At 40.3% G+C, this 72,089-nt stretch overlaps 2 protein-coding genes and 1 long non-coding RNA gene across 4 annotated transcripts; all 3 read left to right on the top strand.

Moving 5' to 3' along the window:
* The first annotated feature begins 20,332 nt into the window (after positions 1-20,332).
* On the top strand, positions 20,333-31,261 carry LOC115202418 (C-type lectin domain family 4 member E). The gene is made up of 6 exons (XM_029766555.1): positions 20,333-20,712; positions 21,908-22,003; positions 27,334-27,414; positions 27,535-27,677; positions 27,835-27,935; positions 30,833-31,261. The coding sequence occupies exons 1-6, from the start codon at positions 20,610-20,612 to the stop codon at positions 30,990-30,992; spliced, it is 684 nt and encodes a 227-aa protein (XP_029622415.1). The 5' UTR covers positions 20,333-20,609; the 3' UTR covers positions 30,993-31,261.
* A 3,271-nt stretch (positions 31,262-34,532) lies between these two features.
* On the top strand, positions 34,533-41,877 carry LOC115202419 (C-type lectin domain family 4 member M-like). Of its 2 annotated transcripts, XM_029766556.1 has the most exons (4): positions 34,533-34,827; positions 36,627-36,722; positions 41,191-41,523; positions 41,642-41,871. In XM_029766556.1, exons 1-4 carry the CDS (start codon positions 34,749-34,751, stop codon positions 41,815-41,817), a joined length of 684 nt encoding a protein of 227 aa, XP_029622416.1. In that variant the 5' UTR covers positions 34,533-34,748; the 3' UTR covers positions 41,818-41,871. The 2 variants fall into 2 exon arrangements, with proteins under 2 accessions (XP_029622416.1, XP_029622417.1); XM_029766557.1 differs by lacking the exon at positions 36,627-36,722 and having other exon boundaries at positions 41,642-41,877.
* LOC115202420 (uncharacterized) lies at positions 41,878-43,479 on the top strand. Its single transcript, XR_003879966.1, has 2 exons — positions 41,878-41,977; positions 42,764-43,479. It is a non-coding gene; the product is annotated as an uncharacterized LOC115202420 (long non-coding RNA).
* The last annotated feature ends 28,610 nt before the right edge of the window (positions 43,480-72,089 follow it).

Genomic DNA, 72,089 nt, shown 5'->3' on the forward strand with positions numbered 1-72,089 from the left:
CTTGTCCCATCGCTGCAACTCCCGTATGGACTCAGGAGAGGCGAAGGTCGAGAGCCATGCTTCCTCTGAAATACAACCCCGCCTAGCCTCACTGCTTCTTGACATACTGCTCGCTTAACCAGGAAGCCAGCCGCACCAATGTGTCGGAGGATACACAGTACAGCTGGCGACTGAAGTCAGTGTGCTTGTGCCCGGCCCGTCACAAGGAGTTGCTAGAACGCGATGGGACAAAGCCATCTCGGCCGGCGAAACCCTCCGCTAACCCAGGCAACACTGGGCCAATTGTGCACTGCCTCATGGGTCTCCCGGGCACGGGCGGCTGCGACACAGCCCGGGATCGAACCCGGATCTGTAGTGACGCCTCTAGCACTGTGATGCAGTGCCTTAGACCAAGGCACCACTCGGGAGGCCCCAGAACCTTTTTATCTTAGAGTGTAGATTTGAGAAGTAGGAGAGGAGATAGAAGGTCAGGATTCTAGGAAAGACTGATTGAGATAGTGTCAGAGAGAGCCGTAGAGGAGGAAGAAGACAATTAGAGAATGAGGAAGAGAGAAAAATTAGACAAATAATTATGTTTAGATTTAGAGGAGAGTATTGTCGTGTCTTTGGCTATGCCAGATTAATGATATGACATGCTATTCTATGAAATCCTTTCTCTGTAATTAATATTACCTGATTGAGCTAGTCATTTAAATGTAATTAACTAGAAAGTTGGGGCACCACGAAAGAGTGTTTATAGAGCTGTTATCTTCCGAATAAACTCTTAAAGACCTAGTAATATTTTACCTCAATAGCAGTCAATTTTAATCGTCACCTTATTTCAGTCTCATCTGAAAGTTGTAAATTCTTGGTTATCTTCACGAACCCTGGCTAACAAGTTGAATCAGCAATACAAAATTGTGTTTAATTATTTATTTACTAAATACCTAACTAATCACACAGAATTACATATACACAGAATGCAAATTATGTAATACAGAACACGTCCCTGGTGGACGGAGCCGACATGACGGCTGGTTACACAAAGGAAAGGGGGTTGGGTTTGAGTGAAAGAGCGGGAAGACTGAAGAACAAAGGGAGAAGCTCTGCTATCGTAAATAGAGTATCTTATGCATTCTAAATTACCGCCCATTTGGAAAAGAGAAATGCAATAAATATTTACTCTGAGCTGCGCTTCGGTAGGTTGGTCGTAGATGCTGGTCGTGTTGCCCAACAGAGATCTTGCTGTCCTCGGAAGAATGTCTCTAGTGGTAATCTAGATACGTTGTAGTATCTTTGTTGTGTGTTAGACTGGATATGTCGTCTGTCCTTTCCTAGTCCACGTTTACAGCTGCTGTTGCTAGCTCAACGGCTAGGATGTCTCACTTCTTTAGTGAATAAGAGTTCAAAGTTCATACCATTCACAACCAAAGCTCACGCTGAGGTTGGCTTAGTTCTGTAGTTGACATGTTAGTCCCTTTTAAGATATGGACCATCGTCCTATCATTCTCGGAACAGAAAGTTATTCGCCCTTTTAACGCAGAGGCTGCAGGCCTCGCGTACTCGGAACAGAAGGTTACATTTGTCAAGGGCTTATATAGTGGAGGGAGAGAAGGGTGTGTTTCATAGTTTATAACCAATGTCTCTTCACAGGGGCGGGCCACTGATCGATCAGAGCTACAAACTCATGAAAACCCAATTCTCTCATTTGGAAGCTAAAATTACATAAAACATTTTCACAAATACTTTTATATTTAACCTCTACGGGCTAGGGGGCAGTATTGAGAATTTTGGAAAAAATATGTGCCCATTTTTAACTGCCTCCTACACCAACTCAGAAGCTAGAATATGCATATTATTGTTCAAGTTTGGATAGAAAACACCCTAAAGTTTCTAAAACTGTTTGAATGGTGTCTGTGAGTATAACAGAACTCCTATGGCAGGCAAAAACCTGAGAAGGTTTCATGCAGGAAGTACCCTGTCTGACAAGGTGTTGTTGTTCTTGCTTCTGTTTATTGAAGAGTCAGGATCTTAGCTGTAACGTGACAATTCCTAGGGCTCCAATAGGCTCTCAGAACCCGGGAAAAACCTGAACGATGACGAGGCAGCCTCAGGCTGAAACACAGAATCGCCTTTTCCAAGTGGCCCATCAGAGGACAATGGAATTAGGCGCGTGCCCGATTCGACCACGTGCAGTATTTTCCTTCGGCTGTTTAGCTAATTGCAGATTCCCGGTCGGAATATTATCGCTTTTTTACGAGAATAATGGAATAAAAATTAATTTTAAACAGCGGTTGACATGCTTCGAAGTACGGTAATGGAATATTTAGATTTTTTTTGTCACGTTCTGCGCACGACCGTGATTTACCATTCTGATAGTGTCTAGAACGCATGAACAAAACGTCGCTGATGGAACATAACGATGGATTATTTGGGACCAAACCTACATTTGTTATTGAAGTAGAAGTCCTGGGAGTGCATTCTGACGAAGAACAGGAAAGGTAAGACCATTTTTCTTATAGGAAATGTGATTTTGGTGAAGGCTAAACTGGGTGGGTGTCTAAATAGCTAGCCCGTGATGGCTGGGCTATGTACTTAGAATATTGCAAAATGTGCTTCATCCGAAAAGCTATTTTAAAATCGGACATATCGAGTGCATAGAGGAGTAATGTATCTATAATTCTTAAAATAATTGTTATGCTTTTTGTGAACGTTTATCGTGAGTAATTTAGTAAATTGTTAGTAAATTCCCCGGAAGTTTGCGGGGGGTATGCTTTTTCTGAACGTCACATGCTAATGTAAAAAGCTGGTTTTTGATATAAATATGAACTTGATTGAACAGACATGCATGTATTGTATAACATAATGTCCTAGGTGTGTCATCTGATGAAGATCATCAAAGGTTAGTGCTGCATTTAGCTGTGGTTTGGGTTTTTGTGACATTATATGCTAGCTTGAAAAATGGGTGTCTGATTATTTCTGGCTGGGTACTCTGCTGACATAATCTAATGTTTTGCTTTCGTTGTAAAGCCTTTTTGAAATCGGACAGTGTGGTTAGATTAACGAGAGTCTTGTCTTTAAATAGCTGTAAAATAGTCATATGTTTGAGAAATTGAAGTAATAGCATTTCAAACGTTTTAAAAATCGCGCCACAGGATTCAACTGGCTGTTACGTAGGTGGGACGAATTCGTCCCGCCGGTCCCATAGAGGTTAAACATTTAAATTGCACAACAATTCCAAGTGAATCTGATAACTAGAATGTGTAGACTTTCCCAGATACAGTTTATGTCATCCTGTCATCAGTCATAATGTCTCAGATGACAACAGAACTGACATCATATTCATTAAAACCTGTTGGGGATAGGGGGCAGTATTTGCACGGCCGGATAAAAAATGTACCCAATTTAATCTGGTTACTACTCCTGCCCAGTAACTAGAATATGCATATAATTGTTTGATTTGGTTAGAAAACACCCTAAAGTTTCTAAAACTGTTTGAATGGTGTCTGTGAGTATAACAGAACTCATTTGGCAGGCCAAAACCTGAGAAGATTCCAAACAGGAAGCCATCTCTCTGACCATTTCATGGCCTTCTTGATCATCTCTAACCAAAACAGGGAATATCTGGCATGACGTGACATTTTCTAACGCTCCCATAGGCTCTCAGAAGGCGCCAGAACGATGAATGGTGGCTTTGCAGGCCCTGGCTGAAAAACATTAGCGCATTTTGTAAGTGGTTGATCTGAGGACAATGAGACTGTAGGCGCGTGCACGAGCCGACAACATGTTTACTTTCTCTCTCTTTGAACGAAAACAACGACTCCGGTCGGAATATTATCGCTTTTTTACGAGAAAAATAGCATAAAAATTGATTTTAAACAGCGGTTGACATGCTTCAAAATACGGTAATGGAACATTTAGAATTTTTTTTGTCACGAAACGCGTCGGGCGCGTCACCCTTCGTCACCCTTGGATAGTGTCTTGAACGCACAAACAAAACGCCGCTATTTGGATATAACTATGGATTATTTGGAACCAAACCAACATTTGTTATTGAAGTAGAAGGCCTGGGAGTGCATTCTGACGAAGACAGCAAAGGTAATCAAACTTTTCTAATAGTAAGTCGGAGTTTGGTGAGTACCACACTTGGTGGGTGTCAAAATAGCTAGCCTGTGATGGCCGGGCTATCTACTCAGAATATTGCAAAATGTGCTTTCACCGAAAAGCTATTTTAAAATCGGACATAGCGAGTGCATAAAGGAGTTCTGTATCTATAATTCTTAAAATAATTGTTATGTTTTTTGTGAACGTTTATCGTGAGTAATTTAGTAAATTCACCGGAAGTGTTTGGTGGGAAGGCTAGTCACATGCTAGTCACATGCTAATGTAAAAAGCTGGTTTTTGATATAAATATGAACTTGATTGAACAAAACATGCATGTATTGTATAACATAATGTCCTAGGATTGTCATCTGATGAAGATCATCAAAGGTTAGTGCTGCATTTAGCTGTGGTTTGGGTTTATGTGACATTATATGCTAGCTTGAAAAATGGGTGTCTGATTATTTCTGGCTGGGTACTCTGCTGACATAATCTAATGTTTTGCTTTCGTTGTAAAGCCTTTTTGAAATCGGACAGTGCGGTTAGATTAACGAGAGTCTTGTCTTTAAAATGGTGTAAAATAGTAATATGTTTGAGAAATTGAAGTAATAGCATTTCTAAGGTATTTGAATATCGCGCCACGGGATTACACTGGCTGTTGAGTAGGTGGGACGCCCACCTAGCCCATAGAGGTTAAGTACAAATGCATATTTTCCACTGGTTGGATTACCGAAATATGGTTCCTTTCCCCCCACCGTTTGATGTTCCCAGACTCTCTATGTTTAACAAAGGCTATTCAAGAGTCCTTCAGTAGAGTCAAGAGAGAGAGGGGAGAAAGGTATTTATGGGGGGGTCATAAACCTTACCCACAGACCAAAGTCATGACAGTATGTAGACATAGGGTACTCTGGAAATATATTAATAATTTATTAGCAACATGTTATGTGGTTTGCCATGGGCATATGCTTAGCTAAATTATTTTCTTTCTTTTTTTCATGGTTAATTATTAGCAAAAATCATTTTGTTCTTCTTATTATTAAAAGGCACATATTAATAAATAAAGGAACAATGTCTACCAGCTTCCTGATTGAATGTGATTGGATACTTAAAAAAGTGTCATGTGCAGTTGGACACAGACAAAAGGCATAACAGTACTGAGGGGACACAAGCATGGCGCATGAAGACAAACACACGTGAAGTTCCCCTTTTAAACCTCTGGTAAAGATGAAGACATAGATTTCCTCACACTGATGTCACACACAGACTACATAGAAGAAAGGACCTGATTTGGCCATCGATGGCCGGTCACAAGCCATAACATGACTTCCTTATGAATGGTACCCCAAACAGGCCTTATAAAGTGATAGGCTGAAAGGCTGCACTCATCACAACTTGTTGTCATGCAGCTATCAAGTTATATCACTGTGTTTAGATTATCCTGTCAGGTCTACCAACTTCCTGCTTGAAGGTGATTGGATACTTAAAACATTCTATCAACTATAGTGGACCACAGACAGACAGAGAGGTACCAGCAATTACTCAACTACTTGTCAGTGAAGTTATAATCATACAGTATATATTACCATTAGGAGTCAATTAGAAAGGTAATCATACAGTACATATTACCCTTAGGAGTCAGTTAGAAAGGTAATCATACAGTAGATATTACCATTAGGAGTCATTTAGAAAGGTAACTATACAGTTAGTTAAGATGGATGACTACGTCAATGAAGAGGTTGTGAAGGTTACTGAAGAAAACAAAGTTATTGAGAAAACAAGAACAGAGCAAATCAAATCAAAGTTTATTTGTCACGTGCACCAAACACAACAGGTGTCGACCTTACAGTGAAATGCTTACTTACAGGCTCTAACCAATAGTGCAAAAAAGGTATTAGGTGAACAATAGGTAAGTAAAGAAATAAAACAACAGAAAATAGACATTGAAAAATAATAGTAGCGAGGCTTTAACAGTTGCGGGGCTACATACAGACACTGGTTAGTCAGGCTGATTGAGGTAGTATGTACAAAGAAAAGAGTGACGACAGAGACCCATCGCTCAGGTAAAAACTAGGAAAGCTCTCTATCACACACATACCGTACAAAGACAAAGACTTAAACACATGAACAAAAGCAAACAAAAAAATGCTAACTGAGAGCAACTTACAGTTTTAACCCTCTTATACGTGTGTGTGTGCATGCGTTTGTGTGTGTGTGTTTGTATGCTTGTGCACGTATGTGTTTGTAGGTATATGTGTGTGTTCTCACATCAGTGTGTATCTCCTCAGGACCTGAGGATTCAGGGAGAACACTCTACAGGATGGTTGCTGTGAGCTTTGGGATACTCTCAACATCTCCCTGAGACTAGTCTGTGAGTCTATTGTTTACTAATCATTACAATATATCAGACTTTCACAACAAGGTCCCAACTTCCCTAAGTTCGTCCTCTGTTAGACATGTTTAAAGAACTTGCAAACCACATCCAATAAATGGTATCTTCTTTCAGCAGACTTTCTAGACCAGTGTTTCTCAATCCTGGTCCAGGGGAACCAAAAGGGGTGCACATTTTCATTTTTGTCATAGCAGCACACAGCTGATTCAAATTATCAAATCATCATCACACTTTGAGGATTTGAATCAGGTGTGTAATGCTAAGGTCAATACAAAAATGTGCACCCCTTCTAGACCAGTGTTTTTAAACCTCTTCTCGGGGACTCCCAGCTGTTCCATGCGTATTTCAGGGCTAGCACCTGATTCCAATTGTCAACTAGTCATAAAGCCTTTGAATAGGTGAAATGACCTAGTTTAGGGCTACAAAAACATGTTGAAATGTCTGGGGGTACCCGAGGACTGTGTGTTTTAATGTCTGTCACTTGCAGTAACAAATGACGTTTTCACCAGTAGCTATATGTATCCATCCTATCCAGATAACAGAAGCATCGGAGACTCTGAAAATAAGCATTTCTATCTTTATAAAATTAATATGACTAAAGAGAGAGACCAGCTACAGACAAGTTACAATGGGCTGACTAAAGAGAGAGACCAGCTACAGACGAGTTACAACGGGCTGACTAAAGAGAGAGACCAGCTACAAAGGGAAAGAGACAACTATCGGAAGAAGTTTAAAGGCAAGTGAACTGAACTGGTATTCCTTTTGATGTCAATCCTCATCAAAATGGCAATCCTAAAGCCTTGAACTGAAACGGGTTTGCTTCAATCATGTCAACAGTAGATAACACTTTTTGCATAGGCCCAAGTAATTGTATTTATTTATTGTGTTGTATTCTTCAACAGAGCAAACCTGTTGCTGTGATGGATGGATGAGTTTTGAACACAGCTGTTACTACGTCTCTACTTTCTACATCTCCACTGTGAAGAACACCTGTGATTACGCAAGACAGGACTGTCTGAACAGAGGAGCAGACCAGGTGATCATTAACTTTTTAAGGTATAGGGGGCAGTATTTTCATTTTCAGATGAAAAGCGTGCCCAGAGTAAACTGCCTAATACTCGGACCCAGAGTCAAATATTTGCATATTATAGTAGATTTGGATAGCAAACACTCTGAAGTTTCTAAAACTGTTTGAATGATGTCTGTGAGTATAACAGAACTCATATGGCAGGCAAAAACCTGAGACAAATCCAACCAGGAAGTGGGAAATCTGAGAATTGGAGTTCTCAGTTCCAATCGAAACTACAGTGTCTGTGGGGTCACGTTGCACTTCCTAAGGCTTCCATTGGCTGTCAACAGCCTTTAGGAAAATAGGAGCTCAGTCAATGAGGGGACTGCCTGAGGACAAAGGACTTGGTGATGTGCGAGCCCGCCAGCGTTCCTTTTTTTCTTCTTGAATGAATACGCTTTTGTCCGGTTGGAATATTATCAACGTTTTATGTTAAAACGACCCTAAGGATTGATTGTAAACAACGTTTGACATGTTACTACGAACGGTAATGGAACTATTTGACTTTTCGTGTCTGGATTTACGCTCGCGCATTATGCCTTTGGATAGTGATCTGAACGCATGAACAAAACGGTAGGTATTTGGACATAAATATGGAGTATTTCGAAGAAGAATCACATTTCTTGTGGAAGTAGCAGTCCTGGGAGTGCATTCTGACAAAGATCAGCAAAGGTAAGAGAATATTTATAATACTAATTCTGAGTTTAGTTGACCCCAGAACTTGGCGGGTATCTGTATAGCTTGCTTTGATGGTTGAGCTCTGTACTCAGAATATTGAAAAATGTGCTTTCTCCATAAAGCTATTTTAAAATCTGACATAGCGGTTGCATTAAGGAGAAGTATATCTATAATTCTTTCAATAACTGTTGTAAATTTTATCAACGTTTATGATGAGTATTTTTGTAAATTGATGTGCACATTCACCAGATGTTTCGGTGGGAATACATTTTCTGAACATCACGCGCCAATGTAAAATGGGGTTTTTGGATATAAATATGAACTTTATCGAGCAAAACATACATGTATTGTGTAACATGAAGTCCTATGAGTGCCATCTGATGAAGATCATCAAAGGTTAGTGAATATTTTAGCTGTATTTTTGTTTTTTGTGATGCATGTCCTTGCTTGGAAAATGGCTGTGTGGTTTTTCTTGTGAAGTTTATGTCCTAACATAATCTAATTTTATGCTTTCGCCGTGAAGCCTTTTTGAAATCGGACAATGTGGTTAGATTAACGAGAAGTTGATCTTTAAAATGGTGTAAAATAGTTGATTGTTTGAGAAAATGAAATTATGAGATTTTTGCTGTTTTGTATTTCGCGCCATGCTATTTCACTGGCTGTTGAATAGTGTGTCCCGCAGGTGAGAGAGAGAGAGAGAGAGAGAGAGAGAGAGAGAGAGAGAGAGAATAGCAGTGGAGACTTTTTATTAACAATGTTGTTTTCTGTCACAACAGACATTCTTCAATGAGTTTTACTCAGTCCATGAAGCCTGGATTGGTCTGACTGACTCTGTTACTGAGAAGACCTGGAAATGGCACACCACTGACCACCCCAAGGTAAGAGACTACTGCTCTAATAAAACTGACAACCACAAGGTATGAGACTCCTGCTCTATAATAACACTGCCCACCCCAAGGTAAGAGACTCCTGCTCTATAATAACAATGACCAACAAGGTAAGAGACTAATGCTCTAATAACACTGACCACCCCAAGGTAAGAGACTACTGCTCTATAATAACACTGACCACCCCAAGGTAAGAGACTACTGCTCTATAATAACACTGACCACCCCAAGGTTAGAGACTACTGCTCTAATAACACTGACCACCCCAAGGTAAGAGACTACTGCTCTATAATAACACTGACCACCCAAAGGTAAGAGACTACTGCTCTATAATAACACTGACCACCCCAAGGTAAGAGACTACTGCTCTATAATAACACTGACCACCCCAAGGTAAGAGACTACTGCTTTAATAACACTGATCACCCCAAGGTAAGAGACTACTGCTCTAATAACACTGACCACCCCAAGGTAAGAGACTACTGCTCTAATAACACTGACCACAGTGGAAGAAGTAGGACTGATTCTCTGTGTTGTTCATACTCTAGGTTCTGAGAGAGTGGTCAGTCTAACTCTGTGTTGTTCATACTCTGGGTTCTGAGAGAGTGGTCAGTCTAACTCTGTGTTGTTCATACTCTAGGTTCTGATAGAGTGGCCAGTATAACTCTGTTGTTTCTACTGCAGCTATTGGAGGAGTGGAGAGCCTAATGGTGGTGGCGTGGAGAACTGTGCGGTGGTACCTTACTGGTCATCAAGCCAAGGAGATTGGTGGGACTTTGGGTGTTCCAATCGAGAGTACTGGATCTGTGAAAAAGGCCTTTTGTAGGTACTGCTGTTTAAGGAACTCTGAATACTGATTATATATTTTGGTAAAATGGCACAATAAACCAGACGTTGGAGAGAGAGAGGCACGTACACACACACAAATACACGGAAGCATTCACGCACACAAAACAAATTAGGTATATACACTACCAGTGAAATGTTTGGACGCACCTACTCAATCCAGGGTTTTTCTTTATTTTTACTATTTTCTACATTGGTGAATAATAGTGAAGACATCAAAACTATGAAATAACACATATGGAATCATTTAGCAACCAAATTAGTGTTAAACAATTCAAAATATATTTTATATTTCAGATTCTTCAAAGTAGCCACCTTTTGCCTTGATGACAGCTTTGCACACTCTTGACATTCTCTCAACCAGCTTCATGAGGTAGTCACCTGGAATGCATTTGTTAAAAGTTAATTTGTGGAATTTCTTTCCTTCTTAATGCGTTTAACCAATCAGTTTTGTTGCGACAAGGTAGGGGCAGTATAAAGAAGACAGTATTTTACCAAATAGGGTAAAGTCCATAATATGGCCAGAACAGCTCAAATAAACAAAGAGAAATGGCAGCCCATCATTACTTTAATACACGAACGTCAGTCAATACGGAACATTTCAAGAACTTTGAAAGTTTCTTCAAGTGCAGTCACAAAAACCATCAAGCGCTATGATGAAACTGGCTCTCATGAGGACCGCCACAGGAAAGGAAGACCCAAAGTTACCTCTGCTGCAGAGGAAAAGTTCATTAGAGTTAACTGCACCTCAGATTGGAGCCTAAATAAATGATTCCTAAGTAAATGAGTTCAAGTAACAGACACATCCCAACATCAACTGTTCAGAGGAGACTGTGTGAATCAGGCCTTCATGGTCGAATTGCTGCAAAGAAACCAATACTAAATGACACCAATAATAATAAGAGACTTGCTAGGGCAAAGAAATATGAGCAATTAACATTGGAACGTGGAAATCTGTCCTTTGGTCTGATGAGTCCAAATTTGAGATTTTTGGTTACAACCGCCGTGTCTTTGTGAGATGCAGAGTAGGTGAACGGATGATCTCTACATGTGTGGTTCCCATCGTGAAGCATGGAGGAGGGGGTATGGTGGTGTGGGGGTGCTTTGTTGGTGACACGGTCAGTGATTTATTTAGAATTCAAGGCACACTTAACCAGCATGGCTAGCACAGCATCCTGCAGCGATACGCTATCCCATATGGTTTGTGCTTAGTGGGACGATCATTTATTTTAATATTTAAAAAATTTTATGGATTTTTTTAAGGGGTGGATCAGCTTAATATTGTGGAAAGATTGTTGCTTCCATCAATGTAATTATCTGCATCATTTCCAATCCCCTATATATTTTTGGGGTAAATATATATATATATCCATATACATACACGCATGCATACATATACACATATATACATAGACATACCTATATAGATATACATTGTTTTTTAAGAATATACCTTTATTATTCCCCGCAAACCCTACCACCCTCCCATCAATTGGAGTAAACTAATAAACACTTATGCTTCTACCTTCAGTTTATACATCTTATAAACATTTTACAGACACAGTCTATTTTACAATAGTTATATTTTGTTTGTTTTTAGTCCTTCCTCTATTTCTGATGTCCATCCAGTTTGATTTCTATTTGTAACTGTGCTATTTCACAAAATGTCTGAACTTATGTACATTTTACAGACCCCGTATGTTTTACATTGTTTATCTTGTTATTAGTCCCACCCTTCAGCTCCATTCAACCCCTCCCATCTATCTCTCAACATCATCCATTTTGGATTTCTATTTGCCATATATTTTTCAACTGTGCTGTGATGCTTCACAAAAGTACTGAACCTTTCTATTCTCATAGCTTCTACAGATTGTAAATTAAAAATAAACATTTTTGTTAAAATAATAATTATATTATTGATTGATTGACTGGCTTTTCAAATCATCCAGTATTGCTATCTGCAGTGTTAGTTCTAGGCAAATGTTGCAATTCTTCAGCCATTCCTGGACCTGTGACCAAAAACAAGCTACTTATGGACAATACCAAAATAAATGATCTAATGACTCTGCCTCCTCACAGCAAAATCTGCAAAGCTGGGAAGATTGTATCCCCCATATATATAACATTATGTTGGTTGCAAGAATTTTGTATAGTAAATTAAATGGAAAAATTTGAAGTTTTGAATCCAGCGTTGTTTTGCGTATCAAATCATAAACCATGTGCCATGGAATGGGTACATCGAAAATCTCTTCCCAACTATTTTGCAATTTATATGGCACAGCTGTCAGTGTTTTGGTCCTTAAATGAAATTGGTATATGTTTTTATTTATCACACTTTTCTTTAACCTTTTATGTTCTTTAATACAAGGCCGACATATAAGTTCCTTACTTTTTTCCCCTTCTACTTGCCTCTTCCATTTTTGTGGTAATGCTGCAATTAGTTGGTTGTAATTCTGGATAGAGCAGACATTTCCATATGTCTGTGTTAGCTGCATGTGTGACATAACTCCACTAGTCCTACTTATGATATCATTCACTAAAATTATACCTTTTTTAAAAATGTCCTCGAATTTGTTTTATTTTTGTAATTTAGTGTATTTGAATTTAACCATACAATTTATTGTATTATTTGTTGTCTTTTCAGGTGGATTAAACTGAAATTGCAACCAACTTTCCAAGGCTTGTTTAAAACATAATGATATTTTGGAGATTATTTCCCCTTCAAACAATCGAAAGTGAGCAGGTGTAATCTGAATAAAGGGAAAAAGGCCATTCTTGAACATGGACATTCCTACCAATTTACTGGAGAACCAGTTTGGATTTAAGTATAACTTTTGTATGACTGATGCCTTTAGTGAGATGTCTAATGCTTTAATATTTAATAATTTCTGCCCTCTGAACTCATATTCGTTATATAAATAGGCCCTTTTAATTTTGTCTGGCTTGCCAGACAGGTCACTAGGTGTAGGCAAAACCATAAACAAATAGGTAAACTGTGATATGACTAAAGCGTTAATCAGGATGATTTTTCCACAAATACACAGGTATTTTCCTTTCCATGGTAGCAAGATCTTATCTAATTTTGCTAACTTTCTATAAAAATGTATTGGACTGAGATAATTTCTTTCTTTTGGGATATGTAAGCCGAGTATGTCCACATCTCCGTCAGACCATTTAATTGGTAAACTACATGGTAATGAAAATTGTGCATTTTTTTGTGATCCAATATGTAGTATAGTACACTTATCAAAATTTGGTTTTAATCCAGAGAGGATAGCAAAAGTATCTAGATCCTCTATAAGGCTGTGGAGAGATTCTAATTGTGGTTTTAAAAGAAAACATGAATCATCAGCGTACAATGACACCTTAGTTTTTAACCTCTTATAGAGCCACGGATTTTTAATCGCTTAATATTATTGTTTGATCTAATTTTAACAGCTAACATTTCTATGGCAATAATAAATAGATATGCCAATAGTGGACAACCTTGTTTTACTCCTTTAGGTAGTTTAAAACTTTCTGAGATGTAGGCGTTATTTACTATTTTACACCTAGGGTTACTATACATAATTTTAACCCCAAAATTGAAAAATTCTAGGTATTTATATATAAACTCCAGTCGTACTTTATCAAAAGCCTTTTCAAAATCAGCTATGAAAACCAGGCCTGGTGTCCCCGATATTTCATAGTATTCTATTGTTTCCAGTACTTGTCTTATATTATCTCCAATGTATCGTCCATGTAAAAACCTCTCTGATTAGGATGAATAATATCTGACAATACTTTTTTAACTCAATGCGCCAAGCATTTTGCTAGGAGTTTTGCATCACAACACTGAAGTGTAAGAGGTCTCCAACTTTTTTAATAATGGACTGGATCTTTATATATACTACTTGGGTCCTGTTTCAGTAATAATGATATCAGACCTTCTTGTTGCTTGTCTGATAATCTACCATATATGTAGGAGTGGTTAAAACATGCTAATAATGGTCCTCTGAATATATCAAAAAAACTTTTGTATACTTCCACTGGTATGCCATCCAGCCCTGGAGTTTTCCCATCCTTAAAGGCCCCAATTGAATCAAGAAGTTCCTCCTCTGTAATTTGGCCTTCACATGAGTCTTTCTGTACAGATGTTAATTTTACATTATTAATAGGAAAGAAATGCATACCATTAGTTTCAGTTAGTGGACCTGGAGGAGACTGAAACAAAAACATATTATTAAAGTACTTTACTTCCTCTTTCAAAATATCATTCGGTGAATCATGCGTGGCTCCATCATTTGTAACAAGTTTTAATACAATTTTTGGTAGCATTTCTAAATTGAAGATGGAAAAAGAATTTGGTGCATTTTCCCCCATATTCATCCAGTTAGCTATATTTTTATAATATATTACACTGGATCTTTTTTGAATAAGTTCCTCCATTTCTTTTTGTTTTTCCTCTAACTTATTCTGTGCCTCGATGGTACAGTTTTTATTGCTATCTAACTGTGCTGTTAGTCCGTCAATTTCCTCTGTTAAAATGGACTCGTTTGATCTAAATTGCTTTTGTTTTATAGATGAGTATTGAATTGCACGGCCTCTAAAGGCACACTTAAATGTGTCCCATACAATAAGGGGATCTGCTGTACCTATGTTATGTCTGAAAAAGTCAGTTATAAATTCTTCTGTCCTAGTTTTTATCATCAATTTATAATCTAGTAGGCTTTGATTAAATTTCCAATATCCTCGCCCACGTGGAAATTCTGTAAGAGTAATATATATGCCAATTATGTGATGATCCGACCGTATTCTGTCCCCTGTCAACACTTTTTTAAACTTTTGGTGCCAGAGAGAATGGCATAAGAAAGTAGTCAAGACGACTAGCTTGATAAAGCCTCCGCCATGTATATCTCACTAGGTCAGGGTTTTTAAGTCTCCATATATCCACTAATTCCAATTTATCCATGACATTCATGATTTCCTTAAGTGCCTGAGGGTGATAGTTTGTAGTGTGATTTCCTTTCCGGTCCATAGAGGTATTTAAGACCGTATTAAAATCTCCCACCATAATAATAGAGTCTAGTGTTGCTTGTAGAGTTGATAAATTCTTATATATATATACACTGCTCAAAAAAATAAAGGGAACACTTAAACAACACAATGTAACTCCAAGTCAATCACACTTCTGTGAAATAAAACTGTCCACTTAGGAAGCAACACTGATTGACAATACATTTCACATGCTGTTGTGCAAATGGAATAGACAACAGGTGGAAATTATAGGCAATTAGCAAGACACCCCCAATAAAGGAGTGGTTCTGCAGGTGGTAACCACAGACCACTTCTCAGTTCCTATGCTTCCTGGCTGATGTTTTGGTCACTTTTGAATGCTGGCGGTGCTTTCACTCTAGTGGTAGCATGAGACGGAGTCTACAACCCACACAAGTGGCTCAGGTAGTGCAGCTCATCCAGGATGGCACATCAATGCGAGCTGTGGCAAGAAGGTTTGCTGTGTCTGTCAGCATAGTGTCCAGAGCATGGAGGCGCTACCAGGAGACAGGCCAGTACATCAGGAGACGTGAAGGAGGCCATAGGAGGGCATCAACCCAGCAGCAGAACCGCTACCTCCGCCTTTGTGCAAGGAGGAGCACTGCCAGAGCCCTGCAAAATGACCTCCAGCAGGCCACAAATGTACATGTGTCTGCTCAAACGGTCAGAAACAGACTCCATGAGGGTGGTATGAGGGCCCGACATCCACAGGTGGGGGTTGTGCTTACAGCCCAACACCGTGCAGGACGTTTGGCATTTGCCAGAGAACACCAAGATTGGCAAATTCGCCACTGGCGCCCTGTGCTCTTCACAGATGAAAGCAGGTTCACACTGAGCACGTGACAGATGTGACAGAGTCTGGAGATGCCGTGGAGAACGTTCTGCTGCCTGCAACATCCTCCAGCATGACCGGTTTGGCGGTGGGTCAGTCATGGTGTGGGGTGGCATTTCTTTGGGGGGCCGAGCAGCCCTCCATGTGCTCGCCAGAGGTAGCCTGACTGCCATTAGGTACCGAGATGAGATCCTCAGACCCCTTGTGAGACCATATGCTGGTGCGTTTGGCCCTGGGTTCCTCCTAATGCAAGACAATGCTAGACCTCATGTGGCTGGAGTGTGTCAGCAGTTCCTGCAAGAGGAAGGCATTGATGCTATGGACTGGCCCGCCCGTTCCCCAGACCTGAATCCAATTGAGCACATCTGGGACATCATGTCTCACTCCATCCACCAACGCCACGTTGCACCACAGACTGTCCAGGAGTTGGCGGATGCTTTAGTCCAGGTCTGGGAGGAGATCCCTCAGGAGACCATCCGCCACCTCATCAGGAGCATGCCCAGGCATTGTAGGGAGGTCATACAGGCACGTGGAGGCCACACACACTACTGAGCCTCATTTTGACTTGTTTTAAGGACATTACATCAAAGTTGGATCAGCCTGTAGTGTGGTTTTCCACTTTAATTTTGAGTGTGACTCCAAATCCAGACCTCCATGGGTTGATAAATTGGATTTCCATTGATTATTTTTGTGTGATTTTGTTGTCAGCACATTCAACTATGTAAAGAAAAAAGTATTTAATAAGATTATTTATTTCATTCAGATCTAGGATGTGTTGTTTAAGTGTTCCCTTTATTTTTTTGAGCAGTGTATTTTCAAAGAAGCTTGGATCATCATTATTTGGACCGTATAGGTTAATAAGCCGTATCTGTTTATTGTCCAATAACATATTTAAAATAATCCATCTACCTTGATGATCTGTTTGGACAATTTGCACGTTTGGATCAAAATTACTGTTAATTAAAACCATCACCCATTTTGAATTTCTTTGCCCATGGGAGAAATATATTTTGCCCCCCCAGTCCTTTTTCCACAAAACTTCATCTAAAATTGTTGAATGAATTTCCTGTAAACAATAGATATTATATTCCTTCTCTTTTAGCCAGGTAAATACTGATCGTCTTTTCTTATTATCTGCTAGGCCATTACAATTGTAACTGGCTGTACTTATTTCACCACCTCGATTTTTATTATATATAGCCATCAAAAAAATAAATATATATATATATATATATATATATTTTAAGAATCCTGTTTCTTATTTTCCATAATTGAAAATGATTTTACCTCTCACCAGTCTCGCCATTACCAAAATTACATTATTACAAGCAATTATTATATTAGCAAACAATTATTGTGAATCATCCTCTATTGTCCCTAACATATTTTACTCCTTCGCAACAGTTGTGGGGTACGCACATACACCCACGCACTCATACACACTCAACCCTTTCCCCCCACACAACAGTTGCACCATCCCAGAGCCCAACTCAAGAAAGGTCTTGATTTACAAATGCATATACAGTTGCAGCTGTATGAGAAGGCCTGCAAGACCGTGCAAAAAAATGGGCAGAAATTGAGATTTCATTAACCGTTGTCACATCCCAGATGATGGAGGTCAAATTTTGTGCCACCAGGGCCACAATAATATACCCCCTCTCTGAATGTCCGAGTGTGACCACCTCCCCATGGGTTACTGCAGCTAGTGTTGCCAGCACTGCCACTGCCTGGGTGGGGGCACCCCACCGGAATCCCCACCGACTAGGTACAAGGTTGTCAAGGTTCTCATTAGCAGCTTTGAGAATTTCCTTGTATAGGTTGCTCTCCCTTTAGGGGGCTTTGGCTTTGCAGGACCAACCCTGCCAAGCAGGCTCAGAATCTTGAAGGGGCAGTGCTGCTCTAGGTCTCTGACCGCATTTTGGCTGAATACAGACCGCTTACAGCAGGCCCATAAAACAGTTAGGGACTTCTCTTTAGTATCTGGCTCATTCAGGTGGGTGTCTAGGGTATAGAGTTGTGGACCGTTACATCAACATAGGATCATAAATAAATAAATGATATATATATATAATTTATTTTTTAAAAATTGTTCCCCATGACAGGACAATAAATACACTAAATGTATAATATATTTTAAAACAGTGCCACCATGATATGACAATAAATAAATAAGATGTATAATTCATTATAAAAAGTTTATCAATCATCTGAACAACATTGAAAGCGCTCTCACACTCCCGCTCACAGCAATACATTGGTTCTGGGACATGCAACCATTTCCTTTCTCACTCAACGCCACACTTTCCCAAACATAACAAAAAAAAAAATTATAATAATAAACACACACCATCCACACATACTGTGCCTTCTGTTTACTGAGTTTTTATCTTCACCATGTGTTCCAATTAGTAATATTTGAAGATATATAGAAAGCTATATTTTTTATTGTATTGTTTCAATCCATAACCGGGCTAGAATTGTGTTTCATTATTTTCCTCGTCTATAAGAACTTTGTCATTTTTAAAATAACCATGTCTTGTGTCTCTGAACAACTGGTTATCAATATATAGTTTATTGACGACGAGAGCTACCCGTTTCCCTTTTAATCTATTTTCCTTGAGAATTGGGCACAGAACTTTATTCCAATTTTGGTCCCAGCAAGTCATTTACGCAGGCATTTAACCATTCTTTTATCTTTAAAGGATGCAATCTTGGCAACGATTGGGCGTTTATACCTTTGCCCTCTCTGTCCGAAGCGGTGTACATGTTCGAGTTGGATTTTGTCGATACCTTCGCGTGGAATCTGAAGCGCTGTAAGGAGGAACTCTAACTACAGATTCAGGAACTTCTCCTTCTTTCTCTTGTATACCTGTAAGTACCAGATTCTCTCTCATGGATCTAGTCTGTATGTCCAGTAAGACTTCTCTCAGAACGGAGTACTCCTTTTTAAGTTCATTCACTTCGGTTTCAATCTTATTGACTGTCCCTTTTATCTTGTGTGTTTCCTTCACCAATGTCGCAGCTTTTTCATCACTCATCTCGAGGCTTGCCTTCAACTCTTTTATATCCTTACTGACTAATTCAAGTATACCCAGTTTGTCATTTATTGACTTTAACAGATCGTTTTCGACCTTTACCTTTCCCGGTGGTGAAAATGTTAAATCGTCTGTGTCTGTAGAAGAATCACGTTTTCGTTTTGAAATCGGTTCCCCTGTCTTACTCTTCGTCATGTTTGGGTGTTGCTTGTTTTCGTAATATTTGTCGATAAATGTCTCTAGTCTTAAGATTTGTTTAGTGTTATTATCCAGATTGAAGGTTATTACCCACCAGATTGTGTAGTGCTAATATTTAGTCTAACTTGCCGATATTGAATATTACGTTTTTATCTTGAGGTGCTCTACATAACTACGTTCAGTCCGCCATTACCTGTCTCAGTCTCGCCTTCCTATCAATTGTTTAGGACAATGATCCAACACACCTCCAGGCTGTGTAAGGGCTATTTGATCAAGAAGGAGAGTCATGGAGTGCTGCATCAGAGGACCTGGCCTCCACCCAGTTGAGATGGTTTGGGATGAGTTGGACCGCAGAGTGAAGGAAAAGCAGCCAACAAGTGCTCAGCCTATGTGGGAACTCCTTCAAGACTGTTGGAAAAGCATTCCAGGTGAAGCTGGTTGAGAGAATGCCAAGAGTGTGCAAAGTTGTCATCATTGCAAGGGTTGGCTACTTTGAAGAATGTAAAATATATTTTGATTTGTTTAACACTTTTTCGGTAACTACATGATTCCATATGTGTTATTTCATAGTTTTGATATCTTCACTATTATTCTAAAATGTAGAAAATAGTAAAAATAAAGAAAAACCCTTGAATGAGTAGGTGTGTCCAAACTTTTGACTGGTACTGTATATCACGTAATAGCTGTTGTCAATGTTAAGATTTATAGTTCATTATATAGCATTGCATGTAGGCTCTACACAAATATCTCTCTCTCTACCTCTACCTCTCTCATGTTGATGGTTGGATACAGTGCTGAATGGTTAAGTGTTATGTTAAGATTTAGATGAGTGTGTAAACATACTGTGATCTAAAATGTTTAAATTCTGCTAAATGTACTCATTTTTCTAGATTTTTTTTCATGATCGATAATTATCATCAATTGATTTTATAAGCAGATCAAAGGCACAGATTAATAAATAAAGGAACAGTGTCCTCTGAGGTCTACCAGCTTCATGATTGAATGTGATTGGATCTTTATAAAAGTGTGACTTGCAGTTGGACACAGGCAGAGGGCAGAACAGAACTTAGGACACACACACATTCACAAACGTCTGTGAAGTTCCCCTTTAAAACCTCGAAAAAAGAAGCAGACATAGATATCCTACACACACTTCTGAATATTTCCTCACACTGATGTCACACACACAGCATAGACAGGAAAAAAGGCCCCTATATGGCCATCGATAGCCAGTCACGGAGTGCAAGCGAAAGTGACTTTCGTAACAATGTTACGAACAGGCCTTGCGAAATATGACTTTCTGATTGGATTCTATCAACTGCAGTCGACCACAGACAGACATCAGAGAGGTACCAGTGGAGACGCATATCAGAGCAGCTACTCAACTACTAGTCACTGAAGTTAGAATAAATCATATTACCATTAGGAGTCAAAGGTAATTATACAGTAAGTTAATACTGTAAGTAAAAGTAAGTTAGAATCATATATATTACAATACGAGGTCAGACAGACCTAATTGATTGATTGGGGTAATCAATGATATTCGGTACGGTTAGTTAAGATGGCCGACTACATCAACAAACAGGTGATTGAATTAAACAAAGTTAATGAAGAAAACCGGAACAGAGCAACGAGGAGCGTGAAGACTGAGACCCATCTCTCAGGTAAGGACAAATAATTAGCTATTTTTCTCTCTCTCACACTCACGGACGCACGCCCGCCTGTAGGCATAGACGAACCAAACACATGCACGCACGCACACATACACAAATAAAATAACATGAAAGAATAACATACATAGCTTGTATATTTTTGAGTGTTCTGTCTTCTGGGTGGATCAGTTCGTAAGGAGAGTGGGGTTTACAACATGCTGGAGTCACACTAAAATGCATAATTTTTTCCCCTTCAATTACTGGAACTATTTTAATAGGATAAATTCAAAATAGCCTTTTAAAACAACAACAAAGTGGACAGCCTGCCACTGTTTTTGGTTAACAGCTGAGGGGCTGGAGAAATGTAAGCACTCATACACACAGCTCTGTATGCTCAGTGTAAGCTTGTTTTACTCTGGAATTGTAAATTATGGAATTGCACAAACTCTGTATATTTGGGAGATCCTACCAAATTCATATAGAAATGTGAGTTATAGATCTTTCATTCCCATTGAAAGCAAGTCTAAGAAGTGGTAGATCTGTTCTATGTGTTGTTTTTCTCTGCTTCCCTTTCTGAAGTTGCATTTTTACACAATGACTGCTTGTTTTGTCACATAAACACATTCAAATTTTTGCAACCTGGAAATTGCGGAGCGATTTCTGCAAAGTGCATCTTTAAATTATAATTTTGAGCTCATGGATGGTCATTACTTGCATACATAGCTCTGTCTATGCATTTTAGAGTGGTTACATTTCTCCACTCAGTGTGTATTTTGGGTTCTGATGGGGTTACATAGTTAAACTAAGCTCATGAGGCATTTATAAGTTACATTCATGAAGAATGAATGGGTAAATATTATACATTTCAAAGTCCAAAAAATGGATGCAGCAATCAAAGAGAGCCCCTTTAAATCATGCTTCAGCTACATTGTGTAATTTTGGTAATTTCTTCATATAGTAGCTTCCTGTTTATCTGATGTGTGGTGACCACAAGCTTGAGCAAAGTGTTGCTGCCAACCCTAAAACAAATGATGCAATGGAAATGCTTGGTTCTCAGAATCCTAATCATAATCTTTAGTGATATAGGATGATGGTGTTTCTGTGTGTGTGTTTTTCTGTTTCTGAGTGTGTGTGTGTGTGTGTGTGTGTGTGTGTGTGTGTGTGTGTGTGTTTGTGTGTGTGTGTGTGTGTGTGTGTTCCTCTGCAGATGGAAGACAACGACTCTACAGGCTGGCTGCTGTGTCTTTTGGAGTGCTGTGTGTTCTACAAGTCATTCTGAACATCTCCCTAAGGCTGGCTTTCTGTGAGTGAGTCTGTGTCCCAAATGACACACTAGTAGCTCTGTTCTTTTGACAGTGCACTATGCAGGGAATAGAGTGCCATTTGGGACCCTTTTCCATTTTATAACGGACTACATTTGAACAGCGCCGATGGGGCAGATATGTATTTTATCATCACATTGTTCTGTACTTAAAATCAACAATCACAGTTCCTGTAGTTTGTTAATGTTGACACACAAAAATAAACACACCTGTTGTAATTATGCGGTACAACGAAATGTGCGCTCTCTTTACAAGGGTCTATTCATAGACTGTGCATGAGTTTCAAGTTTGAGAACGTTTACAATTTATCCTTCCATTTCTACTGATCCGCGTGTCAGTTATGATTTTCATCAACATGTTTTAGTGGAACATTTTCATTTAAATAGTAACGTATTTGTTTTTCAAAATAATTGTCTCATGGTTAATAATACAAACCGCAATTACATCATTTATTAGACGTTCTTATCCAGAGCGATTTACAGGAGTAATTAGGAGTAAGTCCCTTAGTCAAGGGCACATCGACAGATTGTTCACCTAGTATACCGTCCCAACGTTCTTAACCACTATGCTACCTGCCTCTTCAAACCGGAATTAAAATAGTAAACATCTTAAAGTAGAAATTCCACTAATGGGAGAGCACCAGCCTCTGCCATATGGACACATTTATACACCGTGATTCATTGGCGCCTAAAGAAATGAGTACATACACAAAGAGATATCCTAAGGCAATGTAGCAGTAGGCCAAGAACTTCCATTGTCAAGTAGAACAAATAAAATCAGAAAATGTCCTGATGAAAATGTAGATTCTTTGAATCACATTCATCTCTCTACTTCTCATGTCTGCCTCTCTTTCTACCTTGCTATCACTAGTGAAGTGCAACTTTTTATCAAATCAATTAATTGTATCCAGCCCAATTACTATATATAGGAAGGTCCGTCCCGAAGCTAATGCTAGCGAACTTGCAACCTTTTATCAACTAGCCTATTCCGGTCCTCAGAGTTTTTTGCTCCAGTGAGCTCAGGACAGACACAGCTGTTTTTGATGGAAGGGAGATGTGCTCAGGTATTTTGTGAAATTTCCACTGGATATATGGGATCCTCTGAGCATGACATTTTGCTTTTTCACAGGAGGACTGGTGATTATCAAGGGGGAGAGTGTTGGAAAGATTTTTCAAATACTGTGAGGAACTAACATTCACAATGGATGTAAAGGTGAAGATATAATGACTTACTGTAGAAGCTCAGATAATTAGTGGTATTGAGTTAACACGATCAGAAATCAGACATCCCCAAATGGTTACTTTCCTATATTTGCGCAGCAGGCCAGTTAGACTACTTCTACACATGCTCTGGCTCCCTGGCTCCGTCAACATTAAGAGGACAGAGAAACCAGACACATGCTCTGGCTCCGTCAACATTAAGAGGACAGAGAAACCAGACACATGCTCATTGCCCAAATGGAGCGCTGGACCAACTCGGTCACCAGGCTCTCCTTCAACAGCATCATGTTGGCAGTGAACTCATCAGGGAGGAACAGAAACATACTGACATCATCCTGCATCTGAAAATCTGCAGAGAGAGAGAGAGAAAGAGAGGGAAGGAGAAAAAGATGCAGGGAATAAATAAAATGGAGAAGAGGAGAGATCAGATCAGATCAATTGGAAAATAAGTTAATGAACAATAAAAAGTATTTGAAACGTTTTATACAAATAAACTGTGTCATTACTTGGGGCGGCAGGTAGCCTAGTGGTTAGAGCGTTGGGCCAATAAGCAAAAGGTTGCTGTATCGAATCCCTGATCTGACAAGGTAAAGATCTGTTGTTCTGCCCCTGAACAAGGCATTTAACCCACTGTTCCTAGGCCGTCATTGTAGATAAGAATTTGTTCTTAACTGTCTTGCCTAGTTAAAATACATTTAATAAATACTGTGCAGCCCAGGTCTAAGTCGATGCCCAATTTCACTGGGTAATGGTCCTGTGAAATCATGGCAATGCGGGTGAGTGCCTCCCCATCTAGCTCGAAGTCCTCCATCCCTCTACTTGTTATCTAGCCATACACACTCATAAATACGAGGTGAAAGGTGAAAACTTCAGGAGATGAGATAAGGACTTGAACCCCAGCCCTCTTGGACCTTTGAAGTTGGCAACACCCAGAGTAACAGAGCCAGCTCTTCTTCCCAGGGGCTTTGTCAGGATGTGATCCACCTGCCTGTTTTCAATATTTCCGCAAGGTGACGCCAACTCTCAATTTTTGATTTGGTAAGGCACACCCCTGTCTATATAAGGCCCCACAGTTGACAGTGCATGTCAGAGCAAAAACCAAGCCATGATGTCAAAGGAATTGTCCATAGAGCTCAGAGACAGGATTGTGTCGAGGCACAGATCCTATGCTTTAAAATTGGTCCTCATATTCTTCCGGTAACCAGTGCTTCACTTGGGCAGAAGCTCATCTGAGTACAGGCACCTCAGATGTTCTGCTGCTTGAGATCCTGTTCCTCGTATAGAATATCAGCTCAACAGTATTGTGGAGGTCCTGCACCTAAATATAAACAGTACTGGAACCCAAAATTATTACTTGAGCCTGTTTCAGTCAAAGTCAAGCACTGCCAGTAATGAAAACCATCAATGCTCAAATGTGTTTCTTATTCCAAAAATGTGACAAAAAAAAAAAAAAACTGCTTCCGCCCTCCTTGACTACACAAGCCAAGTGTACAGCGCATTCGAAAAGTATTCAGACGCCTTCACTTTTTCCACATTTTGTTACGTGACAGACTTATTCTAAAACGTATTGAATAATTTTTTCCCCTCATCAATCTACACACAACACCCCCATAATGACAAAGCGAAAACAGGTTTTTAGATTTTTTTGGGCAAATTTATGAAAAATAAACAACAGAAATACCTTATTTGCATAAGTATTCAGACCCTTTGCTATGAGACTTGAAATTGAGCTCAGGTGCATCCTGTCTCCATTCATTATCCTTGAGATTATCCTTGTTTCTACAACTTGATTGGTGTCCACCTGCGGTAATATAATTTGATTGGACATGATTTGGAAAGGCACACCCCGTCTATATAAGGCCCCACAGTTGACAGTGCATGTCAGAGCAAAAACCAAGCCATGAGGTCGAAGGAATTGTCCATACAGCTCCGAGACAGGATTGTGTCGAGGCACAGATCTTGGGAATGGTGCCAAGAAATTTCTGCAGCATTGAAGGACCCCAGGAACACAGTGGTCTCCATCATTCTTCAATGGAGGGACTTTGGAACCACCAAGACTCTTCCTAGAGCTGGCCGCCCGGCCAATCTGAACAATCGGGGGAGAAGGGCCTTGGTCAGGGAGGTGTCCAAGAATCCGATGGTCACTCTGACAGAGCTCCAGAGTTCCTCTGTGGAGATGGGAGAACCTTCCAGAAGGACAACAATCTCTGCAGCACTCTACCAATCAGGCCTTAATGGTAGAGTGGACAGACGGAGGCCACTGCTCAGTAAAAGGCACATGGCAGTCCGCTTGGAGTTCACCAATAGGCACATAAAAACTCTCAGACCATGAGTAACAAGATTCGCTGGTCTGATGAAACCAAAATTGATATTTTGGCCTGAATGCCAAGCATCACGTCTGGAGGAAACCTGGCACCTTCCCTACGCTGATGAATGATGGTGGCAGCATCATGCTGTGGGGATGTTTTTCTGTGGCAGGGACTGGGAGACTAGTCAGGATCGGCAGAAAGATGAATGGAGCAAAGTACAGAGAGATCCTTGATGAAATCCTGCTCCAGACTGGGGAGGAGGTTCACCTTCCAGCAGGACAATGACTGTAAGCATAAAACCAAAACAAAACGTGAGTGGCTTCGGGACAAGTCTCTGAATGTCCTTGAGTGGCCCAGCCAGAGCCCGGACTTAAACCCAATAGAACACCTCTGTAGAGACCTGAAAATAGCTGTGCAGCAATACTCCCCATTCAACCTGACAGAGCTTGACAGGATCTGCAGAAAAGAATGGGAGAAACTCCCCAAATGTGCCAAGAATGTAGCGTCATACACTACAAATCTCAAGGCTGTAATTGCTGCCAAAGGTGCTTCAACAAAGTGCTGAGTAAAGGGTCTGAATACTTATGTAAATGTAAATATTTAAGTTTTTTATTTTTAGTTAAGTTCCAAACATTTCTAAAAACTTGTTTTTGCCTTTGTGGGTTATTGTGTGTAGATTGATGAGGGGAGAAAACAATGTAATCAATTTTAGAGTAAGGCTGTGACATAACAAAATGTGAAAAAAGTCAAGGGGTCTGAATACTTTCCGAATGCGCTGTTTAAGCCTGGGATATCAACCACTCAAAGTTAGTGGGAGTGACTACAGAATTCTATGGGACCTTATTGAGTAAAATATTTGCCATCAGGCTATGTCCACTAGCAAAAACTTTCCCCCTGGTCTTCGATAGTTAATACAGCCACAAAGTCATAATTACAGCCCATTTCCACAACTGCTTTTAAATCTAACCCTAAATCTAAGTTTGATGTGTTGGTCTACCAAACCTTCCAAGCATTTGGGCGGAAGTGTCTGGGAACAAGATTAGATGTAATGTGACTAAAATGACTTAATTTTAGAGTGTGTTTCATCCTTCAGCACAACATGTCACCCTTTATATGTTTATATCATATTCAACATAGTGGGTTATGTCACATTTGACATGGGTGATTATGTCACACAGTTATGACACGTTTATGAACCCTTTATAAAGCATGACATACACTTATAGATGCTTAATAACACGTTTATGTAGTGCTTATGAAGGCATTATGAAGGCTTTATGAACCCTTTGATAAGACCATTGAAGATTAAATTATTGATCTGGCTAACAAGCAGATTTACATCAATCATCAACATCAATGATCAGCTGATCGTCTGTCCTCTTTTACCGACGTCAATCATGTCTTTTGTAACCAGTGGTGTAGTGATATTTGTTTCATTTCTCAATCAAAGTTTGTACCGACAGATGGCACCTTTTGAATATCTTCATAGAATATACATAAAATGCCTCCTCAGATTACAACGGCTGACTATATCCACATTGTCTCAAGAAAATGTTATATTCTTAACACCTTCCTGCACCAAGTCAGGCATACCTCATTTCAAAATAGGGTGTAAACATCAACGTCAATCTTGAATGATAATTCCTCATGTTTTACTGGTGAAATGTCCAGACTGCATTCCAGTCATCTCAATCATTATCATGGGAATATGCATTTAGATCTCATTGAATTACTGTTTTGTGAGTGAATTAACCGGTAGCTATATGGATCAATCCTTTCCAGATAATAGAGGCAATGTGACTAAAGAGAGAGACCAGCTTCAGAAGGAAAGAGATGATCTCATGAGAAAGTTCTCTAATCTGAGTGAGTTTACCTGATAAATGATCATAACATCACATATCTAATATGCAGTAAAATTGTGTTCATATTCTACAATAATAGGTGCAGAATAATAAGATGGAAATTCATGTTTTTGTCTTGTAGAACAAACCTGTCCTGAAGGCTGGCAGAAGTTTGAATCCAGTTGGTACTTCATCTCTACTGAGACTAAAACCTGGAAGGAGAGCAGAGATGACTGTGTGGAGAGAGGAGCAGACCTGGTGATCATAAACAGCAAAATGGAACAGGTGTGTGTGTGTGTGTGTGTGTGTGTGTGTGTGTGTGTGTGAGTGTGTGTGTGGGAGAGAGAGAGAGAATCAAACAGCCCTTGGTCAGTAATGTATCTTCCAGTATTTAACACATGTCTATAGTAGTTGACAATATCAGTATCTTTCTCACCAACAGGAGTTTCTCGTTGGCCTCAATAAGGGAGCTTGGATTGGTCTGACTGACTCTGTTACTGAGGGGACCTGGACATGGGTGGACGACACCCCACTGACCATAAGGTGAGATTTGAGCATCCAGGTGTGATAGAGACCTCTATGCACACTCACTAGACTCTACCCGCACACTCACTAGACTCTACCAACACACTCACTAGACTCTACCCACACACTCACTAGACTCTACCCACACACTCACTAGACTCTACCCACACACTCACTAGACTCTACCCACACACTCACTAGACTCTACCCACACACTCACTAGATTCTATCCACACACTCACTAGATTCTATCCACACACTCACTAGACTCTACCCACACACTCATACATACTATACTGATACTCCAACACACACACACAAAACACACACGCATATTGACGCCAACACACACAAGTGTGTGTGTGTGTGTGTGGTCTTGTACAACTAACCTTGTGGGGACACACAATTCAGTCCCATTCAAAATCCTTTTTCCCCTAACCACTAACCCATACTCTTACCCTAAACCAAACCCTAACCCCAGCTCCTAACCCTTAAATGAATTCTAATCCTAACACTAATTTTAACCTTAACCTTAAACCCCTTAGAAATAGCATTTGACCTCGTGGGGACGAACAAAATGTCCCCAGTTGGTAAACACGTCCACGCACACACACACACACACACACACACACACACACACACACACTTCACATGCACTGCTGCTACTCTGTTAATTATCTATCCTGATTGCCTAGTTAAAACCCCTACCTACATCAGAAAGTATTCATACCTCTTGACTTTTTCCACATTTTGTTATGTTACAGCCTGAATTTAAAATTGATTAAATTGAGATATTTTTTGTCACTGTCCTACACACAATACCCCATAATATAAAAGTGGAATTATGTGTTTCGAAATGTTTGTGGATGAATTTAAAATGAAAAGCTGAAATGTCTTGAGTCAATAAGTATTCAACCCTTTTGTTATAGCAACCCTAAATAAGCTCAGGAGTCAAACTTTGCTTAACAACTGGCATAAGTTGCATGGACTCTGTGTGCAATAATAGTGTTTAACATGTTTTCCAATGCCGCGCAAAGAAGGACACCTATTGGTAGATGGGTAAAAACAAAAAAGCCGACATTGAATATCCCTTTGAGCATGGTGAAGTTAATAATTACACTTTTGAATGGTGTACCAATACACCCAGTCACTATAAAGATACAGGCATCTTTCCTAACTCAGTTGCTGGAGAGGAAGGAAACCACTCACGGATTATAACATGAGGTCAGTGAGGACTTTAAAACAGTTACAGAGTTGAATGGCTGTGATAGGAGAAAACTGAGGAATTCTGTTTGCAACAAGGCACTAGAGCAAAAAAAATGCTCAAACGGTTTGGACGCAACAGACAGAAGTTGGGACATCAGGGTTACCAACTTCAGATGAGTCCCATGACAGTTGGGAGGGTCGTAGAGCAAAATAGAGAAAACCATGGTGTTCGTGAGAGTCTCGCCTTTCCAGAGAGTGGCTTGTACAGACAGTTTGTATTGAGACAGCTGCATTTCAGGATGTATCATGGTCTGGCAAACACCACTGTAGCTCTGCCACCTTCCCATGCAAAAAAAACATATCTCTAGCTTAAATTGACTTAGACTGACGCACAGGTGTGTCAATGGACTCTTAAGGATTTAAGGATAGAATGGAGCTAAGCACAGGCAAAATCCTAGAGGAAAACCTGTTTTCCACCATACATTGGCATATGAAATCACCTTTCAGCAAGACAATAACCTAAAACACAATGCCAAACCTGCACTGGAGTTCATAACCAAGAAGGCAGTGAATGTTAAATTGTTTGGAGTTTTGATTTAAATCTCCTTGAAAATGTATGGCAAGACCTAAAAATGGTTGTCTAGCAAAGATCAGCAATGAAATTTGACAGAGCTTGAATAATTGTTTCTAAGAATAATGGACAAATGTTGCACAATCCAGGTGTGGAAAGCTCTTTAAAAAATTACCCAAAAAGACCAATGGTGATTCTAAGACTTACTGACTCAGGGGGTTGAATACTTTTTATTTATTTTATTTATTTCACCTTTATTTAACCAGGTAGGCAAGTTGAGAACAAGTTCTCATTTACAATTGCGACCTGGCCAAGATAAAGCAAAGCAGTTCGACAACATACAAAAACACAGAGTTACACATGGAGTAAAACAACATACAATCAATGATGCAGTAGAAAAAAAATAAGACTATATACAATGTGAGCAAATGATGTGAGATAAGGGAGGTAAAGGCAAAAAAAAGGCCATGGTGGCAAAGTAAATAAAGCATAGCAAGTAAAACACTGGAATGGTAGATTTGTAGTTTGAAGAAAGTTCAAAGTTAAAATATAAATAATATGGTGCAAAGGAGCAAAATAAAATAAATAAATACAGTAGGGGAAGAGGTAGTAGTTTGGGCTAAATTATAGATGGGCTATGTACAGGTGCAGTGATCTGGGAGCTGCTCTGATAGCTGGTGCTTAAAGCTAGTGAGGGAGATAAGTGTTTCCAGTTTCAGAGATTGACACAAATGTTCGAAGAAATGTTAGTATTTTATGTAGATTGTCAAAAAATTACAATTATGTCAATATTAATCCCACTTTGTAACATAACAACATTTGAAAAAGTCAAGCGGTGTGAATATTTTCAGTATAAACTCAATTACCTAAACTACATACCTCGTACCCCTGGGAGTGCCACATTGACTTGGCACTGGTAATCGTATATAGACACATCATTTTTTATTTGTTTTGATACTATTTTCATTTTTTTGTTAAGCACATTTTTTATTAATTTCTTAATTACTTTTTAACTCTGCATTGTTGGGAAAGGACCCATAACTAAGCATTTCACGGTAAAGTCTACACCTGTTGTATTCGGCGCATGTGACCAATGAAAATATTTATTCATTATTTCTCTGTCTTGTTTACCCTGTAGTTACTGGCACTTACAGCAGCCTGATAATGGTCGTGACGACCCAACAAATGGGGAGGAGGACTGTGTTGAGCTGAACACAGAAACATGGCCTCCTGCAAAGGCATGGAATGACCAGTCATGTTCTGACAATCGTCACTGGATCTGTGAGAAAGTGGTTTAACAACACCATGACTTCAGAGGAGACTGGTGGCAGGACGAGCACACATACAGCACCCTACAGTGCACACTTCATTCTCTCTTTCTAAGACACATCAACACACTGTAGGTACTGTACTGTGGGGCAAAACAACCTGATAATGTGGTGTATCAGGATATACTGTAACTAGGACTGTGCTGAGTGTCATGATCATTGTTAGAAATGGACCAAGACGCAGCGTGCGTAGAGTTCCACATGTTTTAATAAATTAAACTCACCAAAAACAATACAGACCAAAACGAAACGTGCCGCTAATGTAGTGCTCACAACCAACTAGACATAGACAAGATCCCACAACCACAGTGGGGAAAAGGCTGCCTAAATATGATCCCCAATCAGAGACAATGATAGACAGCTGCCTCTGATTGGGAACCATACCCGGCCAACATAGAAATGAAAAAACTAGACTACCCACCCTAGTCACACCCTGACCTAACCAAAATAGAGAATAAAAAGGATATCTAAGGTCAGGGCGTGACACTGAGGTTAAAATGGGGTATTCTAAGCCTGTATATAAATATTCTGACATGTCATTTACCTCTCAACATAACTGGATTTGTGAAGAGTTATACAGTAGCTCATTATATAGTAGTGCTACAGTGCTAATGCATCTCTCTCTAGTTAAACAGTGTGTAGACATACTGTCATCTGTAAAATGCTTTCATTCATTGTTTTAAATAGAAACACGTTATGTGATTTGCCATAGGCTTGTGCTTTTTTCATAATCAATTATTAGCATAAACCACTGTAGTAAGAAGATGAACTAAGGCTCAGATTAAGTAAGAAAGGAACCTAGCAGGTTTACCAGCTTCCTGATTGAATGTGATTGGATTGTTAAAACAATGTGACTTGGAGTTGGACACAGACAGAAGGCAGAACAGTACTGAGAGGATACATGCTGCACGCAGGCAGACACACACACACACAACACACACACAGACACACACACAGACACACGTGTGAAGTTCCCGTTTTCTGATAAAGATGCAGACAGATGTCCCACACACACACACACCTCTGAATAACTCTTCACACTGATGTCACACACAGACAGCATTTAAAAAGGCCATCGGTGGCATAGAGAGAGTACGAGCCATAATGTGAACTCCATTTGAAGGCTGGGGAAGCCACAAACAGGCCTGTCAAAGTGATAGGATGAAAGGCTGCACTTGTCATTACTTGTTTTCATGAAGCTATCATGTTATATCACTCTGTTTAGAATATCCTGTCATGTTTACCTACCTGATTGAAGGCGATTGGATACTTTAAAAATGATATCAACTGTAGTGGACAACAGACAGAGATCAGAGAGGTACCTGGTGGAGATGCACATCAGAGCAACTACTCAACAACTAGTCACTGAAGTTAGAATTATACAGTAGATATTACCATTAGGAGTCAGTTAGAAAGGTAATCATACAGTAGATATTACCATTATGAGTCAGTTAGAAAGGTAATCATACAGTAGATATTACCATTAGGAGTCAGTTAGAAAGGTAATCATACAGTAGATATTACCATTAGGAGTCAGTTAGAAAGGTAATCATACAGTAGATATTACTATTAGGAGTCAGTTAGAAAGGTAATCATACAGTAGATATTACCATTAGGAGTCAGTTAGAAAGGTAATCATACAGTAGATATTACCATTAGGAGTCAGTTAGAAAGGTAATCATACAGTAGATATTACCATTAGGAGTCAGTTAGAAAGGTAATCATACTGTTAGATATTACCATTAGGAGTCAGTTAGAAAGGTAATCATACAGTAGGTATTACCATTAGGAGTCAGTTAGAAAGGTAATCATACAGTAGATATTACCATTAGGAGTCAGTTAGAAAGGTAGTCATACAGTAGATATTACCATTAGGAGTCAGTTAGAAAGGTAGTCATACAGTAGATATTACCATTAGGAGTCAGTTAGAAAGGTAATCATACAGTAGATATTACCATTAGGACTCAGTTAGAAAGGTAATCATACAGTAGATATTTCCATTAGGAGTCAGTTAGAAAGGTAGTCATACAGTAGATATTACCATTAGGAGTCAGTTAGAAAGGTAGTCATACAGTAGATATTACCATTAGGAGTCAGTTAGAAAGGTAATCATACAGTAGATATTACCATTAGGACTCAGTTAGAAAGGTAATCATACAGTAGATATTACCATTAGGAGTCAGTTAGAAAGGTAATCATACAGTAGATATTACCATTAGGAGTCAGTTAGAAAGGGAATCATACAGCAAGATAATACTGTAAGTAAAAGTAAGTTAGAATCATATATATTACAATACGAGGTCAGACAGACCTAATTGATTGATTGGGGTAATCAATGATATTCGGTACGATTAGTTAAGATGGCCGACTACATCAACAAACAGGTGATTGAATTAAACAAAGTTAATGAAGAAAACCAGAACAGAGCAACGAGGAGCGTGAAGACTGAGACCCATCTCTGAGGTACAAAGAATTATCTCAAATTCATAGACAGAGCTACAGTATGTATGCAAGGACCGACCATCCACGAGATCTAAATGATAGTTTTAACTATTTGAGGCTACACAGTGTTTGTTTACAATTCCATGGTAGATCAAGCTTATATTTTGAGTCCTGATGGGGTTAGACTGTTAAACTAAAGTCATGAGGCAATTCTAAATTACATTCTTCAAGAATCCTTCGGGAAATATTATTATTTTAAAAGTTAAATAAAATGTGACAAAACAATCCCTTACTGCCCCTTTAAATCATGCTATTGCTATATTGTGTAATTTCTTTATACAGTAGCTTCCTGTTTATCAGATTTAAGATGACCGCAAGCTTGAGCAAACTGTTGCTGCCAACTCTCGATGGGGGAAAACCAACAGTGCAATGGAAATGTTTGGCTCTCAGAATTCTAATCATAATCATCATATCACTCAATACCAATTTTCAATCTTAAGATGTACAGTTCATTATGTAGCATTTCTTGTAGGCTGTACACACATCTCTCTCTTTCCCTCTATCTCTTTTTATTAGCAACATGTCATGTGACCTCCCATGCTTCTGCTAAGTTTATTTATTTTATTTATTTTTGTCCTATGAGTTTTTCCAGCTTCCTGATTGAATGTGAGTCACGGAGTGTGAATCATAATGTCACTTCCTTATGAACAATGTCACAAATAGGCCTTGCGAAATATGACGTCTTGCTTGAAAGTGATTGGATACTTAAAACGTTCTTTCAATTGCAGTCAATGACAGACAGACAAGACAGACAACAATGGAGAGCCATATCAGAGCAACTACTCAACTACTTGTCATTGAAGTTAGAATCATACAGCAGATATTACCATTAGGAGTCAGATAGAAAGGTAATCATACAGTATATATTACCATTAGGAGTCAGTTAGAAAGGTAATCATACAGTAGATATTACCATTAGGAGTCAGATAGAAAGGTAATCATACAGTATATATTACCATTAGGAGTCAGTTAGAAAGGTAATCATACAGTAGATATTACCATTAGGAGTCAGATAGAAAGGTAATCATACAGCAGATATTACCATTAGGAGTCAGTTAGAAAGGTAATCATAAGTAAGTCAATACTGTAAGTAAAAGTAAGTTAGAATCATAGATATTACAATAAGAGGTCAGACAGACTGAATTTGTTGATTAATTGATTGATTGGGGTAATCATTGATATTCGGTTCAGTTACTTGAGACGGCCGACTACGTCAACAAACAGATGATTGAATTAAACAAAGTTAATGAAGAAAACCAGAACAGAGCAACGAGGAGCGTGAAGACTGAGACCCATCTCTCAGGTACAAATAATTATCTTTCTCTCTCTCACACACACGCAGATGCAGAGAGGTATGAACGCACAAAACGAACGCACACGTATGCTGGCACGTGCACACACACTAATAGCCCATCATAGAAAAACACTTGTTCATTTTGTATTGTTCTGTCTTCCGTGTGGTTCAGCTGGTACAGAGCCTATAACAAACACACACTGGATACCCCACCACTGTTTTTGGTAAACAGCTGAGGGGCTGGTAACCTGAAACAGGCTCTGTGCACCTGGTGACCTGTCCGTTTCTTCCGCTCAGAGAGCCGTAACCACTCTCAGAAAAATGTACGCTGCAGAAATGTAACCACTCTCAAATTCATAGACAGAGCTATGTATGACTGGTACTGTATGTAATTCATAGACAGAGCTATGTATGACTGGTACTGTATGTAATTCATAGACAGAGCTATGTATGACTGGTACTGTATGTAATTCATAGACACGGCTATGTATGACTGGTACTGTATGTAATTCATAGACAGAACTATGTATGACTGGTACTGTATGTAATTCATAGACAGAGCTATGTATGACTGGTACTGTATGTAATTCATAGACAGAACTATGTATGACTGATACTGTATGTAATTCATAGACAGAACTATGTATGACTGGTACTGTATGCAATTCATAGACAGAGCTATGTATGACTGGTACTGTATGTAATTCATAGACAGAACTATGTATGACTGGTGTCACGTCCTGACCAGTATAAGGGTTATTTGTTATTGTAGTTTGGTCAGGACGTGGCAGAGTGTATTTTTTTTATGTGGTTCGGGGTGGTGGTTTATTTAGTAGGGTGTTTGATTTATTATTTCCGGGTTTTGGTTTATGTTCTATGTTTTGTACTTCTATGTTCTTTCGGGGTTTGGGTATTTCTATGTGTAGGTTAATGGGGGGTTGGACTCTCAATTGGAGACAGGTGCTTTCTCGTTGCCTCTGATTGAGAGTCCTATATATGGGTAATTGTTTGGGTTAGTGTTTGTGGGAGATTGTTTCTTGTTTTGCGTCTGTGAGCCTTACAAGACTGTTTTGTTGATCGTTCGGTCTTATTTTGGTGTTTTCTTGGTTCAAATAAATATCAAGATGAGCATCCACATTCCTGCTGCGTTTTGGTCCTCCATTCCAGACGACAACCGTGACAACTGGTACTGTATGTAATTCATAGACAGAACTATGTATGACTGGTACTGTATGTAATTCATAGGCAGAGCTATGTATGACTGGTACTGTATGTAATTCATAGGCAGAGCTATGTATGACTGGTACTGTATGTAATTCATAGACAGAGCTATGTATGACTGGTACTGTATGTAATTCATAGACAGAGCTATGTTTGCAAGGACTGACCATCCATGGGATCAAAATTATAGTTTTACCCATCTGAGTCTACAGTGTTTGTTAACAGTTCCATGGTAGAACAAGCTGATTTTTTGGGTCCTGATGTGGTTAGAAAGTTAAGCTCATGAGGCATTTACAGTATAAGTTACATTCTTCAAGAATCAATGGCGAAATACAATTAATGAAAAAAATTTGAATAATGTGATATAGCAATCACAGATTGCACCTTTAAATTGTGTTACAGGAATCACAGATTGCACCTTTATATGATGCTTCTGCTATATTGTGTACTTTGGAAAATTGTTGCTGCCACCCACAATGGAAATGTTTGGTTCTCAGAAATCTAATATTAGTCGTTAGTGATGTTGGATGATGTTTGTTCTATTGTAATCATAATGTAAGATGGTGTGCGTTCCTGTTTCTCTGCAGATGGAAGACTAAGACTCTACAGGCTGGCTGCTGTGTGTTTTGGAGTGCTGTGTGTTCTACAAGTCATTCTCAACATCTCCCTGAGACTGGCTTTCTGTGAGTGAGGTTGTGTCCCAAATTACACCCTATTAGCTCAGTACTTTTGACAGTGCACTATGTAGGGAATAGAGTGCCATTTGGGACTCTTCTCCATTTAGGACTAGAATTCCATTTTATAACGGACTACATTTGAACAGGGCAGAAATTTATTTTATTATCAAACTATAGTTATGTACTCACAAAGCAAGTGTTGGGGTAGGTTCTTTGTTCCTAGTTCTGTACTTACAAGTATTCATAGACTGTGCATGCGTTTCAAGTTTGAGAACGTTTACAATTTATCCTTCCGTTTCTACCGATCCGCGTGTCAGTTATGATTTTCATAAACACGTTTTAGTGGAACATTTTCATTTAAATAGTAACGTATTTGTTTTTCAAAATAATTGTCACATGGTTAATAATACAAAACAAAATTACATCATTTATTAGACGCGCTTATCCAGAACGACTTACAGGAGCAATTAGGAGTAAGTCCCTTACTCAAGGGCACATCGACAAATTGTTCGCTCTTAACCGCTATGCTACCTGCCGCTTCAAACCGGAATTTAAAGGAGAAATTCCACTAATGGGAGAGCACCAGCCTCTGCCATATGGACACATTTATACACCGTGATTCTTGGCCTAAAGAAATGAGTGCATACACGAAGAGATATCCTAAGGCAATGTAGCAGTAGGCCAAGAACTTCCATTGTCAAGTAGAACAAATAAAATCAGAAAATGTCCTGATGAAAATGTAGATTCTTTGAATCACATTCATCTCTCTACTTGTCATGTCTGCCTCTCTTTCTACCTTGCTATCATTAGTGAAGCGCAACATTGTATCAAATCAACTGTATCCAGCCCAATTACTGTATATAGGAAGGTCCGTCCCGAAGCTAATGCTAGCGAACTTGCAACATTTGATCAACTAGCCTATTCCGGTCCTCAGAGTTTTTTTGCTCCAGTGAGCTCATGATAGACACAGCTGTTTTTGCTGGAAGGGAGATGTGCTCAGGTATTTTGAAATTTCCACTGGATATACGGGATCCTCAGAGCATGACATTTTGCTTTTTCACAGGAGGACTGGTGATTATCGAGGGGGAGAGTGTTGGAAAGATTTTTCAAATACTGTGAGGAAAAGTATGCTGAATAACTGTGAATTGAATTAAAAATGACTTAGAAGCTCAGCTAATTAGTGGTGTTGAGTTAACATGATCAGAAGTCAGACATCCCCAAATGGTTACTTTCCTATATTTGCGCAGCAGGCCAGTTAGACTACTTCTACACATGCTCTGGCTCCCTGGCTCTGTCAACATTAAGAGGACAGAGAAACCAGACACATGCTCATTGCCCAAATGGAGCGCTGGACCAACTCGGCCATCAGGCTCTCCTCCACCAGCGTCATGTTGGCAGTGAACTCATCAGGGAGGAACAGAAAAATACTGACATCATCCTGCATCTGAAAATCTGCAGAGAGAGGGGAAAGGAGAAAGAGGCAAGGAAAAATACAATGGAGGAGAGATCCGATACTTTCAAAGTGGTCCTGATATTCTTCTGGTAACCAGCGCTTGACTTGGGCAGGATCTCACCGGAGCAGAGTACCAGCACCTCAAATGTTCTACTGCTTGAGCTCCTGTTCCGCTTAAGGAATATCAGCTCAAACGTATTGTGGAGGTCCTGCACCTAAATATAAAACAGTACCGGAACCCAAAATGACTACTGGAACCTATTTCAGTCAAAGTCAAGCACTGCCAGTAATGAAAACCATCAATGCTCAAATGTTTCTTTTTCCAAAAATGTGACAAAAACTAAACTGCATCAGCTCTACTTGACTACATAAGGCGTCTACAGTGCATTCGAAAAGTATTCAGACGCCAGAAACCTTTCCCACATTTTGTTACAGACTAATTCTAAAATTGATTGAATCATTTTTTCTGTCATCAATCCACACACAATACAACATAATGACAATATGAAAACAGGTTTTTAGAATTTTTAGCAAATGTATAAAAAAAATCATAAACAGAAATACCTTATTTACATAGATATTCAGACCCTTTGCTATGAGACTTGAAATTGAGCTCAGATGCATCCTGTTTCCATTAATTATCCTTGAGATATTCTACAACGATTGGAGTTCACCTGTGGTAAATTCAATTGACTAGATATGATTTGGAAAGGCACACCCCTGTCAAAATAAGGCCCCAGAGTTGACAGTGCATGTCAGAGCAAAAACCAAGCCAACTCCGAGACAGGATTGTGTAGAGACACAGATCTGGGGAAGGGTACCAAGACAGTTCTGCAGCACTGAAGGTCCACAAGAACACAGTGGCCATCATCATTCTAAAATGGAGACTCTTCCTAGAGCTGGCCAATCTGAGCAATCGGGGGAGAAGGGCCTTGTTCAGAGAGGTGACCAAGAACCCCATGGTCACTCTGACAGAGCTCCAGAGTTCCTCTGTGGAAATGGGAGAACCTTCCAGAAGGACAACAATCTCTGCAGCACTCCACCAATCAGGCCTTTATGGTAGAGTGGCCAGACGGAAGCCGCTGCTCAGTAAAAGGCACATGGCAGTCCGCTTGGAGTTCGCCAAAAGACACCAAAAGACTCTCAGACCATGAGTATCAAGGTTCGCTGGTCTGATGAACCCAAAATGGAATGCTTTGGCCTGAGTGCCAAGCGCCACGTCTGGAGGAAACCTGGCTCCATCCCCACGGTGATGCATGATGGTGGCAGCATCATGTGGGGACGTTTTTCAGCAGCAGGGACTGGGAGACTAGTCAGGATTGAGGGAAAGATGAATGGAGCAAAGTACAGAGAGATCCTTGATGAAAACCTGCTCCAGAGGGCTCAGGACCTCAGACTGGGGCAAAGGTTCACCTTCCAAAAGGACAATGACCCTAAGCACAAATTCAAGACAACGTGGGAGTGGCTTCGGGACAAGTCTCTGAATGTCCTTGAGTGGCCCAGCCAGAGCCCGGACTTAAACCCGATCGAACACCTTTGGAGACACCTGAAAATAGCTGTGCAGCGATGCTGCACATCCAACCTAACAGAGCTAGAGAGGATCTGCAGAGAAGAATGGGAGAAACACCCCTTATATAGGTGTGCCAAGAATGTGGTGTCATACCTAAGACATCTCAAGGCTGAAATCGCTGCCAAAGGTGCTTCAACAAAGTACTGAGTAAAGGGTCTGAATAGTTATGTAAATGTAATATGTTTTTTAATATTTAATGAAGTTGCAAAAATTTCTAAAAACCTGTTTTTGCCTCATTATGGGTTATTGTGTGTAGATTGAAGAGGGGAGAAAACAATTGAATCAATTGTAGAATAAGGCTTAACATAACAAAATGTGAAAAGTCAAGGGGTCTGAATACTTTCCGAATGCGCTGTATTAGCCTTGGATATCAACCATTCAAATTTAGTGGCCATATTGAGTAAAATATTTTCTATCAGCCTATGTCCTTCAGCAAAAACATTCCCACTGGTCGTCAATAGTTAACACAGCCACAAAGTCATAATTATGGCTAAGCCCTGCCCATTTCCACAACTTCTCTTCTTAAAATGTGCTTTTAAACCTAACCTAACTAAAGAAGGCTAAGTTTTATGTGTTGGTCCACCAGACCTTCTGAGCATTTGGGCGGAAGTGTCTGGGAACAAGATTAGATGTAATGTGACTAAAAGGACTTAACTTTAGAGCGTGTTTCATCCTTCAGCACAGCATGTCACCCTTTCTATGTTTATATCATATTCAACATAGTTCGTTATGTCACATTTGACATGGGTGATTATATCACACAGTTATGCCACATTTATGAACCCTTTACACAGCATGACATACACTTAGATGCTTAATAACACATTTATGTAGTGCTTATGAAGGCTTTATGAAGCCTTTGATATGAAGGCTATATGAAGCCATTATAAGCTGAAGGTCAGACCATGAAGATCAGGCTATATTATGAAGTTATTATTTGAGAGCATTGAATATTAAATCCCAATTAGTGAAAGAATTATCAACCTAGCTAACTAGCAGATTTACATCAATCATCATCAATAATCAGCTGATAGTCTGTCCACTTTTACCGATGTCAATCATGTATTATGTAACCAGTGGTGAAAAAAAAGTGTATGACATCATTATTTCTCAATCAAAGTATGTACCGACAGATGGCATTTTATGAATATCTTTACAGAATATACATAAAATGCCTCCTCAGATTACAACGTCTGACTATATCCACATTGTCTCAAGAACATGTTATATTCTTAACACCTTCCTACACCAAGTCAGGAACAGCAAATTTCAAAATAGACTGTAAACATCAATGTCAATCATCAATGATAATTCATCACATTTTACTGGTGAAATGTAAACACTGTATGCCAATCATCTCAGTCATTATCATGGGAATATGCATTTAGATTTCTTGAATTACTGTTTCGTGAGTGAATTAACCAGTAGCTATATGCTTCAATCCTTTCCAGATAACAGAGGCAATGTGACTGCAGAGAAAGACCTGCTACAGACCTGTTACAACACCATGACTGAAGAGAGAGACCAGCTACAGACCAGTTACAACACTCTGAATGAAGAGAGAGACCAGCTACAGACCAGTTACAACACCCTGACTAAAGAGAGAGACCAGCTACAGACCAGTTACAACACCCTGACTGAAGAGAGAGACCAGCTACAGACCAGTTTCAACACCCTGACTGAAGAAAGAGACCAGCTACAGACCAGTTTCAACACCCTGACTAAAGACATACACCAGCAATATAGGGAGAACAATGATCTCATGTCAAAGTTCTCTAATCTGAGTGAGTTTACCTGATAAATGATCATAACATCACATCTAATATGCAGTAAACTTGTGTTCTTATTCTACAATACTAGGTGCAGAATAACAAGATGGAAATTCATGTTTTTGTCTTGTAGAACAAACCTGTCCTGAAGGCTGGCAGAAGTTTAACTCCAGGTGGTACTTTATCTCTACTGAGACTAAAACCTGGGAGGAGAGCAGAGATGACTGTGTGAAGAGAGGAGCAGACCTGGTGATCATAAACAGCAATATGGAACAGGTGAGAGAGAATCAAACATCTCTTGGTCAGTAATGTACCTTCCAGTAATTAACACATGTAGTTGACAATATCAGTATCTTTGTCACCAACAGGAGTTTCTCTTTGGCCTCAATAAGAGAGCCTGGATTGGTCTGACTGACTCTGTTACTGAGGAGACCTGGAAGTGGGTGGACGGCACATCACTGACCACAAGGTGAGAGATTTGACCATTTTACCTTTTGATATGGAGATAAAAAAAACAACAATGATATATTGCTTCCAATCATGTTCATAAAAAGTGTTGTTTCCACTCAGAAATTTCATTCTACATGCACTAAAGATATATCTTAAAATGTCATTAAAAAAAATACAATAAAGTTTTGGTTGTTGGTCCAATAAAGACTATGCTCATATTAATACTGAAAAACATGTCTGTATTTACATTAACCCCTTTTTGTTTTGTTTTTTTGCACTGACTCTCTTGCACTGACTATGCACACTAACAGACTCTACCCACACACTCACACATAGTTACACGGATACTCAACTACACACATACATGTACACACAAAACACACAAGTATTTAGACGCCACAATTCAGTCCCATTCAAAATCCTATTTTCCCTAACCCTTAACCAAACTTTAGCTCTTAACCCTAAACATAATTCTAACCCCAACACTAATTCTAACCTTAACCCTAAACCCCTTAGAAATAGAATTTAACACATCCACACACGCTCTCTCTTTCACAATCTTCACACTCACTGTGCTACTCTGTTTATTATCTGTCCTTATTGCCTAATTACTTTTTATTTTGTTGTGTTACTATTTTCCTTTTTTTTAGCAAATGTTTCATTTCTTTCTTACTTTTTAACTCTGCATTGTTGGGGAAGGACCCATAACTAAGCATTTCATGGTAAAGTCTACACCTGTTGTATTTCGCACATGTGACAAAATACAATTAATAATTTTTTTTTCTCCGTCTTGTTTAACCTGCAGTTACTGGTACACACTGCAGCCTGATAATTATGGTGCCAACCCAGCAAATCGGGAGGAGGATTGTGTTGAGCTGAACACAGAATCATGGTATCCTGTAAAGGCATGGAATGACCTGTCATGTTTAAACAATCGTTACTGGATTTGTGAGAAAGTTGTTTAACAACACCATGAGAACAGAGGAGGCTGGTGGGAGAACTGAAAGGAATTTTATAATATCTGTACATTACAATTCTACCTGTGATTGCAAAAGTACAATGATTAATGTTTTGCTTGAGATTAAGAATCAGTGATTGACCTTGCAAGTGCATGAAAAGGTCAACTGTACAAAGTCATATGTCTGTGTGTTGAAATTATACTTTGGGTAACAGATGGATAAAGGGAACCAAGAGTTCCTGTTGTTGCTATGTTCCAGTCTTACTTCTGCTTGCACATGATAGCAATAATGGGAAGAGTGATTGGGAAACTGACTGCCAATAACACAATAAACTGAACTCTGCCTAGCAGAGACATCTTTGTATTAGCAACTATTAATTATGAGCTTATATGGTGTTAAAGTTAAGGGACATCACCCCTGGCGGTGTGATCTTCAGTAGGGGATAAAACTGAAAAACACCATCTTTTGTGCTGAGTGTGTTACTTGCAAATTACTGTAAGTGTATACCCCGGGTTGCAATCCGGCTTGAAATCCTTATTAAACAAACTAACCTCTGATCAAAGAAGTTTCCTGTGGTCACTTGTGTGCACATAGGGCAGAATTTCCCTTACAATTCTTGGCGACGAGGACGGGATGGATAATGGCAGTCTTCAACTGATTCCAGAGTGAAGACAGTCAAATGTGCACGAGGGTCACCAGTGACCCAGGGAATTCTCACTCCACATAGAGGTTGGAGCAGATGAAACCCGCCTGAAATAACTGGAGCAGGGGAGACTGTCTACTCTATCCTAAACACATTTAGATAAGGCCTGGACTCTTTGATCAAGTGTCAACAAGCTTAGTTTTATGAAAATAGCGAGCTCAGTGAATGATAGAGATAGGGGTAGAGTCCTCTTGAAAGAAGGGCCTTTTGGGGTTTTCTCTATTATTGGGATTGGAAGGGTCCTTTCTCAAAAACGTTCCCAAAAGCTTTCTCAAAAAGTGGTTTGAGTCCTCTGCAAGAGGGCTGCTGAGGGATGCTGAGCAAGAAGGGTCTATTCTCTTATAGGGGTTGGCTGATTGGGAGATGGGGACAGAGTCCTCTTGAGAGATGGGAGTATGAATGGGAGATAGGGGTAGAGTCCTCTTGAAGAAGGAAATGTATTAATGTATAAAAGATGTTGTCAGCGAGGATGTAATGTTAAATTAGAAACTGTAACGTTGAGCGTTAGCCGATTAGAAAACTTATTGGGAGAGTGTGGTTTGAAAGTAGTGGTTTGGAAGATTGTGGCAGCATCGTGGTGTAAACGGGCTGTTAAAGTACTCATCAGACATATACTGGAAAAGTGAGAGAAGTACATTTAGGAGAAGATATACTTTGGAGTTCTTTACCATTTGGGGGAAAAAGAGCTCGGGATTATTATTATATTGAACAGTCTTAAGATCAGTTTTTTCCCCATTTGTAAGCATATGTAAAATGATTGCTTGTTTGTACTGTTACTTGTTAAACTGTAAAGAAGAATCCTTTATACTGATCAATATTGTTTTTCTGTATTTTACTGAGGAAAATGGAAAACAAAAAAGGAAAACCGGTGGTTCCTGAGGACACCGGACCGAACTGATCCATGACGAGACTATTGGGAGAGTGGGCCATGAGTGAGATTCCACTGTGGCACAAGGAAGGTGGTTTTCCACTAGGAGGGACATTACGCATGAAGAAATACGACGGAGACCTGAGGACTATGAAAGACTAAAGAAAATGGGAAAGCCAGGAGTGAACTGGGGGCTATTTAGAAAATGGGAAGTGCACAGAGTTGTGTGTATGAACTGTGTGGGATGAGAGTACAAAGAGCCAGATGAGGTCTGGGAACACATGAAACATGAAAGACAATTCTCAGATATAGAAGAAAAGGATAAGACAAAGAAAGACACCAAACTACAGATCAGCTGGTTTTCTACCAAGGGAAATCCCCAAATCCACAACCATATGCTTCACATCCACAACCATATGCAACCGGAGGGCTGCCGAGAGGAAAAGGAGCAGGTCACTCGCGGAGTGGTGGAGGACAATCCCGGGGAAGAGGCCGTGGCAGAGGAAATTCAAAAATGTTAATCTGCTATACCTACAATCAACCTGGACACACTTCCCCTTCATGTCTACAGAAAGGCTGCTTTGTACACGGCCAAACTGGTCATTTTAAGACAATCAGAAAGCAGACATTGCTAAATGGGCACTTTCCAACACATAAACACATTCTGGAAAGAGTTGCACCAAAACTCCCTCACATCCCCCTCCCCTTCTTATTGATGCAACATTTTCAGTTATACTCAAAACACATTATCATCACACATATTTTAGATGCTTTTCACTGACAGCCGCAACTCAATCAGCTACCTATTGCCACACCGACTACCCATTCGCGGGCCTCACAAACACATTTAAAGAAGCTAAAAATCTTCTGTGGCTAGGTCATGCTCCCTGGTGAAGTGTGTTTAATGATTTAATATAGACAGGTGTATGGAAAGGTGGGAAAGCAGGCAACAAGCTTAAGTCTGCATATTGTTCCCATAGAAAAGCATTGGGATTTTACTGGACATATTTTGGCGAGAGTGAGCCCTCTCGCTTTGCCTCTTCCTCTCTGTTGAAATTATGTCACCCGAGAAAGCAACCTATTGAGCGAAACAGCAGCCCTCTGAGATATGCAGCCCGTGTATCTGATGCTGTCTGGTCAGAAATCGTATGACATTCCATACTCTTTTGGTCCAGACAGCATCAGATACATGGCGACACATACCGAAGATGAGTGAAGCTGTTTTGCTCGCTTGGATGCTTTAACTGAGATTGATGCGTCTTTCGGTTGGCGCGCTTCTCGGTCAAATAAATGATCAATATTTCAATATTTTATTTGGATGGGTAAGGAGGGGCGGTAGGGCGGGCTATGCCCCCTAAAACACCGCACATAACCCCGGCCCTGATACAAATCTGTCAATTTAAGCTAAAGATATATGTTTTGCCTTGGATAAATCTCAATCCACACACACACCAATGTTGCACTTCTGAATCTGCAGTGAAAAGTGTCAGAGCGAGAGCGGTGTTTGTCAGCTCATGAGACATCCCGAAAATCGGTCTTCTCACAATAATATGAGACTCACAAACTGATGGTTTTCTCCGTTTTTTTGTTCTACGACCCCCATAATCGTCTTGGGACTCCTCTGAAGTCAGTAGAGCCGATCTGTCAGTTTATGTCTGTAGCGTCCGAATAGTTTGGGCTACACACTAATAATACCCATATGTGGAATGGCGGGTCTCTCACAAACACGTTTTCTACAGGACGCCCATAAGCCTTACAATACTAATTTGAAGGTCCCTGGTACCAGTTAAAACATTTGATGGAAGTATAATGGAGATAGTTTAGTGGCAAAAACAAGGAGTTAAATACATGTACAAATTATCAAATAAAAATATTTTCCTGATCCTTCTTATATCTCTCAGATATACGACAGACTCTTCAGAAGAAACGTTATTTTTTTGATTTTATTTGACAGTCTGTTCCATGTAGTGAACCTGTTATTCAATGTGTTTGCATGGACTAGTAGCAGAAAGGCCAAATTAAATGTTTCATGTAATATTTTCAAGGGGTCTAACGTAACAAAATGTGGAAAAAGTCAAGGGGTCTGAATACTTTCTAGAATGCACTGTATATTCTGAACCAAAGTGACTGAAGTTACTTCAACATGAATATTTGATGTAGTGAACTTAAACATTTGGAGTCCCTTCTACTTAAATGATTAACCTAAATTGCAAATTTTTGTCAAGTTTCAGTAGGTCTGATTACTAATGTTCAGTTGTTGTGACTTAAAGTTTGACATTGCTCATTCCTCTATCAGCAACTGAAGGTAAAGCTGTAACCAGTCATTGTTGAGCACAGTGCTCATTCCTCTATCAGTAACTGAAGGTAAAGCTGTAACCAGTCATTGTTGAGCACAGTGCTCATTCCTCTATCAGTAACTGAAGGTAAAGCTGTAACCAGTCATTGTTGAGCACAGTGCTCATTTCTCTATCAGTAACTGGAGGTAAAGCTGTAACCAGTCATTGTTGAGAACAGTACTCATTCTTCTAGCAGTCACTGGAGGTAGAGCTGTAACCAGTCATTGTTGAGCACAGTGCTCATTCGCAGTAACTGGAGGTAGAGCTGTACCTCCCTTATCTCACATCATTTGCTCACATTGTATATAGTCTTATTTTTTTCTACTGCATCATTGATTGTATGTTGTTCTACTCCATGTGTAACTCTGTGTCGTTGTATGTTGTCAAACTGCTTTGCTTTATCTTGGCCAGGTCGCAATTGTAAATGAGAACTTGTTCTCAACTTGCCTACCTGGTTAAATAAAGGTGAAAAAAATTAAAATAAAAAAAAAAAAAAATAAAAATATAAATTCCTCTATCAGCAACTGAAGGTAAAGCTGTAAACAGTCATTGTTGATCACAGTGCTCATTCCTCTATCAGTAACTGAAGGTAAAGCTGTAAACAGTCATTGTTGAGCACAGTGCTCATTCCTCTATCAGTAACTGAAGGTAAAGCTGTAAACAGTCATTGTTGATCACAGTGCTCATTCCTCTATCAGTAACTGAAGGTAAAGCTGTAAACAGTCATTGTTGAGCACAGTGCTCATTCCTCTATCAGTAACTGAAGGTAAAGCTGTAACCAGTCATTGTTGAGCACAGTGCTCATTCCTCTACAGCACAGTGGTTCAGTAAGCTGTAGGTATTACAGGGTGCTGCATTAGGTGCTGCATTAGTCTCTGTCATTAAATTTGGTTTATCACCCAGTAGCCTTTGTCAATGTTAAGACGTATTGCTTATTTTGTAGCCTTGCATGTAGGTTGTACACAAAGATGTCGCTCTCTCTCAATTCAATTCCAAAGAGCTTTATTGGCAAGGACAACATATGTTTACATTGCCAAATAAAGTGAAATAGATAATAAACAGTGAAATAAAAAATCTAAATAAACTGTGAACATTACACTCACAAACATTTCAAAGGAATAGAGACATTTCAAATGTCATATTATGGCTATGTACCGTGTTATAACAAAGTACAAAAGGGAAAATAAATAAACATAAATATGGGTTGTATTTACAATGGTGTTTGTTCTTCACTGGTTGCCCTTTTCTTGCGGCAATAGGTCGCAAATCTTGCTGCTGTGACGGCACATTATGATATTTCACCCAGTAGATATGGGAGTTTATGGGAGCTTACTAATTCCTGATAGTGGATACATTTAGTGAAAATGAATTTAAAATAAACGCCAAATGAATCACAAAATAGCAAAGTTGGGTCGGAGCTCACACAGTGTGTGTGTGTGTGTGTGTGTGTGTGTGTGTGTGTGTGTGTGTGTATGTGTGTGTGTGTGTGTGAGAGATCTTACCTGAATATTGAGCAACAACACCATCTGTTGGACTGGGTTTGAAGGCTCTTACGTTGCCATATAATTGGCCAACAATGTCAGTGTTCTTCATTACATCAGGTTCATCATCTTCATAGACTCCCTCTGACATCTTAAAACTTCTTTGGGGTATGTGGGACACACTCGCCAACAGCCAGTGAAATAGCAGAGCGCCAAATTCAAAACAACAAAAATCTCACATAATTCAAATTTCTCACACATTCAAGTATTATACACCATTTTAAAGATAAACTTCTCGTTAATCTAACCACATTGTCCGATTTCAAAAAGGCTTTACAGCGAAAGCAAAACATTAGATTATGTTAGGAGAGTACATAGACAAAAATAATCACACAGCCATTTTCAAAGCAAGCATATATGTCACAAAAACCAAAACCACAGCTAAATGCAGCACTAACCTTTGATCATAAACGTTGTCAGACAGGGCACTTCCTGACAAATTGTCAGACAGGGCACTTCCTGTATGGAATCTTCTCAGGTTTTGGCCTGCCATATGAGTTCTATTATACTCACAGACACCATTGAAACAGTTTTAGAAACGTTAGAGTGTTTTCTATCCAAATCTAGTAATTATATGCATATTCTAGTTTCTGGGCAGGAGTAGTAACCAGTATAAATCAGGTACGTTTTTTTATCCGGCCGTGCAAATACTGCCCCCTAGCCCCAATAGGTTAAAACCTCTTGCGCATATCATCCCGTTAGCGGGATCATTTTCCAGCGAAAACTCCTAGCGACATTAGCATAACGAAATTCAATATTTTTTTTTTTCAAATATAGGGCTGTCTCATATCGTTTTATAGATACACCTCTCTTGAATCGACCCTCGTTGTCCAATTTCAAAAAGGTTTTACAGGAAAAGCACAATATTAGATTATGTTAGAGGAGTACATGGTAAAAATTGCATCATATGAATTTTCCAACCAAGCACATGCATCACATATAACCAAAAAACAGCTAAATGCAGCACTAACCTTTTACAAACTTCATCAGATGACACACCTAGGACATCATGTTACACACAGCATGCAATCTTTTGTTCAATAAAGGTCATATTTCTATATAAAAACAGCATTTTACATCGGCACCTGACGTTGACTAACTATTTTCCCATAAAATACGTCCCGGGAAACAGTGCTACAATTTTATAAATTACTATTCGAAAACGATTTTTTTTTTTTATATTGTCAATCTAAGATTTATAGATGAATATCTCTTGAAAACACACGTCATAACAGATTTTAAATTAACTTTACAGGGTAATCACACTTTGAGATCAAAGGGGATGCGATACCCAGAAAATTAGCTCGAAAGCCTAGCTCGGCGCCATCTTTGAACAATTGCAAATCACATCTGATATTGTATAATATCGCCAATAATCCCTCACCTTTAGTTGTCTTCATCAGAAAGCACTTCCCGATATCCCAGGTCCATGACAAATGTATTTTCGGTCGAAAAAGTCCATGCTTTATGTTCCATTAGCTTCCTGTTGTTAGCGCGTCCTAAGGCTGTAATCAAATGTTGATCCGTGCGCGGCACCTGGCTAACGCAAAATGACTGTTTACTATGAGTTAGGTTCGTTCAAACATGTCAAACGTTGTATAAAATAATCGTCAGGGCCTGTTTCAACAAGAGAGCCAATCAGATTCGAGTGGGACGATTTCATTGTGTTTCAAAAGGTTTCCAAAGGTGGGGGCAGACACGGCCGCCGACGTCACAATGCTGATGGCCCTACTACTGTGACCAATTGCCACATCGTCTCCTTCACTGAGTTTCGACTGTAGAACCCTCAAAACACTTTGTAAAGACTGGGGACATCTAGTGGAAGCACTGGAAAGTGCTCAATTATCATTTTGTCACGTTGTAAATTATAGGTAAGGCTGTGAAGTCGAGTCCACAATTCAGATTCCCACTTCCTGGTTCAATCGGTCTCGGGGTTTTGACCGCCATACGAGTTCTGTTATACTCACAGACACCATTCAAACAGTTTTAGAAAATTGAGGGTGTTTTCTATCCATATAAAATAAGTATATGCATGTCCTAGCTTCTGAGTTTGATTAGTAGGCCGTTGAAAATGGGAACGATTTTTTTTCAAAATGCGCTGTGGCGCCCCCTATCCCAGGGTATGCGCAAGAAGTTTTAACACACCACGGACACCACTCAATTTTTCTTCGCCTCGCACAAGTCAACGAAGTCTGTTTTTTAACATCCATTGCGAATGATAATTCCTCAGTGTTTGAAACATCTTTCCAACACTCCCGTCCTCGATAATCACCAAGACGTGTGAAATAGCAAAATATAATGATGTGATGATCCCTGATATCCAGTGGAAACGTCATAAAAAACAGCTTTCTGTCCGGAGCTCACTGGCATAGGAAACTATGAGGGCCCGGAACAGACTAGTTGATACAATGTTGCAAGTCAGCTAGTGACAGCTTTGGGCCGGACCAAGTGATAATTACATACAATGTTGCTCATCACACTGCAATAGCTCAAGAAGACAGATAGAAAGGGAGGCAGACAGGCGGAATAGAGAGATGAATGTGATTGAAAGAACCATCATTTTCATCAGGATATATTCTACTGTTTTAATTTGTCGGCTGTAGGCCGATGTATGTATTTTACTTAGTTGATGATGGAAGTTATAGGCCTACTGCTGCCTCTATGAGTTCTATGTTCTCATTTCTCTAAGCTGATGGATAACAGTGTATCAATGTGTTCATATGGTAGAGGCTAGTGCTCTCGCCATAGTTGAATTTTACCTTCTAGATTTTTTATATATATTTTTTTAGGATTTTTATGATTAACCACGTGACAATGATTTTGAGAAACAAAAACATTATTATTCAATATTATTGTTCCACGAAATGCACATGTAAAAATAATCATAACTGGTACGCAGATCAGTGGAAATGGAAGGATAAATTGTAAGCTTCCCCAAACTTGAAATTCACTAACTGGCTATGGTCTTTACTATTAATGCCAATAAACAAATTGGGAACGCGCAAGCGAGTGCACATAGGAGTTCCCATTAAAAACGTGCCCCCTACAGAAAACAAATGCCAATCCAACTGATTCATTCTGGGGATTGTTGTATTATGCTAATAGGATTGACACAGGGGGTGCGTCAATAGACTCTTAATGATTGTTTAGTATAGAGCAGAGTTCCTTAAACAGCAGTGCAGAGAAAGTACCTATGAGAAGCCAATTTCTCAGAGATCCAATTGTTTGAAGAGGAACAGTGACTGTCCCACCATTGGCCTGATAAACTGAGGTAACAACACACAGTTTTCAAATCTACAACAATTAGGCTCTCCACTCCCCCAATACCTGCAGTGGCCACTCTCTTAGAAACGAGAGTATGAACAACACGGAGAAACGGTCCTACTCCTTAAACTGTGGTCAGTGATATTATAGAGCAATAGTCTCTTACCTTGGGGTGGTCAGTGTTATTAGAGCAGTAATCTCTTACCTTGGGGTGGTCAGTGATATTATAGAGCAATAGTCTCTTACCTTGGGGTGGTCAGTGATATTATAGAGCAATAGTCTCTTACCTTGGGGTGGTCAGTGTTATTAGAGCAGTAATCTCTTACCTTGGGGTGGTCAGTGTTGTTATAGAGCAGTAGTCTCTTACCTTGGGGTGGTCAGTGTTGTTATAGAGCAGTAGCCTCTTACCTTGGGGTGGTCAGTGTTATTATAGAGCAGTAGCCTCTTACCTTGTAGTGGTCAGTGTTATTATAGAGCAGTAGTCTCTTACCTTGGGGTGGTCAGTGTTATTAGAGCAGTAGTGTCTTACCTTGGTGTGGTCAGTGTTATTAGAGCAGTAGTCTCTTACCTTGGGGTGGTCAGTGTTATTAGAGCAGTAATCTCTTACCTTGGGGTGGTCAGTGTTGTTATAGAGCAGTAGTCTCTTACCTTGGGGTGGTCAGTGTTGTTATAGAGCAGTAGTCTCTTACCTTGGGGTGGTCAGTGTTGTTATAGAGCAGTAGCCTCTTACCTTGGGTAGGTCAGTGTTATTATAGAGCAGTAGCCTCTTACCTTGGGGTGGTCAGTGTTATTATAGAGCAGTAGTCTCTTACCTTGTAGTGGTCAGTGTTATTATAGAGCAGTAGGCTCTTACCTTGGGGTGGTCAGTGTTATTATAGAGCAGTAGTCTCTTACCTTGTAGTGGTCAGTGTTATTATAGAGGAGTAGTCTCTTACCTTGGGGTGGTCAGTGTTATTATAGAGCAGTAGTCTCTTACCTTGGGGTGGTCAGTGTTATTAGAGCAGTAGTGTCTTACCTTGGGGTGGTCAGTGTTATTATAGAGCAGTAGTCTCTTACCTTGGGGTGGTCAATGTTATTATAGAGCAGTAGCCTCTTACCTTGTAGTGGTCAGTGTTATTATAGAGCAGTAGTCTCTTACCTTGGGGTGGTCAGTGTTATTATAGAGCAGTAGTCTCTTACCTTGGGGTGGTCAGTGTTATTAGAGCAGTAGTGTCTTACCTTGGGGTGGTCAGTGTTGTTATAGAGCAGTAGCCTCTTACCTTGGGGTGGTCAGTGTTATTATAGAGCAGTAGCCTCTTACCTTGTAGTGGTCAGTGTTATTATAGAGCAGTAGTCTCTTACCTTGGGGTGGTCAGTGTTATTAGAGCAGTAGTGTCTTACCTTGGTGTGGTCAGTGTTATTAGAGCAGTAGTCTCTTACCTTGGGGTGGTCAGTGTTATTAGAGCAGTAATCTCTTACCTTGGGGTGGTCAGTGTTGTTATAGAGCAGTAGTCTCTTACCTTGGGGTGGTCAGTGTTGTTATAGAGCAGTAGTCTCTTACCTTGGGGTGGTCAGTGTTGTTATAGAGCAGTAGCCTCTTACCTTGGGTAGGTCAGTGTTATTATAGAGCAGTAGCCTCTTACCTTGGGGTGGTCAGTGTTATTATAGAGCAGTAGTCTCTTACCTTGTAGTGGTCAGTGTTATTATAGAGCAGTAGGCTCTTACCTTGGGGTGGTCAGTGTTATTATAGAGCAGTAGTCTCTTACCTTGTAGTGGTCAGTGTTATTATAGAGGAGTAGTCTCTTACCTTGGGGTGGTCAGTGTTATTATAGAGCAGTAGTCTCTTACCTTGGGGTGGTCAGTGTTATTAGAGCAGTAGTCTCTTACCTTGGGGTGGTCAGTGTTATTAGAGCAGTAATCTCTTACCTTGGGGTGGTCAGTGTTGTTATAGAGCAGTAGTCTCTTACCTTGGGGTGGTCAGTGTTGTTATAGAGCAGTAGTCTCTTACCTTGGGGTGGTCAGTGTTGTTATAGAGCAGTAGCCTCTTACCTTGGGTAGGTCAGTGTTATTATAGAGCAGTAGCCTCTTACCTTGGGGTGGTCAGTGTTATTATAGAGCAGTAGTCTCTTACCTTGTAGTGGTCAGTGTTATTATAGAGCAGTAGGCTCTTACCTTGGGGTGGTCAGTGTTATTATAGAGCAGTAGTCTCTTACCTTGTAGTGGTCAGTGTTATTATAGAGCAGTAGTCTCTTACCTTGGGGTGGTCAGTGTTATTATAGAGCAGTAGTCTCTTACCTTGGGGTGGTCAGTGTTATTAGAGCAGTAGTGTCTTACCTTGGGGTGGTCAGTGTTATTATAGAGCAGTAGTCTCTTACCTTGGGGTGGTCAATGTTATTATAGAGCAGTAGCCTCTTACCTTGTAGTGGTCAGTGTTATTATAGAGCAGTAGTCTCTTACCTTGGGGTGGTCAGTGTTATTATAGAGCAGTAGTCTCTTACCTTGGGGTGGTCAGTGTTATTAGAGCAGTAGTGTCTTACCTTGGGGTGGTCAGTGTTGTTATAGAGCAGTAGCCTCTTACCTTGGGGTGGTCAGTGTTATTATAGAGCAGTAGCCTCTTACCTTGTAGTGGTCAGTGTTATTATAGAGCAGTAGTCTCTTACCTTGGGGTGGTCAGTGTTATTAGAGCAGTAGTGTCTTACCTTGGTGTGGTCAGTGTTATTAGAGCAGTAGTCTCTTACCTTGGGGTGGTCAGTGTTATTAGAGCAGTAATCTCTTACCTTGGGGTGGTCAGTGTTGTTATAGAGCAGTAGTCTCTTACCTTGGGGTGGTCAGTGTTGTTATAGAGCAGTAGTCTCTTACCTTGGGGTGGTCAGTGTTGTTATAGAGCAGTAGCCTCTTACCTTGGGTAGGTCAGTGTTATTATAGAGCAGTAGCCTCTTACCTTGGGGTGGTCAGTGTTATTATAGAGCAGTAGTCTCTTACCTTGTAGTGGTCAGTGTTATTATAGAGCAGTAGGCTCTTACCTTGGGGTGGTCAGTGTTATTATAGAGCAGTAGTCTCTTACCTTGTAGTGGTCAGTGTTATTATAGAGGAGTAGTCTCTTACCTTGGGGTGGTCAGTGTTATTATAGAGCAGTAGTCTCTTACCTTGGGGTGGTCAGTGTTATTAGAGCAGTAGTGTCTTACCTTGGGGTGGTCAGTGTTATTATAGAGCAGTAGTCTCTTACCTTGGGGTGGTCAATGTTATTATAGAGCAGTAGCCTCTTACCTTGTAGTGGTCAGTGTTATTATAGAGCAGTAGTCTCTTACCTTGGGGTGGTCAGTGTTATTATAGAGCAGTAGTCTCTTACCTTGGGGTGGTCAGTGTTATTAGAGCAGTAGTGTCTTACCTTGGGGTGGTCAGTGTTATTAGAGCAGTAGTCTCTTACCTTGGGGTGGTCAGTGTTATTAGAGCAGTAGTCTCTTACCTTGGGGTGGTCAGTGTTATTATAGAGCAGTAGTCTCTTACCTTGGGGTGGTCAGTGTTATTATAGAGCAGTAGTCTCTTACCTTGGGGTGGTCAGTGTTATTAGAGCAGTAGTCTCTTACCTTGGGGTGGTCAGTGTTATTAGAGCAGTAGTCTCTTACCTTGGGGTGGTCAGTGTTATTATAGAGCAGTAGTCTCTTACCTTGGGGTGGTCAGTGTTATTATAGAGCAGTAGTCTCTTACCTTGGGGTGGTCAGTGTTATTAGAGCAGTAGTCTCTTACCTTGGGGTGGTCAGTGTTATTAGAGCAGTAATCTCTTACCTTGGGGTGGTCAGTGTTGTTATAGAGCAGTAGTCTCTTACCTTGGGGTGGTCAGTGTTGTTATAGAGCAGTAGTCTCTTACCTTGGGGTGGTCAGTGTTGTTATAGAGCAGTAGCCTCTTACCTTGGGTAGGTCAGTGTTATTATAGAGCAGTAGCCTCTTACCTTGGGGTGGTCAGTGTTATTATAGAGCAGTAGTCTCTTACCTTGTAGTGGTCAGTGTTATTATAGAGCAGTAGGCTCTTACCTTGGGGTGGTCAGTGTTATTATAGAGCAGTAGTCTCTTACCTTGTAGTGGTCAGTGTTATTATAGAGGAGTAGTCTCTTACCTTGGGGTGGTCAGTGTTATTATAGAGCAGTAGTCTCTTACCTTGGGGTGGTCAGTGTTATTAGAGCAGTAGTGTCTTACCTTGGGGTGGTCAGTGTTATTATAGAGCAGTAGTCTCTTACCTTGGGGTGGTCAATGTTATTATAGAGCAGTAGCCTCTTACCTTGTAGTGGTCAGTGTTATTATAGAGCAGTAGTCTCTTACCTTGGGGTGGTCAGTGTTATTATAGAGCAGTAGTCTCTTACCTTGGGGTGGTCAGTGTTATTAGAGCAGTAGTGTCTTACCTTGGGGTGGTCAGTGTTGTTATAGAGCAGTAGCCTCTTACCTTGGGGTGGTCAGTGTTATTATAGAGCAGTAGCCTCTTACCTTGTAGTGGTCAGTGTTATTATAGAGCAGTAGTCTCTTACCTTGGGGTGGTCAGTGTTATTAGAGCAGTAGTGTCTTACCTTGGTGTGGTCAGTGTTATTAGAGCAGTAGTCTCTTACCTTGGGGTGGTCAGTGTTATTAGAGCAGTAATCTCTTACCTTGGGGTGGTCAGTGTTGTTATAGAGCAGTAGTCTCTTACCTTGGGGTGGTCAGTGTTGTTATAGAGCAGTAGTCTCTTACCTTGGGGTGGTCAGTGTTGTTATAGAGCAGTAGCCTCTTACCTTGGGTAGGTCAGTGTTATTATAGAGCAGTAGCCTCTTACCTTGGGGTGGTCAGTGTTATTATAGAGCAGTAGTCTCTTACCTTGTAGTGGTCAGTGTTATTATAGAGCAGTAGGCTCTTACCTTGGGGTGGTCAGTGTTATTATAGAGCAGTAGTCTCTTACCTTGTAGTGGTCAGTGTTATTATAGAGGAGTAGTCTCTTACCTTGGGGTGGTCAGTGTTATTATAGAGCAGTAGTCTCTTACCTTGGGGTGGTCAGTGTTATTAGAGCAGTAGTGTCTTACCTTGGGGTGGTCAGTGTTATTATAGAGCAGTAGTCTCTTACCTTGGGGTGGTCAATGTTATTATAGAGCAGTAGCCTCTTACCTTGTAGTGGTCAGTGTTATTATAGAGCAGTAGTCTCTTACCTTGGGGTGGTCAGTGTTATTATAGAGCAGTAGTCTCTTACCTTGGGGTGGTCAGTGTTATTAGAGCAGTAGTGTCTTACCTTGGGGTGGTCAGTGTTATTAGAGCAGTAGTCTCTTACCTTGGGGTGGTCAGTGTTATTAGAGCAGTAGTCTCTTACCTTGGGGTGGTCAGTGTTATTATAGAGCAGTAGTCTCTTACCTTGGGGTGGTCAGTGTTATTATAGAGCAGTAGTCTCTTACCTTGGGGTGGTCAGTGTTATTAGAGCAGTAGTCTCTTACCTTGGGGTGGTCAGTGTTATTAGAGCAGTAGTCTCTTACCTTGGGGTGGTCAGTGTTATTATAGAGCAGTAGTCTCTTACCTTGGGGTGGTCAGTGTTATTATAGAGCAGTAGTCTCTTACCTTGGGGTGGTCAGTGTTATTAGAGCAGTAGTCTCTTACCTTGGGGTGGTCAGTGTTATTAGAGCAGTAGCCTCTTACCTTGTAGTGGTCAGTGTTATTATAGAGCAGTAGTCTCTTACCTTGGGGTGGTCAGTGTTATTATAGAGCAGTAGTCTCTTACCTTGGGGTGGTCAGTGTTATTATAGAGCAGTAGTCTCTTACCTTGGGGTGGTCAGTGTTATTATAGAGCAGTAGTCTCTTACCTTGGGGTTGTCAGTGGGGTGCCATCCACCCATTTGCAGGTCCCCTCAGTAACAAAGTCAGTCAGATCAATCCAGACATGACTGAATGTTTCAATGCCAATGTCTGTTGTTGTGACAGAAAACAACATTGTTAATAGGCTATACTTCTAATATCTCTCTCTAACCACTAGGTGGCAACATCGCTTAAAAAATTCAGTGTTGAGAGGGAGAGAGAGGGAGAGAGAGAGAGAGATAGAGAGACAAAAGAGAGATACCTACATGCAATGCTACATAATTAATTATAAATCTTAACATAAAAAAGTAACCACGGAACAGAATGAACAAGGGGGATGACCAGGGTGTTACAAAACAATATCTGGTCTAAATACTGCATCCCAAATGGTACCCGTGTCCCTATGTAGTGACTGTATAGAGAATAGGGTGCCATTAAGGACACATCTCAAGAGTCTCCTTCTTATTGGTGGATAGAGCCCTGAAACATCCAGCTGTTGGACACAGACAAAGAACAGAGAAGTACAGGATTTAGACACATCAGACCAACTGCTGCTCAGTCAGCTAGAAAGGTAATCATACAGTAGATATTACAATTAGGAGTCAGTTAGAAAGGTTATCATACAGTAGATATTACCATTAGGAGTCAGTTAGAAAGGTAATCATACAGTAGATATTACCATTAGGAGTCAGTTAGAAAGGTAATCACGAGTTACTAGGAGTGGTGGTAGAGTCAAGCGCAGAGAGCAGTGGTGAAGATAAACAACTTTTATTCTTCCCAGCACAAAACGGTCAACGCCAAAACCAACGGGCGCGTAAAACAAATGACCAAATAAAATAAAATGGGCAAAACAGTCCAGAGAGAGAATAACAGTACGTAAGCCAGCACATCCAAAAATAAACACAACAGTAAACGTAATCCCGCACAAACCTGGGCGGGCTAAGCAGGCTTAAATAAAACACAAATCAAGAACACAATAGGGAACAGGTGCAACCAATAAGACTAAACAAACAGAAAAGGAAAAAGGGATCAGCGGTGGCTAGTAGGCCGGCGACGACGACCGCCGAGCACCGCTCGAGCAGGCAGGGGAGCCACCTTCGGTGGGATTCGTGACACTGGCCTACACACAATTACCCATAATGTCAAAGTGGCAATATATATACAGTTGAAGTCAGAAGTTTACATACACTTAGGTTGGAGTCATTAAAACATTAAAAAGCCGTAACATGACTTCCTTATGAATGATACCCCAAACAGGCCTTATAAAGTGATAGGCTGAAAGGCTGCTCTCGTCACGACTTGTCATGCAGCTATCATGTTATACAGTGAGGGGAAAAAAGTATTTGATCCCCTGCTGATTTTGTAAGTTTGCCCACTGATAAAATTTTTTATCAGTCTATAATTTTAATGGTAGGTTTATTTGAACAGTGAGAGACAGAATAACAACAAAAAAATCCAGAAAAACGCATGGCAAAAATGTTATAAATTGATTTTCATTTTAATACAGGGAAATAAGTATTTGACTCCTCTGCAAAACATGACTTACTACTTGGTGGCAAAACCCTTGTTGGCAATCACAGAGGTCAGACTTTTCTTTTAGTTGGTTTGCACACATCTCAGAAGGGTTTGTCCAACTCCTCTTTGCAGATCTTCTCCAAGTCATTAAGGTTTTGAGGCTGACGTTTGGCAACTCAAACCATCAGCTCCCTCCACAGATTTTCAATGGGATTAAGGTCTGTAGACTGGCTAGGCCACTCCAGGACCTTAATTTGCTTCTTCTTGAGCCACTCCTTTGTTGCCTTGGCTGTGTGTTTTGGGTCATTGTCATGCTGGAATACCAATCCACGACCCATTTTCAAAGCCCTGGGTGAGGGAAGGAGGTTCTCACCCAAGATTTGACGGTACATGGCCCCGTCCATTGTCCCTTTGATGCGGTGAAGATGTCCAGTCCCCTTAGCAGAAAAACACCCCCAAAGCATAATGTTTCCACCTCCATGTTTGACGGTGGGGATGGTGTTCTTGGGGTCATAGGCAGCATTCCTCCTCCAAACACGGCGAGTTGAGTTGATGCCAAAGAGCTCCATTTTGGTCTCATCTGACCACAACACTTTCACCCAGTTGTCCTCTGAATCATTCAGAAGTTCATTGGCAAACTTCAGATGGACATGTATATGTGCTTTCTTGAGCAGGGGGACCTTGCGGGCGCTGCAGGATTTCAGTCCTTCACGTCGTAATGTGTTACCAATTGTTTTCTTGGTGACTATGGTCCCAGCTGCCTTGAGATCATTGACAACATCCTCCCATGTAGTTCTGGGCTGATTCCTCACCGTTCTCATGATCATTGAAACTCCACGAGGTGAGATCTTGCATGGAGCCCCAGGCCGAGGGAGATTGACAGTTCTTTTGTGTTTCTTCCATTTGCGAATAATCGCACCAACTGTTGTCCCCTTGGTCTTGTATCCCATTCCAGCCTTGTGTAGGTCTACAATCTTGTCCCTGACATCCTTGGAGAGCTCTTTGGTCTTGGCCATGGTGGAGAGTTTAGAATCTGATTGATTGATATCTTCTGTGGACAGGTGTCTTTTATACAGGTAACCAACTGAGATTAGGAGCACTCCCTTTAAGAGTGTGCTCCTAATCTCAGCTCGTTACCTGTATAAAAGACACCTGGGAGCCAGAAATCTTTCTGATTGAGAGGGGGTCAAATACTTATTTCCCTCATTAAAATGCAAATCAAGTTATAACATTTTTGACATGCGTTTTATGGATTTTTTTGTTGTTATTCTGTCTCTCACTGTTCAAATAAACCTATCATTAAAATTATAGACTGATCATTTCTTTGTCACTGGGCAACGTACAAAATCAGCAGTGGATCAAATACTTTCTTCCTCTCACTGTATCGCTGTGTATAGGTTATCCTGTCAGGACTACAAACTTCCTGCTTGAAGGTGATTGGATACTTAAAACGTTCTATCAACTGCAGTGGACAACAGAGAGGTACCTGGTGGAGACACATATCAGACCAATTACACAACTACTTGTCAGTGAAGTTAGAATCTTACAGTAGATATTACCATTAGGAGTCAGTTAGAAAGGTTATCATACAGTAGATATTACCATTAGGAGTCAGTTAGAAAGGTAATCATACAGTAGATATTACCATTAGGAGTCAGTTAGAAAGGTAATCATACAGTAGATATTACCATTAGGAGTCAGTTAGAAAGGTAATCATACAGTAGATATTACCATTAGGAGTCAGTTAGAAAGGTAATCATACAGTAGATATTACCATTAGGAGTCAGTTAGAAAGGCAATCATACAGTAGATATTACCATTAGGAGTCAGTTAGAAAGGTAATCATACAGTAGATAATACCATTAGGAGTCAGTTAGAAAGGTAATCATACAGTAGATATTACCATTAGGAGTCAGTTAGAAAGGCAATCATACAGTAGATATTACCATTAGGAGTCAGTTAGAAAGGTAATCATACAGTAGATATTACCATTAGGAGTCAGTTAGAAAGGCAATCATACAGTAGATATTACCATTAGGAGTCAGTTAGAAAGGTAATCATACAGTAGATATTACCATTAGGAGTCGTTAGAAAGGTAATCATACAGTAGATATTACCATTAGGAGACAGTTAGAAAGGTAATCATACAGTAGATATTACCATTAGGAGTCAGTTAGAAAGGTAATCATACAGTAGATATTACCATTAGGAGTCAGTTAGAAAGGTAATCATACAGTAGATATTACCATTAGGAGTCAGTTAGAAAGGCAATCATACAGTAGATATTACCATTAGGAGTCAGCTAGAAAGGTAATCATACAGTAGATATTACCATTAGGAGTCGTTAGAAAGGTAATCATACAGTAGATAGTAGATATAGCAGACAGTAGATTCCAAGATGGCGTAGCGGTCAGACGTGTGTTTGTCTTTGTCTTATCCCGTTTCTTATCCCGTGTAAATAGCCAGTTTTTTCATATATATTTGATTCCTACTTTCTTTCTATGAACTAAATATTCTTTCCTGCAACCCGCCTCACTCAATGTGGTACGGATCTGCTAACCTCCATCAGGAGTTAGCCAGCTATCTGCGTAGCTGCTAGTCTTTGTTAGCCACGGCTAGCGGTCTTCAACTTTAGCTCGGACACCAGCCAGCTTAAGCTCGGACAATACCTGCCAGTCTGCACAGCGCGATATCAACCCAGAGCATATCGGACTGCTTCTCTCTACCACATCACTGGATTCCTGCCGCTCTCGTTCATTACACCAGATCATTGCAGCTAGCTAGCTGCTACTGAGTGGCTACTGTTAGCTAACGCCTTTGTCCCGAAGCAAGCACCGGTTAGCCTTGAGCTATTCTCGAGCCAGGCCCATATACCAGCTAATTCTCGGGCTACAATACCTCTTTTGCCAATTTATTGGAGTCCACCTGTGGTAAATTCAATTGATTGGACATGATTTGGAAATGCACACACCTGTCTATATAAATGTCCCACAGTTAACAGTGCATGTCAGAGCAAAAACCAAGCCATGATGTTGAAGGAATTGTCCGTAGTGCTCCAAGACAGGATTGTGTCGTAGCACAGATATGAGAAAGGGTATAAAAACATTTCAACAGCATTGAAGATCCCCAAGAACACAGTTCATCATTCTTAAATGGAAGAAGTTTGAAACCACCAAGACTCATCCTAGAGCTGCCCACCCTGCCAAAGTGAGCAATCTGGACCCTAACTTTCTAAAATGATCCACCGCCATTGTTGCAACCCCTATCACCAGTCTGTTCAACCTCTCATTTCGTCCAAGATCCCTAAAGATTAAAAAGCTGCCGCGGCCATCCCACTCTTCAAAGGGGGTGACACTCTAGACCCAAACTGTTACAGACCCATATCCATCCTGCCCTGCCTTTCTAAAGTCTTTGAAAGCCAAGTTAATAAACAGATCACCGACCATTTAGAATCCCACTGTACCTTCTCCGCTGTTCAATCCGGTTTCTGAGCTGGTCACAAGTGCACCTCAGCCACGCTCAAGGTACTAAACGATATCATAACCACCATTGATAAAAGATAGTACTGTGCAGCCGTCTTCATCGACCTGGCCAAGGCTTTCGACTATGTCAATCACCGTATTCTTATTGGCAGACTCAATAGCCTTGGTTTCTCAAATGACTGCTTCGCCTGATTCACCAACTACTTCGCAAATAGAGTTCACTGTGTAAAATCGGAGGGCCTGTTGTCCGGACCTCTGGCAGTCTCTATGAGGGTACCACAGGGTTCAATTCTTGGGCCAACTCTTTTCTCTGTATACATTAATGATGTTGCTCTTGCTGCTGGTGATTCTCTGATCCACCTCTACGCAGGCGACACCATTCTGTATACTTCTGGCCCTTCTTTGGACACTGTGTTAACTAATCTCCAGACGAGCTTCAATGCCATACAACTCTCCTTCCGTGGCCTCCAACTGCTCTTAAACGCAAATAAAACTAAATGCATGCTATTCAACCAATCATTGCCCGCACCTGCCCGCCCATCCAGCATCACTACTCTGGACGGCTCTGACTTAGAATACGTGGATAACTACAAATACCTAAGTGTCTGGCTAGACTGTAAACTCTCCTTCCAGACTCATATTAAGCATCTCCAATCCAAAACTAAATCTAGAATCGGCTGCCTATTTCGCAACAAAGCATCCTTCACTCATGCTGCCAAACATACCCTCATAAAACTGACCATCCTACCAATCCTCGACTTCGGCGATGTCATCTATAAAATAGCCTCCAACACTCTACTCAACAAACTGGATGCAGTCTATCACAGTCCCATCCGTTTTGTCACCAAAGCCCCATACACTACCCACCACTGCGACCTAAACGCTCTCGTTGGCTGGCCCTCACTTCATACTCATCGCCAAACCCACTGGCTACAGGTTATCTACAAGTCTCTGCTAGGTAAAGCCCCGCCTTATCTCAGCTCGCTGGTCACCATAGCAGCACCTACTCGTAGCACGCGCTCCAGCAGGTATTATCTCACTGGTCACCCCCAAAGCCAATTCCTCCTTTGGTCGCCTTTCCTTCCAGTTCTCTGCTGCCAGTGACTGGAACGAATTGCAAAAATCGCTGAAGCTGGAGACTTACATTTCCCTCACTAACTTTAAACATCAGCTATCTGAGCAGCTAACCGATCGCTGCAGCTGTACATAGTCCATCTGTAAATAGTCCACCCAATCCACTTTCCTCATCCCCATATTGTTTTTATTTACTTTGCTGCTCTTTTGCACACCAGTATCACTACTTACACACCATCATCTGCTCATCATCATCTTCTCATCTATAACTCCAGTGTTAATCTGCTAAATTGTAATTACTTTGCTACTATGGCCTATTTATTGCCATACCTCCTCATGCCATTTGCACACACTGTATATAGACTTTATTTTTCTTCTATTGTGTTGACTGTACGCTTGTTTATTCCATGTAACTCTGTGTTGTTGTTTCTGTCGCACTGCTTTGCTTTATCTTGGCCAGGTCACAGTTGTAAATGAGAACTTGTTCTCAACTAGCCTACCTGGTTAAATAAAGGTGAAATAAAATAAATAAAAGGACCTTGGTCAGGGAGGTGACCAAAACCCCAATGGTCACTCTGACGGAGCTCTATAGTTCCTCTGTGGAGATGGGAGAACCTTCCAGGAGGACAACCATCTATGCAGCACTCCACCAATCAGACCTTTACGGTAGAGTGGTCAGACGGATACCACTCCTCAGTAAAATTAAATGTGCCTAATTTTTTTTATTAATAACTTTTCATGTTCAAAATTGTGCACTCTCCTCAAACAATAGCATTGTATTATTTCACTGTAATAGCTACTGTAAATTGGACAGTGCAGAATTTAAGCTTTCTGCCAATATCAGATATGTCTATGTCCTGTGAAATGTTCTTGTTATTTACAACCTCATGCTAATCGCATTAGTCAATGTTAGTTCAACTGTCCCGTGGATGGGACACTGATCCCGAAGAAGTAAAGTATATTTTAGAAATTACATTTACCTTTGATGCTTAAGTATATTAAGTAACAACAATTTTAGCATGTAAATCTTGGTGGGGCAAACTCCCCCCAATTTTACACAACACAACACTAAGCAATACATGAATTGCACAAAAATGGTGGCAAACGGTGCCCACAAACTGTTAGGGCCTACATAAAGCTATTCCAACAGCAGAGTCGCAACAGCAGTCCCACCACCTTACCACCGCTACGCCTGGCTATCAACAGAGCCTTGTCTGGCAGCAAAACAGTTCATCCAGCCTCATTGACTGCCTTTTTAAAATACATAGCTGATATGGCTAACTTGCTTTTAACAGTTCCATGGTAGAACAAGCTGATATTTTGGGTCCTGATAGGGTTAGAAAGTTAAACTAAGCTCATGGGGCATTTATAGTATAAGTTACGTTCTTCAAGTGGGGAAAAATAATTAATTTAAAAGTAAAAAATTGTGACATAGCAATCATAGATTGCACCTTTAGATCATGGTTCAGCTATATTATGTCATTTTGGTCATTTCTTCATACTGTAGCTTCCTGTTTATCATAGTTGAGATGACTGCAAGCTTGAGCAAAATGTTGTTGCCTACACTCAATTTTAGGAAAACCATTGGTGCCAAGGAAATGTTTGGCGCTCAGAATTCTAATCATAATAATTTGTGATTTAGGATGATGTGTGTGTGTGTGTATGTTCCTCTGCAGATGGAAGAACAAGACTCTACAGGCTAGCTGCTGTGTGTTTAGGAGGGCTGTGTGTTCTACAAGTCACTCTCAACATCTCCTTGAGGCTGGCTTCTGTGAGTGAGGCTTTGTCCCAAATGACACCCTATTAGTGCACAGATCAAAAGTAGTGCACTAAATAGGGCATAGGGTGCCATTTGTGACACTATTCCATTTTGACCAGGGCCCATAGGACAGATAAGAGAGAGAATATAGTAGACGGCATCGGTCAAAATCGTGATTTATGACCCTATGCCCGGCTGGGGCGTACATGCCCAAATAAGGGCATCCGGTCAGGACATCCTGGCGGGAAGGTGTCACGTGGTTAGGGTCATATAGTTGCATCCTGTTCTGTCACGTGTTAGAGTGTGTGTTATTTTATATCTATATTGCATCTATTCCTTTGAAGTTGTCATGATGATTGATGTGTAGGGACCTCGTTGAACTGGGGGGTTGTGTTTGAACATTTCAAAAAGGATGGCCCCACACCCCACCTATTTTATTGCTCTTAGGGTTGTTGTCTATAAAGTAGGAATGTCCGGGGGGTGGGGGGTTGTGTTGGAGGCAGACGACTTATAAGACACATGCAGACACAGAACACTAAACAAGATTTTAAAAATAAAACCCTGAACATTAAACAGAAAATGATGTCTCCTAGGCCAATTCTCGGGGTACTATGCGCCTCTTGTCGCGAACCCAAGGATAAAAGCATTGAGGATCTTTTGGGTGAGGCCCCAGAATGTTTTAAAGCGTTTTTGGATACCAGTGATGGCCATATGACTTACATATTCGAACCTGAGTATTCAACTGTGAAGATTTTCACAGACAGCGGCCCCAACCCCCTTTATCAAGCAAAACCCGGGAGTTTTTCTCCTGCACTGCGTATGAGAATGGCTTAAGATACGGCTAGCACTCTGTCAAATTGAACAGGCCCTGAGTGGTACAAACGTGCCAGGCTATGCATTGGAAGAGCTTGTGAGTGGGCGCGATGATTTGAACGCCATAAGAATCTCTTCAATGGCTTATAGCCCCGACTCCAAAGTGACAATTTTATTATGTGAACAATATGATAGTACAAATGCGACGAAGTCTGTCAGTTCATATGTATTTTCCAAAGCCTGCAAGGATGTACACTTTTTTATGCCTGTGTTTAGCTTTAAATTGAGGGATTACCCTATATACATAACCCTGATGAATAAGTTGGACAGTCTTTTCCAAAATCGTGAACAATTACGTCGCTTCTATCCTTAAGACATACACAGAGTCTACATGCAAGACGTTTGATCTATCCCTGGAGTGAAAACTTACGGAGTCTTGACGCTGGGGTATTGGAAACAGACAGTGGGTGGGGTCAGTGACAACCCTATAACCGGGCCTGTTATCTGTAAGACAGTTAAAATAAAAAATAAAAATGTTTTGTATTAATTATTCAAAGGTCTGTACTAAATATTATGAATCAAATAAATGGTATTAATGCTACCCCTTAATGAACGGGAATCTGTAATTTCTTCAAACGTTGTGTATACATAAAAAACATTAATGCATGTTTCAATATTGCACAGTAAAAAAATGTAAGTGATTATTGCATGTTTAAAAAGGTCTGTACTAAATATTAGGAATTAAATAAATGGTTTTAAAGCTGTATCTCACCTTTAACGAAGGACTCTGCATTTTCGAGCCATCCCCATGCCTGGCCCGGAGAAAAATGGCTTCCTGAAAGACGTGTGCGTGCGAGGGGGGTGTGTGCGTGTGCGGGAGTGTATGTGTGTGTGTGTGTGTGTGTGTGTGTGTGTGTGTGCGCGCGCGCGTGCGTGTGTGCGTGCGTGTGCGTGTGCGCGTGTGTGTGTGTGTGTGTGTGTGTATTTCAAAACAAATAGGTGGTGGGGGTGTGTGTCTCTGCATGGGTGGCTTTTGAAACCAAAAGGCTAGGGCTGTTGTTTAGGATTTTGTGCGTCTCTTCAATTGGGCTTGGGCACTTTCGATTTTATTACCACACAAGCCTTTCAAATGCGTATTTATCTCACCCCCAAGGATGTGGGGCTAAAAAGTAAAAAAAAAAAAAAAAAAGCCCAGGCTGAATATTTCAGGTATAGACAATCTCCTACGGTTTTAAAACATATGTTATTTTCTAATCAGCGCCCCCCAAGCTGTGCTATGAAGCATAAATACAATATCGGCAGACCAAATATGTCGAGACACTCGCCTGTGGTTTTTGGGTCTCTAGACATTCGGGGGTACTGTATGACCCTTTTAGGCATACAGGATGTCACCCGAAAAAACGTCACCCCCCCAGCTCTGTAAACTCATAGCAGAATATTTCTCGTTAGAGACACGACTTTGGAGCGCGGCTAGGGAAACAGATACTAGCCAGTCTGTACGAAAGGCTAAAGCGCAACTCAAGACTCCAGGCAAACAGCCAGAAGAGTTATCCGCCCAGAACAGCTAAAAGATAATCGATGAATCCGTCCTAATGGAGCTTTCTGAAGGTGAGTTAGTGAAAATAATATATTAGATTTGGAGAGGTATTTTCAGGGAATTGTATGGATATTAAAAATTTGATATCGATATTCTAAAACGGATGGACAATGATGTTGAGGTAATATGTCAAATGCACGTATTCTTATAAGTTAAAATGTATATATTTCGTATAAATACCTAATATATATATATATATATTTCGTATAATATTTGTTTAACGTATGTATGATACCCAGAGGCTACCTGGGCATAATTGATTGGGAACCGACAGCGTTAGACGGGGATTCTCAGAAGCAATCTGCGCCCGGTCCTTTACGTATCCTTTCACCATCACACTATATTCGACGTAAGTGCAAAAATAAAATCCATAATAATATTTATACATTAAAAAACAAAAAGTGGGCACCCTATTTTAAAAGCTATTTTTGTGTTTACAGCGGACAGCCAACAAACAGGTACATGATGCATTAGGGACTCTGAACAACTTCGGAGGAGCAGATGAAACAGATGCTATTCTCCCGTTCTGTTCGAACGGCTTTACCCCTTGTGTGCAAGTGCATTGCGCAGAATCACCCTGGCCCGAAAAGTTACTGCTTCAAGAAACGGCGCTATATGGACAAGGTATGAAGCCAATATATATGTTATTAGTAATACATGTTTTATTATAATTTATACATTTTTATGATTGAATATGTTAAAACAATGACAAATAATGTTTTTTCAGACTCCAACGAGACATGCCCTGCAGAATCTGGAAGGCCTGGTGAAAAAAGTCAAATACCGCCCGATCTAAAAGCTTTAATTGAACGGACGAACGAGGATGGGGTAACGGACATAATTCCGATAGACAAAAAGCTATTTTCCCAAATTCCTGCCAACCTAATTGAAATAATTAAACATATGAACGAGTCCGGGACGACCGATGAAAACCAATTATCCCAAGTCCCGGCCGCCCTAGTTTTTTTAATAAACCAGATGAACGAGAGCATAAGATCTTCTACACCGGAACCCACACAGACCCCGCCATTAACGCCCATGTCCGAAGGGTCTGAAATGCAATATGATGTTTTGAGGAATTGGAAAATGATCTAATAAATCAGGAGGGAGATGGTCTTGATAGAAATGTCAGGGTTGTGTACAGAAATAAGTTCAGCAATACAGAGAATAGACAGTTTTTCAATTTCACATGGTTGAATCAAAATCTCGATTATGCGGTTTTTAATGTGATGATTTTGGATACTCTGAACAAACTGTTAGACAGGGCCAGAGATTATGGCGAACCTCGTGATGTCTTACAGTTCGAAATTTGTGGAGTTAGCATGCAAAACACTGTATCTCTTATTTTACCCAATGGTGAAGCAGATCTTGAACAATTTATAGCCCTGCTGGAACGACTTGTTCAATCAAATTTATCCGTCATAGCCGATAGAACTTTAGAGCTTGTAGTGCAAATAATACGGCAACCCCTGGGTGGTGGGGGGCAGAGAAGGAAACTAGATAGCCTAATGCAATCAGAAATCATAAACAATTAAAGGGCATGCCTCATAAACTTTCACAATCTCGGTAATAAGCAATGCTTTGCAATAGGCCTAGCACATTTACTCCATCCTAGTAGTGCGGATCTAGAGGCGTTACAAAAGGCTAGAGAGCTTCAAAATGCTGTCGGTCTGGGCATGTAGGATGCTGTGGCATTCTCTGACATAGTCAAATTTGAAAACTTTCTGAACATCAAGATTGTGGTTTTGTACCACAGTAGAGGTAATGCAGCTCTCTTGAAATTCCTAAACAGCCCACAACCTCATCCTCAGATTCTGTACTTTTATGTGCAAAACGCCCATTATTATGCTGTTACCAACACCGGAGCGTTTTTAGGCGCACCATATGTGTGTCGAGCCTGTCATACCGGCTACACCCGAAAGGGGGGGCACTCGTGCCGTTATAACTGTTCCGTATGTCTGGATGAAAATTGTCCGATGCAGCCCTTAAAACCTGTTGGGGATAGGGGGCAGTATTTTCACGGCCGGATGAAAAACGTACCCAATTTCAACAGATTACTACTCTGGCCCATAAGCTTCGTCAACAGACTCAAGCTTTAAAACAAAACCCTTCACCGAGCTACAGCACCCCTAAAGATGTCCCAACAACCCCTCCCCCCTATGAAGGGGATGATGATGACTCATTTAACCCCCTGAACGCCTCCGGACCTTTTCCTAATCCCAATCTCTCGGGGTGGTTAGACTTTTGAATGACTTTTGAATGAATTTTGAATGATGTTTGAATGACTTGAACGACTATGATTAAATTCAATAAAGTTTATTAGAAAATTAAGCAATTTAACATTTGTGGCATTCTTGAAATATTTGACGTTTGCATACGCCTTGATTACACGGTCTTAAAGGACACATATTTGAACACTTTTGATATTTTCTAATAAAACAAGCTACAACTTTATCATTACTTCTTAAATCATCATTATAAAGAGACATAACATCTTCAAAAGAAACTCCACGGGCTCTTTGACATAGATAGAATACACAGTGTTGACCACATGTAGTGGAAAGGTTATCTTGCACTTGTTTGATGCTGTAGTAGATCTTTGAAAAAAATCTAGAATCTTTAATAGATTTGAGAAAATGCAAAAAACCGGGGGGAAAGCCGTAGGAATAAAAAAAAGTTGAGATTTTTCTTCCTCCTTCATCTTCTAAGGTCACAGCTAGCCAATGTTCACCTGGCATGTGTTTAGGATGGGTATTGACAATAAACATGGCCGGCCGCTCAGGCCATTTCTCAATAGGTAATTCATCACAAGCCCACACTCCATAAAATAGTTTTCCAATCAAGCGGGTCATGAGCCCTTCCAACTCTTGGGTATTCATGTCTTTGCTCAACGATCCTTAATAATAATCCACTAAGACCTGTCTTCGGGCATTCACTTCCAAGATTGAATCAGAGCACGCATAAACAATCATGCTAACTGTACAGGCTAAAGGTGTACGGAAACACATTTCCAGCCTGAGGTTACCTTGGGACACCACAGACAGATTTCCTGAGGTGTCATCATCAGGGGATAAATTGAAAGCATACAATGTGTAACCCTCTGCAAAATCATTTCTGTCAATAGGTAAAGAGAGATCTTTTAGATGCCTCCCGGTAGCCAGGAATAGATTTAAAAATTCTCGCACAGATATATTGTTATTAAATTGCAGTTGGAAAGCCTTAGCAGGGACCTGACGTCCGTCCTGACAGAGAGCTACATACTCTGCATTGAAGTGTTAATAATTAAATGGGTTTTTATGTAAGCTGCCCGTATTAGAGGCGTGATCAACCAAACCTATAACCACGTAGCAGGGTAAAGGGCCTAGAAAAGGTTTTTTTTGACTGCAGATTCTACTGCCCACAGGTATGCTAAAGGTTTTCATGGTAATTCTTTGGAGAGGGTAAAGGGCATTTCCTTTCATCAAAGCCTGTGTGTGACCCAGACGAACTGCCGGAGATAGACACTTTTTTACTAAAAAATAATTATTAAGGACACGCGAATGATGTTGTATTTATCATGCATGAGGGTTTAAGTTAACCCCCGATGCCTCCACCACATTGTGCTCTAAAACCCAACTGTTGAACTTTTGGGGCCAGTTTTTCCAACGGCCAACACCCATTTTTTACCCTTTTCTCTCTTATGATCTAGAATCTCCTCCACGTGAAAGACTTTGTCTTTACCCATCTGTACCTTCTGTAGTTCCTTCTCATAAAACGATCCCTCTATTAGCTCCCCGTCATAATCTTTTAACTTGTAGACAGGGGGTCTGCGATGTAGACATTCGGTAACGGTGAACACCTCAGTGCTGTAACCTTGCTCATATTTTTTGTCGAAAACACCCCTCAACTTGGATATACGTACCAAGTCCCCCACTAGGAATTTAAAATGTAAAAAATTATTACGGTGAAGGGGGAACAAACCATACAGATTTTTAAAGACTTGAAAAGAGTTTTCAGAAGAGACCTCTGCGGGCTTCATCCTTATACTCTTATGGTAGCTGTAGTTGTAAGCCTTTACTAAATCTTGAACTATATCGATATATCTATGCGTGTTGTGAGCTGTAAAATATCTCCACATGTATCGATTCCCATAATCCTTCAGAGTTCTGTTAAAGCGTTCAAAAACTGAAGCTTTCAAATCTGAGCCTGTGGCAAAATGTACTATATTGTGCTTCTTCATGAGTTTCTGAAAAGCATTATTCTTTCCCGCCATCAGTCTGCACTTTCTTGGGGACTCCTCCTTCCTTCAAGATAGAGTCAAAGGCCCTGGTCACCTCTGCCCCGCTCTTATTTTTTAAGACCCTTACAAATGCCATTTTAGAGAAAATATCTATAACCGTTAGCATGTATCGATTCCCATAATTTTTTTCTGCAAGGGCCTGCATGTCACATCGATCCGC

The sequence above is a fragment of the Salmo trutta genome, chromosome 11 (genome assembly GCF_901001165.1).
Source record: "Salmo trutta chromosome 11, fSalTru1.1, whole genome shotgun sequence".
Taxonomy (NCBI): domain Eukaryota; kingdom Metazoa; phylum Chordata; class Actinopteri; order Salmoniformes; family Salmonidae; genus Salmo; species Salmo trutta.

What these genes read in the sequence shown, in the direction of transcription:
- LOC115202418 (XM_029766555.1), top strand. Translation starts at nt 20,610, where the DNA reads ATGGCCGACTACATCAACAAACAGGTGATTGAATTAAACAAAGTTAAT. An exon ending in GACTGAGACCCATCTCTCAG is followed by an intron (nt 20,713 to 21,907) that starts GTAAGGACAAAT and finishes GTTCCTCTGCAG; the next exon opens with ATGGAAGACAACGACTCTAC. An exon ending in CTCCCTAAGGCTGGCTTTCT is followed by an intron (nt 22,004 to 27,333) that starts GTGAGTGAGTCT and finishes AATCCTTTCCAG; the next exon opens with ATAATAGAGGCAATGTGACT.
- LOC115202419 (XM_029766556.1), top strand. Translation starts at nt 34,749, where the DNA reads ATGATTGAATTAAACAAAGTTAATGAAGAAAACCAGAACAGAGCAACG. An exon ending in GACTGAGACCCATCTCTCAG is followed by an intron (nt 34,828 to 36,626) that starts GTACAAATAATT and finishes GTTTCTCTGCAG; the next exon opens with ATGGAAGACTAAGACTCTAC. An exon ending in GTCAAAGTTCTCTAATCTGA is followed by an intron (nt 41,524 to 41,641) that starts GTGAGTTTACCT and finishes TTTGTCTTGTAG; the next exon opens with AACAAACCTGTCCTGAAGGC.